We start from the raw sequence: 72,089 nt of genomic DNA on the forward strand, positions 1-72,089 counted from the left end.
TTTTATCTAGGACGGAGGGAGTATTTTAGTTTTAGACTAAAATCTTAAAATTTAATATTTTAAATTAAAAAGATTTAGTTGTTGTATAAGATTGTTTATATTAATGACAAAAAATGTTAGAGAAGTAAATTCTAATAAGAGACTGATCAAGATTAAAATTTGATGGGGAGATCAAAATCAAATGAATAGTTATATATGAATGAAGTTTAGATGATGTAACAATTTCCTTCGAACATATTATAGAATACTTAAATCATTTGAACCGAATAACTAAAAATTGATAACCGAATAATTATTGCTTTCAAATATATATTTGATACTTGACTATAACTTAACTATATGTTACAATATGAAAAAAGTATTAATACAAGATCAAAAGTAATTGTTTCAAAATTTAGAAAAAAAAGTCACTCTAAAATTAAGAAAATTATAAAAGCCATCAAGAGTTTATTTTTAGATTGTTATTTTATTGCAAAAATAAAAAATAAAAAAATGCTAGATCGAGATTATAAATATATGTTCTATCTCAATCAAAGTTGAAGTTTGTTGAATCATGAAGAAAGACTACATTGAAGATCGAAAAACTAATAATAAAGTGACGCAAGTTGAAATATGGTATTTGATTGTTGAATTTTGCGAAAATAATATACAAAATACGTGAGACTCATTTCGTTTTGTATTTTATGTACGTGTGATTGTTGAGCTCTAGATAATGTTCTTAGGGCTAACCCTGAGTTCGAATGAGAGAGGCTCTGTCGAAGGTTCAATAAAAATAGAAAATCTATATATATATTTATGTTATATATATATATAAATTATTTGATATATTTATAAGATATTAAAAGAATATAATTTGGTAATGTAAAAATAGATTTATAATAAGAGGTTAGTACATAAGGTGCTTAAATAAAAAGGAAAAATAATAATTTGTTGAATACTTTTGTTATAGACATAAGTATTTGATTTTATCCCACAAAGTAAAAAAAAATATATATATATATATAATAATAATAATACTCCCTCCGTCCCACATACCATATTCACGTTGCTGTTTCTGTTCGTCCCACGTACCATGTCACTTTTTTTTTTTAAAATAATTACACACTTTAATCTCATTTTAAATTTTTTAATTTTACATTTTTTAAATTTTAATTAAATTAATTAGTTATCTTAATCTTAATTTATAATTATTTATATTCTAGAATTATTATTTTCACTAATACATTCTTAATTATCTACTAATTACACCCCTCTTAAAATACCGTGTCTACAGTGTACCAGACACGGTATCCGGGACGGATAGAGTAATAATAATAATAATAATAATAATAATAATAATAATAATAATAATAAATGATGTCAACAATTAAAAAGAATGTAGCATTGATAAATATATTAAAATGAACTAATTATATATAGATATATATATATATATTTGCAACAAATAATTGTAATAATAAAATTATTATTGTTATTATGCCATTTAATTGCTTTATCAATCTTTCTTGTAGCTTTTAATCTTCTAAAGTAACCTACATGTATTAATTTCAAATATTTTGACTTTTTTCATACCTAACACTATACCAAAAATTTATTAAATAAATAAAACCCATTTAATGTTTAGACCAAAAAATTCAATGTCACATGTTTCATTTCTGTACACATTTATTTATTTCCCAAACTACAATAAAATTTTCACTTAGTTCCACAAATAAGGGAAAAATATTGCAATTACTGTTTTCTAACTTTATTGGACTTTACTTTTTAAGATAAAAAATGTGTTGTTGAATCATATATTTTGACTGAAAATTATTATACTTGAAATAATTCTATTATTAATTATTTTTTTCTAAACCATATAATATGGAAAAATAATAAAAATTATTTGTTTATATAAAATAATAAAAAATATTTGTTTATATAAAATTTCTAAATTTTTTTTTCTAAACCAAATTAATATGCAAATTATTATTAATTTTATTATAGTTTGTAAATTATAAATATCTTTATATATATAAATATAAAGATTATATGTATAACAAAAAACTATTTAAAGAAAAAAAAATCAAATCTGTTTCGATCAAAAAATAAAAAAATAATAAAAATAAATCAATATATATTTTTAAAATCAATTATAAACTACAACCAACAATATCTAATGTAAAATCAATTAATATATATATATATATATATTATTGCAATGTACTTAAAATTAAATTATATTGACATTTTTGTCAAATTATATTCAATTAATATACAAACTATTATAATTGTTATTATTATATTTTATACTTTTATTTTATGTTTATAAAGTCATTATTTGAAATAGCAAATTTCGGCCTGCCATGTCACTTGTAATTTTTATTATTTTTTGTATTTTTCAATATTAATAATTAGCTGTATCTTTATTCTTGTCAATCACAAAATTTTCAAACAATTGAATTTGTATTACTTAACCAATAACATCACTTTATTTCGTTGTGTTTTGAATATTTTAAAAATTAAAATTAAAATAATTATTTGATATAATATAAATAAATAATTAATATAATATTTTGAATCGAAAATTTATTTTTGATGTAATATAAACAATTTTAAAATATATATGTAATGGATATATATTTTTAAAAAATATTGTAAATAAATAGTAAACATATATACTAAAACACAGACTTAGGATAAAAATTTTCGTCGAAAATCTTACTTTATTCATTGCCAATGATATTTGCGTCGGATGATGTATACGTCGTCAAAAAAGTCATCGCAAATGTCTGACGGCCGATAACTTGTCATAAAATCTACGAAGGAATTTTGTGACTGAATGTGCAAGGGACAATTTCCTTATAAAAAATTATCATTTACAATGGAAATATTCCATCGTGAGATCCATCGCAAAAATTCGCTCTTTGCAAGGAAATAATTCCATCGCAAATTTCGTCGACTCAACTTCTAAATGTTCCATGTCACTCAGTAAACTACCTTTGAAGTTAGCCTTTTGAAGAAGCTGCTCAACTCCATTAGGGGTTCCTAAATATTTTTTACCAATAATTCGTAAAATTCAATCAAAATCAATCGTTGCATGAATACATGACAACCGTAGCTTTTTATGCCAAACATTCAATATTTTGCAATGTTTATGTATCAACCCAAATATGATATATGTACATAAGATATTTTCAATTGTTCAATCCAAGCTAATAACTATTTTTTTACAAGCTTTATCCAATGTGTTGTAGTGACAGGGTAGCATTGCTTGCTAATATCATATTCTAACTCTTTTGTCACATAAAATAGTCATATCCATCCGTGTCTTAACATTTTTTTACTTTGACTATTGACATTCATCACCGTATTGAAAATGTTCTTGAACATATTATATTCGACATGCATCACATCTATATTGTGTTGAATTAACAAGTCCGGCCAATATGACAAGTCCTAAAATATGCTTCTTTACCTCCAACCATATACATGAAATAACGTTTTATTTATATCCGCAACTTCTAATTCGGTAACCTTTAGAATTCTGTAATCATCTATCTCTCAAATTTGTTACTTCCCAGATTTTACACACGGAGAAGACATCACTTACGTTACGGGTGTGTTTGTTTGGGGAATTGGATTTTCAATCCACTATTCCCATTTTTTACCCCAAAAAACATCAAATCAAACTCTTATTTTTTATTTTTTATATTATACTAAAAATCAATTTTACATTCAAAACATCACATCAATACCTATTTATATCACATCATACAACTATTCAAATTCAAAATTTTTACTATTCAAATCCCAACTCAAAATTCAAACCCCCAAATAAACACACCCGTAATTTTCTTCCTGAACTTATTTCTGTTGGAAAGGTAAGAATAGTCATATGGAATAAACCTTCAGTGCGTATTAAACTATGATTACTTATACTTATTCAATAGAGTAAAAACGACTATTTGATCCTAACATATTGAACAAGTAGTTTTTCTCTGAAATGACCCACCTAGACATCATTGAATATTCCGGTAGCTCTCCCATATATGAAAAAAGTTATATAATTAACATATTCTCACCAACAAATAATAAGTAAGTAATTGATGAAGAATTGTTCACCTATAGTGCAATGAAGAGCAACCTCTATCACAAAGTTTTCCTTTTGGGAAGAATCAAACGTTTCAATCACATTAGTTTATAGTTCATTCAATTCTTCAATTAAATGTTGCAAGTAAACATTGATTTTTTTGTTTGGGATTGGCTCCACTAGACAGCACACCGGATAAAAATAAACACTCGTCTTTCAGACACATATTAGGTGGAAAGTTGTATTGTGTTCAACCATAGACTAACATGAGTATTGTCTCTTTGACTGGCCAAATGAATGAAATCTATCCGTGCAAAGTCCTAAGCAAATATTTTTGGGATCAACTCCCAACAAGGGGTATCTCGCATCTAACTCTTTTCATAATGCTGAATCACAAGGGTAACACATATCATTTGCGTTCGCATGCCGATGATCCTCATGCCATATGTGATGTTGTCCGAGATGACATGTATAGTCTCTTTAGTCTCGGTGTAATCAGGAGATCATACATATATCGAATTGACACCGCTCTTCTATTTTTATCTTTATACCGTAGTTTTGTACAAAACTTGTAATTTTCTAAATCATAATCCTCCTTCCAGTATAATATTAAACCGATTTACAATAATCTATTTTTCTTGCAAGGTGATTCTAACCCCTCAGTCTGCTTCTTTATTTCATAAAAAGTTATTTACAAAATAGTTGCCATCGGGCAACATGTCGTGCATGAGTTGGCACTGGACATCAAACCATCTTTTATGCAAGTTGAAGTCAACCTTTATATTCAACATTCTTGCGTCAAATGCAGACCCTCCGACATTCATCATCATTCGAATATAATATATAATCCTCGGATAGGTTGTATTTTTAAAGTTAATTGGCTCAACTTGTTAAGAGCTACCACTTCTGTTATGTTTCTCACCGTGACTAGGGATGGATAAATTTACTGAACATACCGAAATACCGACTTATCGTACCGTATCGTGTCGAAAATACCGAAACTTTAAGTATACCAAAAGTTTCGGTATGGTATGGATATCGTACCGAAGTTTTCGGTATGGTATCGGTATGAATTTTCGGAAAGTTTGGTATTTCGGTATGATACCGTACTGATATTATTTTTATTAAATAATTTAATTATTAATATAAATAATAATTATTAATATTTTTTAAATTATAAAAAAAAATATGTAAACTATTGAAAATTTATTGGTTTTTTCATAATATTTTTGTGGTGGAGAATAGTGATATTTATTATTATTTTTTAATTATTTTGAAATTTAAAATTATATTTTCGGTATAATCGGTATATACCGGTATCTACCGAAATCAAAATTTTCGGTATAAGCGGTATATACCGGTATCGTATCGAAATTTAAATTTTCGGTATAAACGGTATATACCGGTATTGTACCGAAAATTACGGTATACCGAAATTCGGTATATTGAAACTTTCGGTACGATACCGGTATGTATTTTAGTCATATTGAAAAGTTCGATACAGTATCAGTATCGACCGGTATTTTCGGTATAGTACGGTATGCCATCCGTAACCGTGACATGTCCATCTATCATACAATTTTACAATACCCATAGAATATAGATAGATAGAGACATTGTGTTTTTACAATGTTTGCATGGAGTATCGTTGATCTTATATACATTTGGGGGTTGTTCATGCAATAGTTCACAGAGTCATCAACTCCACCAATGGATTCTTTACTCAAAATACTGTTACATATCTTATTATATGTATCCAAGACCTTTTTGGATCGTCCTGTCTAATTTATTCATCATTGAAAAAAAGTATATCAACAAATGTTGATAAAAATAATATTTTTGATTTGCATAAAGTACTGCCATTGGTTAATTTTTAGGTAATATAAATATATTCATGCAATTAAAATACATAAATTAACATAATAAGAGACATATAGAAAGTCTCTTATTCATTATTTTCCGTCTAGTGTCGATATAATACTAATATTTTCATATAAAAAAACAAGTCTATTCTTTTGAGATGGCACGGAGAGAATAATAATTTATACTGTAGTATAATAGATAAAAATTAATTTTATCCCCCAAAACTACTTTGTAAAAATATTTTGTAACGAAGTTAATTATATGCTAATGATAAAATTATTGTAACATGTAAAAATGTTTTCTTATAATATTAGTGGGGGATCATAATTACTAAAGAAAATAAATAAATAAATTTCGTATATATATAAATAACAAAATAAATTAACTAATTTCAAAATATAAAAAATATTTCTAGTACTATTATTTTTGTAATATTACCTCTAAACAATTATTCAAAGAAATAAAGCATCCAAAACACGACTAAATAATCCAAAACACGATTTAAGGAGTCGTCTTGTTGTGGTTGGGTGGGTGGGTGGGTGGCAAAAAAAGTGAAAGCCTAACTTTTCTTTATTACAGATAATTAGATTAAGAAGATTAGATTAGAACCAGTGTGGGCCCGACTTCCCAAATCCCTTTCTCTCTCTACTCTCTTGTTTCTCTCTCTGCACTTTTTATCACTTTTCACATTATTTTATTGTGCCTTTTTGTCAGAAAAATCAATCAATCCCCTTAAAAAATTTCACATCAATTCTTTCCTCCATCATCTGCTCTGTTGTTGCTGCTCTCCTCTCTCTCTCTCTCTCTCTCTCTTCTTCTTCCTCTGCCTCGAGCGAAAAAGTGTTCTCTGACCTGACCTGACCTGACTACCACTGCTGGAAAGGTACAAATCCGATCTTTATTTTATTTATTTTTTTCCAGAAATTTCCAGCAAGTTCTGGTGTGTTGTGGTGTTTGATGAGTGACTTCCAAGCTTGCCTGCAGAGGAGGAACTCCTCATCTAGGTTTCCCTTTATTTCAGTGGTTGGTTTTCATCCGTGGATGATGTTATTATAATTTAAAAGACGATTTTTGTTCGTGATTTGGTGAATTAAACTCCTCTCGCCGTGTTCGGGTATGGAATTTCTCAATTCTGCTCGTGTTTTTTAGGATTTTCTTCTCGATTCGCACTTGATTTTGTTCATTTCCCTTTGAATTCGAGCTTTCGCGAATTAATCGACTATTTACTTTCGATTTTTGGGAACTCACCTGCTATTTGAAAATTTTTGACGGAATTTGTGAATTCTGGTTTGAATTTGGGGATTTTCAGGTTCGAGTTCGTGAGTTGGTAAATTTTCCATCATTTTAGGATGCTTGAAATTTCATGTATATGTATGTATGTGATTTTGTATTTTTGGATTCTTGATTCCCCAACATGTAGTTGAGACTTGGAACTTTTTGATCTCTTTTTCAATCCGAAATGGATTTATTTCACTATTATTCTTTTGGCATATCTGATATTTATTTCTCTTGCGAATGAACATATCAGCAACGAATTTGTTCTTCGCAATGATTTTTATATTTGTTTGTAGTAAAGTAACTTAGCTGAGGGAATTTGTACTGCCTCCTTTAGGAATTTGTTCCAACTTTTTTTCGATTTTCGACTACGCATTCGTATCTTGTGATTGGAGTTTGGATAGAATTTCTTAGCCATTTTCTCTATGCACTATCTGATTTGGTTGACTTTGGACGTCGAATTCGATGTAATTTGCTTTACGGTTTCGATACAGATAGGTGGATTGGTTCGGATTGGATAACCGGATTGGAAAGCCGTTGTGTTTTTTAGTTAGGGATTTCGGTGAAATTGTGGTATGGATTATCGTTGTGATTTCTGCGGGGAGAAGAGATCGGTAGTGTACTGCCGATCCGATGCAGCAAGTTTGTGTTTGTCCTGCGACTGCAACGTCCATTCGGCGAATGCTCTTTCCCGGCGTCACACGAGAACACTTGTTTGTGAAAGATGCAATTCGCAGCCGGCTTTTGTTCGATGTATCGATGAAAATGTATCTCTTTGCCAGAGCTGTGATTGGACTGGCCATGCCGGTTCGAATGAGGGTCCTGGGCATAAGAGGCAAACTGTTAGCTGTTATTCGGGATGCCCTTCTGCTGCAGAACTTTCGGAAATTTGGCCTTTTCTTTTGGACTTACCTTCGGTTGGAGATTCAACTTGTGAGCAGGGAATGGGGTTGATGAGCATTGCCGATAACTGGCCAATGGATAACCAAAGCTCACGAGGCAAGAACGAGGTTCGAGAAAAAGGATTAGTTGAGGAAGCCGGCGAACATGGCATCGTGAATGTGGAGAAATCGACGATTTTGATGGAGTCTTTGACTCCGTTTCTTGATTCGAAGATGCACCATCTGGATCAGTCAACTACTTCTTCTGTTCCAAAGGTATTCGACTCGATGATCATTTTATCTAAAAGTTTAGACTCATGCGTACTTAAACTTCACCTAAAATTTTAGATTCATCGAGCGAGCGTCTTATTGTATATATTATATATTTGTTCTTTGATTAGTCTTTTAGTGCCTCGACGATATTTCAGCCTTTGATGTATTGCGTTTTTATGTGTTTCTATGGAAGTCTCAGTTGTTCGATCCTTTCATATTGAACTACTACATTGAACCTTTTGTTTTTGTGGTTCTTTTTAAGGCTTTTTTTTTTTTTAGTCTCGATTGAATTCGCAAATTGTTTTCAAGATTGAGGAACTTAGCTAATGTTGCAATGTTTTTAGGTCTCGCCTCTTTCGATTTCGAGTAATGTGTCCTAATTTCGTAGTTGGTTTCAAGGATCATTAACCAGTTGGTGTTCATGATTATTATACCGATCCGTTTATCTACGTCTCTGTTTCGATTAAGACCGGTCGTTTTACATATGCAGCAGGTTCTCTTATCCGAAGGGAAGGGTCCTTCCGTCTTTGATGATGAAGGGCTGTACGATGATTTCAACATGGATGAGGTCGACTTGAGAATCGAAAACTACGAGGAACTTTTCGGTGCCGCCCTTGACAATCCCGAGCAGCTCTTTGCAAACGACGGAATCGATGGTATATTCGGGACAAAGGACATTTCTGAATCCAACTGTGCCGGTGCACTCGCCCCCGGGGTACTTTTTCTCGATCAAATTTTCTAAGATTGTTGTCACTTTTTCGTATGATATCCTTTCGATGTTTATAGTCTAAACGTTCGAGTAGTTGTCGTTATAGAATTTTTGCTCAATTGGTTTGTTTATTGCCGCTGTGGTCCGGAAAAGATTGTTGTCTAACCTTAAAGTATCGATTCTTAGGGTTCGAAAATCAGAGGGACGAACAAGATGCAGCCAGCATGCAGCAATGCTGCTTCGGCGGATTCGGTGTTTAGCTGTAAAACTGATCCTAACTTATCGTTTGCACGGCAAGCACATTCGGGATTATCGTTTTCCGGTCTTACGGGAGAAAGCAGTGCCGGAGATTATCAAGATTGCGGTGCATCTCCGTCGATGCCGATCATGGGAGAGCCTCCATGGCACCCTCCAGGTCCCGAAAGCTCGACCCCTTCTAGCCGTAGAAACGATGCCGTCATGCGTTACAAGGAAAAGAAGAAGGCGAGGAGGTAAGAATTTTTATCGATACCTTCTCGTAAAAGTACTAAACCTTATACGTCGTCCGTCTCACGTGTATTGTCTTAAATATTTGGCAAAACACCATAAAACACACTTGGAGTTTATGAAAATTGCATGAACTCCTTTATTATCTAAAAATTGCTTAAGATTTTCTTATAATTTCACCTGTATCTAATCTTCTTCCGTCATTAGTTAACGGTGACTGTGTAGCTACAAAATTACCATTAACTAATGCGGAACGAGGTTAACCGCAGATTTTTTAAAATTATTAGGGAATATGACGTAATTTTAAAACAACGAGGGTGTTTTGTGCAATTTCATAAACCATGTGTTGATTTTATGTTGTTTTGCCTAAATATTATTGTAGTAGATTTTTAAAAATTATATTGATAAGTTAGTTTGTGTAAGATGGAAAGGTTTGAAATACTATTGAGTTTAGTGAATTTAAGGTGCATAGTGGGACTATATATATATATTTTGATAACGTGAGAATCCATAGCTGCTACCCTTCGGATGCATTCTGGATAAACCTCCGGCCAAATATAATAGAACGATATTTTGATAAATAAAAATAAGAGGGGAGTATATTGATAAATTGAGTGGGGACTAAGTAAATTAGAAAAAGGAATGAACTATTTAGATGAGGGTGCGGATCATCTGTTGATCTAATCGAATCGGCACCCCCAATCAAATTAGCATGGTGCCAATTTGATTGGATCAGAATATCACATAAATGCATACAATATATATATATATATTTGCATAACACAACATATGGTGTATTATAAAATATCATATGCTGAATTATAACATAGTATAAACTGTATCATAAATATGCTATGATAGTATATAATATATGGTGATTTGATCGGGTCAGCACTCGATCTGTAGCCTTAGATGAGACAACCCTAAATGATAAATGAAACAATACATGTGAGACAAAGTATATATATTTTTTACATTTATAAATATCTTTACTCTTATCGATGATGCGACAGATTCGAAAAGAAAGTACGGTATGCTTCGCGCAAGGCGCGAGCGGATGTACGGAAACGAGTCAAGGGACGGTTTGTCAAGGCCGGGGAACCTTACGACTACGACCCGTTGAGCCCGAGCCGCAGCTTCTGATAAAATAATGAAAAACTTAAATTCTCGCTTCGAGCATTCGGAGGCAACCTCGTTCGCTCGGACCATCCATCCTCAACGGGAAAAGAACCCCGACTCCTTGTCGGGTTTGCCCCGAGAGTGATGGATGAACTTGCTCGATGGTACGTTCCTTAACTTATCTACATTGATTGGCTCGTAAAAAAACTTACGTTTTGATGTATGTCGTATATATATATATGTATGTATGTATGTATGTATGTATATGTGAACATAGCTAGTGTACATTACGGTTAGGAAAGATATATGTTCGACGACTTGAAATGGGCTTCGGTTGGTCGGGGGTTTATCGAACGTGGTTTTTGTCGCCGGTTGGTCGATTGCGGTGGTTGTCGATGTTGATGATGGCAGCGGCGGCGGCAGCCACGGCGACGGTGAAGGTAATTGTGCGTGTAAATGGTTGTGTGTAAGTTACTGTGAGTTTTGATGAAGGATTCATTTCATGGGGAGATATTTGTGAAGGATTTTTGGGGCCATGAGATGTTTTGGTTTAGCCAGATACCTACACACATACATAAGCCTTTTCTTTTCCTTTGGTGCTGTAATAATCCTATGTTAGTTGTTATTTTTGTATTATTATTATTATTATTATTTGTTGAATAAAATTTGATCTGTAAATCATGCATGTTTGTTTTTGGTGTTTGTTTTATCGTGGTTTAAAATTGATTTAAAATCGAGATGTTGATTTAAATTTTTATTTAAATAATATTTTGATACAATATTTTAGGAGAGAAAATAACAAGAGAATTAACCATTGATTATTAGTCGGAGTTTGTGGATGATATTAGTTGGAGTTTGTGGATGATAGTCGAGACTTATTTTATTATTTGATTGTAAATTAGATTATAGTATAAAAATAGATATTTGATTAACAGATTTTTTTATTTTTTATTTTTTTCATTCGAAAATTAATTAATATTAATATTTAATTGATAGTGTTATGAAATAAATGCGGAATAAACTTGATTTTATTAAAGAAAAAACAATAAAATCGTAATAAACTTTGAACTAGGGCTTGGTTTTTAGGTTCAGTCCCCAATATCACCCACTTAATCACAAAATCGACACAAACACATAAACTGCGACATACACAACCAAACCGGCCCGAGACCCACAACCTAGACAAAAAACAACCCCCACAAGTAAGGAAAAACAAAGCAACGGTAGAACAACGGTCAAAAAGAAAAGGAACCACACAAACCGAAGGCTAAACTCGATGTCGAACCCCTTGCAGTTCGAATCGAGACAGGGGAAATGATAGCACCTCTAATCTCCAAAGAAAACAGGAGAAAGAAGCTCGTCGGAAGTCGTCGGAGAATATCGCCAGAATATCGCCAAGAGAGGAGTGTTTGAGAGAGGCGAGAGTAGAGAGAGGTGAGAGTGTTTTAGAGAGAGAGAGAGTGAGGGATGGTCTGTGCGGCTCCTCTCTCTACACAAATATATATATGTAGGTTAGATCAGATCAACGGTCAGGGTTAAACCCCTAGATCAAACGGTCCACAGCAAGTCTAGGTAAGTATATGCGGGTCGGGTCATGTAATCGGGTCGGAGGGTTGGGTCACGGATTATAGGTTGGGGCCAAGTTTAATTGGGCCACAAAATATATATGTGTATGTGTTTGTGTATGGATCCAATAATGGTCTCCAAAATTTTATAACAATCCTCCACCAAATTTTGGTTATGGGTAACTAGGGTCATCACTGCCCAATATTGGATTATATACCTGCACATGAAAAAGATATATTCAAGTTAGTAAAAAAAAATACATTAACTTAGCCTACCATCTACATACACGTAGAACACAACTAGTCATATGTATCAAAGCACATAACTTTCAAACAAGATACAAAATTTTTAATTTTCCAAAACATTGTATCTACAACAGCAGGAATATTTTTAAATCCAATTATTGACAAGCCTACTCCATATCGTAAATGTGCCATACAACAGAAACATATAGCACACAATATACAAACAAAAACAGTAACAAGCTTCACAAGTTTCATATCATTCACAACCAATAATAACATAACACACAGAAGCCAATACCAAAGTCAAGAAACTGATTTCAAACACTCATTATCACCTAATGAGCCCTTATCTTCTTTTAACACTAAACATTGAGACTTACTTTCGGGACTAAACAATTTCCTATCACTCTTAGGTTTATCCACATCTAAGCTCTCAAACGAACCTCTAAATAAAGAAGATGAATCAAAATTACCAAACATAAAGAACACTTTAGGACTATTCCTAACTTCATCTCTAACAAATAGGTAATTTTCTAACTCATTACTATTATCAAAATCAGTTCCTACATTATTTTTAATCTCAGAAACTGTATTTTCAATTTTATTCACAAACTGCCTTGGAGCAGATAAAATTCGAAAATCACCAACAAAAATATCAGTTTCACTAGATCTTTCCTCATTATCAACCATACACTCTACATTAGATAACAACATTTTCGTTCACAAAATCAGTGTATTGCTCAGCAGCAGTTTTCATATACAACAAAGAATCAGAAACAATATCAGCATTAGTTTGAACATCACAATGCACAAATTCTGATTCACAACTAGTATTATCAACATGTATATCACAAAACTGCACATTTATATAATCAGCAACCATGTTCTGATTTTCAGAATGACAACGAAAAATAGATTTTCAATTTCTTTCTCTCTAATGTCAATTATATCAGTCTCCACCTCACTTTGAATACCATTTTTACAAACAGAGGTAACTTCTCTCTCAAAATTGACAAACTCAATTTTAGCATCAATTTGCACATTATCAGCAGATTGAATATTAATTTCGTGTAAACCAGAATGAATATAACCACAATTGAGAACACAGTCTTCCTTCCCAATTTTTATATTTTCGTTTTGTACAGTAAACAATTTTTCAGCAGTATTATGAGCAAAATCATCATTTCCAGAATCAATTTCAGCAACTTCAGTGTTATCAAATTGCACAACTTTAAATTCACAATATTTACATTGCTCAGCAATACAATGCTCAATAGTACAATCAAAACGAGTATCTGATTTCTTAAATTCACTCTCACTCTCATATTCTGAATTTTCATTCTTGAAAACAGGGAGAATTTCAGAAGAAACATTTTTAGAACCCATTTCAGCGATTTTTAAAATAGGAAATTGCACAGTTTTAGGTTCACAAACAGCACGCTGATTACCACATAAATCAAAAAGAAAATCAGACTCTTCAGAATTATTTTCTGCCCCTTCTACCTCAATCAGATTATGCTCCACCTTATTTAAAACACTATTAAAATCTGTACAATTATTAGCAATTTTAGAATCAAACAACTTAGACTTTTCATTCAAACATGGCATAACACCTTCATTAAATGTCACATTATTACTAATAATGGTTTTAAAATCAGGTCTAGAACTAAGCCATAACCTATAACCCATAACACCATAACCCAAGAAAACACAATTTTCAGTTTTCTTATCTAAACCATCAGTGCAAATACATATCACAGTACAACACCAAAACACACGAACATTAGACATGTCGACAATTCTACCCAACCACTTACTTTAAGGAATTTCACCATTAAGGGGGATAGATGGTGTTCGATTTAAAAGATACGCTGCTGTTACAACAGCCTCACCCCAGAATTTTCTAGGTAAACCAGACGATGTCAAAAGACATCCAGCTCTTTCCAAAAGAGTCTGATTTAACCTCTCAGCAACCCCATTAAATTGGGATGCCTTGGGGACAAATTCAAAATTAATACAATTTTGCACACAGAAATTATTAAACCAGATGTTACAAAAATTTAAACTATTATCAATTTTAATACATTTAATTTTCCGGCCAGTTTCACTTTCAATTTGAATTTTCCAATTCTTGAAAACCTTAAACAAATCAGGTTTATTTTTCAATAAGAAAATCCAAATTTTTCTAGAAATATCGTCAACTATAGTTAAGATATATCTACTACCACCATAAGTGGGTTCGTTAGAAGGTACACATAAATCTAAATGTATATATTCCAAAATCCTTTTTGAAAAAGTAACATTTTCAGGGGTTTTTAACGAAAATTGAACTTTATTTAATTTTTCAAGTTTGCACATATTACAAAAGGGAACAACAGAAAATTTCTCATTTTCCAAATAACCAGATTCATGCAGAATTTTCAGACCATTATTCCTTATATGACCTAAACTCTTATGCCATAATTCAGAAATAACAATTTCAGAATTCTCAAAATCAGAACATGCATTAATAGATATAGCAGAGGTTATATACAAGTCATTTTTTAAATCTGCCCTTAAAATCCCTAAAGACTCTTTTGTTATTTTCATGCAATTTAAACCCCACTTTCCTTCTAAACCTAAATTAGATAATCTAACACATGACATCAAGTTGTTTGACAAACCAGACACATATCTCACATCATGCAGTTTTATCACATCACCAGATTTAAATTTCAAATTGACAACACCAATTCCCTCAACTTTACACACACGATTATCAGCCATAGTAACATAACTGTGCATTAAAGCTTTAAATTCAGAAAAAATACTTCTCAAAGGTGTCATATGGAATGTACATGCAAAATCAACAATCCATTCATTTGCACACAAAGAATTTGAAGTTAAATCTGTCCTAACATCAAACACATCCCCCACATTTCGATTCACATCAATCAAATTGGCTAACTCTCTTGCATGTGCTCTTTTATTATTATTACTACTGTTATTATGTCCAGCAATGATTATCAATTTCGAAAACAGTTTACTCAAAAACAGTTTTGAGAAGAACACAGATTGTTTGGCTAAAAAAACAGTTTTATTTTAAAACAGTTTATGAAAAAACAATTTATCAAAAATATGAATTATTTAAAAACAAAATGAGAACTAAACAAATACCACAAATCACAGCACACAAACAAATCAAACACGAGCAAACAATAAAGCTATCTATTACAACATTCACTCGTGACTATTCAACCGAAGGTACTCGAAAAATCACTCACAATAGTGAGGATCGGAGTTTTGCAACCTTGGTATCCCAATAGTCTTTACAATCAATTTGTGCGGAATTAACAGAGTGACTGAAACAGTAGTAACAAAAGTTAAGGTTTTAGATTTTACCCTTGAAGCACTGCAACAATATTTTCCCTACAGTATACAAGAGAAAAATATACATAAACCTATACTCTTTCGAGAATAGGGGTTAGCCAATATATAACAACAGTTATCTACAACAAAGACACTGTTACTCTTCTAACTAAAGTTAGAATCACTGAAACTCACAAAATATAAGGAATACTGCACAGAACGAGCAAAAAACAAAAACAGAGATAGGCCACAAAAAATTCAAATCTATCAAGATATCTGAGAAACAGTTTGGTTTTTAAGCTTTTAATCAAAAACAAATTCACGGTTCTTTTTTTTTTAAAAAAACATAAAAAGATTTTAACCAAACTTTAAAGATTCTATCAATATAGTTAACGGTTTTATCGATCTAAAAAAGAATTTTCAAAATCCAAACCAGTTTTAACAAAACACTTACGATTTTTGAAAAAACTTTTAGATTCAAAACCAAACTAACACAGATCTAAACTAATAATAAGGTGAGCAAAAAGATATATGGTTTATTTTCTCAAAAAACAAGCGAGACTCACTCAAACTTCACCGATCTACACAATACAGTAGCGGTTTTGTTCGAAGAACACATAAAACAATTCGACAGTAACCTAAAAAACACAGATCGAGTTCAAACAGGGCCGATTTTGAACAAATCTAAAGGAAAAAGAACCGAACACACTAATACAGTTTCGATTCAATCAGATTCTTTCGATTTCACACAGATCTATCAAGTATTGAGTAGAACTTTACAAAATCAACAGTAAATCACGATTTTGTAAATAAAAAACTCAACCGAAGCTCTGATACCACTTGTTATGAAATAAATGCGGAATAAACTTGATTTTATTCAAGAAAAATCAACAAAATCGTAATAATCTTTGAACTAGGGCTTGGTTTTTAGGCTTAGCCCCCAATATCACCCACTTAATCACAAAATCGACACAAACACATATAAACTGCGACATACACAACCAAACCGGCCCGAGACCCACAACCTAGACCAAAAACAACCCCCACAAGTAAGGAAAAAAAAAAGCAACGGTAGAACAGCGGCCAAAAAGAAAAGGAACCACACAAACCGAAGGCTAAACTCGATGTCGAACCCCTTGCGGTTTGAATCGAGACAGGGGAAATGATAGCACCTCTAATCTCCACAGAAAACAGGAGAAAGAAGTTCGTCGGAGGTCGCCGGAGAAGATCGCCAGAATATCGCAAAGAGAGGAGTGTTTGAGAGAGGCGAGAGTAGAGAGAGGTGAAAGTGTTTTAGAGAGAGAGAGAGTGAGGGATGGTCTGTTCGGCTCCCTCTCTCTACACAAATATATATATGTAGGTTAGATCAGATCAATGGTCATGGGTAAACCCCTAGATCAAACGGTCGACAACAAGTCTAGGTAACTATATGCGGGTCGGGTCATGTAACCGGGTCGGAGGGTTGGGTCACGGATTATAGGTTGGGGCCAAGTTTAATTGGGCCACAAAATATATATATATATGTGTTTGTGTATGGATCCAATAATGGTCTTCAAAATTATCATCAACCAAAATTTTATAACAGATAGTTCGTATAAAATAATGGTTGAATATATATATATATATTTTCATTGTAAATGTATAATTTTAATTAATGTGAAAATAGTAATCCCTTCGTCCCAAAAGTATAGTCCTATTGTGTTGGGTACGAAATTTAAGGAATATTGATATTATGTAGTTGGTAAAAAGTAAGTATAAATGAATTTTTTGCCCTTGTGAGTATATTAGTGTAAAAAGTAGTGACAATTTGTAATAATAATGAAAAGGTAGGGATAGTTTTACGGTGATATGATTATTTATGGAAATGAGATTATTATTTTGGGACGGACAAAAATGGTAAAAAAGACTATTGTATTGGGACAGAGGAAATAGTATTTAAAATTGTACTGGGACGGAGAAAATAATATTTTTTTAATAATGATATAAAAAATTGAAAGTAATTTTATAATAGTTAGAGCTGTCAAAATGGATTGGCGGGACAGATTCATCCACAGTACACCATAATTCTCAAATAAGTGTGTTATTTGCGAACCAACCTGCGGCAGGGTGGGCTAAGTTTTAGGTAGCGCAATCCAATTCACCGGCGAGTGGTGGGCCAGTCGATTTTTAAAAAATAATACATTTTTTTTATAAATATAAAAAATAATTATTTTTAGAATTTAAATAATAAATATTTAAATAAATATGTAGATAAATTGATTCAAAATTTTAACTGTAATTGATTGTTTTTTTTAAAAAAAAGAAACTGTTAATAAAAAATATTTAAACAATAATTAGGTATTTTTTTTTATAGATATTTCAATATATTTTAGGGAAAAAAATTAAAAGACAATAGAAAAAAAAAATTAAACAAACAGAAAAAAAAAGAATTAAACTAAAGAAAACAACGACATGGTCAAAACAATTATAAAAAAAAAGTAACATCACAAACAAGTCTATTCATTCACCATTTTTAGATGAATTAATTTTTTGTGTGGTAGGGGATTGTGTTGGTAATATAAAAAATAATAGTATTTTGTGTTGAATGATTATTTTTTATGAGTGGATAGTATATTATATTAATGTGTATGTATATTTGTATTTTTTAAATAATATTTATAGAGAATTGTTCAATTGAAAAATAATGAGTGAACAAACTGTTAAGTCTGTCCATGTTCTACAATTAAAATTTATAATTTGGATGAGAATTTACAATTCAATTTTTGATTGATATAGGAATGGAGATTTGAGGAACTAAATATGCCAAGTTTCTAGGTCACAATCAAAGAAATTATGGATAATGTAATCAAAAAAATATGAACGGAAACTAAGATTTATTAACGAAATCGAGTAAAAATAAAAATATTGAACTAGATTTGGTTAGACTTAGCTCCAACCAACTCGGAAAAACCAAAATCGAAACAAAATACACCTAATCTAGCGACTACACATAAGAACCGGCTATGACCTCAAAACACACGAAAAATAACCCCACAAAAAGAACATACAAGGCAACTGAAGGCCTACAGTGTCGAACGAGCCCCTTGCGGCTACGAGCGACTACAAACCAAAGGGGAAACGTGCCACAGGAACTCCACAAGATTACAGGAGGAAAGACACCGTCGGAAAGGCCAGAGGGAGGTTGAGAGAGAAAGACTAGAGAGGTGTGTGCGTAAAGAGTGAGATGTGGTTGATTATGAGATGACGCTCATCTCTCACTAAATATATATGAAGGGTATAAGGGAATGGATGGCCAAGATCTAAGACCTAGATCGGACGGTCCAAATCTCGTCTAATAAAAAAGACGCAGATCTCAAACGAGGTCATGGGTCGCGTACGGGTCAAAGGCACAGGGTAGGCAAGTGGACACAAATGCGGGTGCGGGTCACGGTTCACGGATCAGGGCAGGCGGGCGCGGGTCTTGGATCATAAGTCAGGGCCAGATTGTAATTGGCTGCATAGATTAGGTGTGTAGTGTATTTGTATTCAGGTGGATCCAAAGGACAAAAAAATCCAACAAATCCTCCACCTGATTTTTCGTCTAAGTAGATGGGGTACATCATCGCCCATATATTTACCTGCATAAAAGAAAAACATAATGATAGCAAAAAAAATATTAACTTAGTCTACCTACTACTCTAAGTAGTACAAGGCTAATCAAATGTATCACAATGTATGTATTTCATACAAGATACAAATTTGTTTGCAGGTAAAACCTTAATACCCATATCAGATGGGTTATACTCGGAAGGAATCTTTTCCAATTTGAAAATTCCTTTAGATACAATATCACATATGAAATGAAACCGCACGTCAATATGTTTGGTTCTATCATGGAATACATGGTTTTTACACAATTGGATTCCTGACTGACTATCCGAAAAAATAGTAACAACATGCTGTAAATAACCTAATTGATTGATTAATCTTTTTAACCATAATATTTCTTTTAAAGTTTCAGTTATTGCAACATATTCAAATTCTGTTGTGAATAGAGCTACAATGTGTTGCAATTGAGATTTCCAACTAATGCAAGTTCCACATAAAGTAAAAACATAGGATGTTGTACTTTTCCTACTATATCTATCATTTGCATAATTCGAATCCACAAAACCCTCAAATTTAACATTTTCAGTATGTTTTCCAAACACAAGACCAACATTTATTGTACCAACTAAGTATCTAAAAACCCTTTTCAACGCATGCCAATGTTCTAAACCAATGTTCGACATATACCTACTTAAACAACTAATAGCATAAGCTAAATCTGGCCTAGTGCTAACCATTAAGTACATTATAGAACCTATAGCATTAGAATATGACACATGTTTCATATATTCAAAATCAGATTCCGACTTGGGATATTGATCCATACTTAACACAAAATTAGAAGCCATAGGAACAGAAATAGATTTAGCATTACTAATAGAAAAATTCTTAAGAATTTTAGTAATATAAGCAGACTGATTCAAAAACAGTCTCAAATTCTTTCTATCTCTAGTGATACACATGCCTAAAATCACTTTGGCATCACCTAACAGTTTCATGTCAAAAGTTATCACATAAACACTTAGTCACCTAATCAATAAGCTTTAAATATGGACTAATAATCAACATATCATCAACATAAATGAGAAAAAAAATAAGTTGGTTTTTAACAGTCTTAAAATACAAACAATAATCAAATTCGCTTTTAATAAAATCAAGAATTTTCATACAATTATCAAATTTGATATTCCATTGTCTAGGTGACTATTTTAAAACATACAATGACTTATTCAACAAACAAACATGATTCATTTTGTTTTTATCAACAAAATCTTTAGGTTGTTTAATAAAATCTTATCATTTAATTCACCATGCAAAAAAGTTGTTTTAACATCCAATTGTTTCAGCTCCCACTCATAAAATGCAACTAGAGCTAACATGATTCTAACAGTGGAAAATTTGACAACAGGGACAAAAATTTCATTATAATATATTCAATTCTTTTGGGTAAAACCCTTAGCTACTAATCTAGCCTTAAACTTAATTCCGTTATCTTCTTGTTTAACTTTATAAATCCATTTACAATCAACAAGAGAACAATTAGGAGGTTTAGGGACCAAACTCCAAGTTTTATTATCATATAATGAATCTATTTTTTCTTTCATTGTTTTTAACCACTGATTTTTATTTTCTGAATTCATGGTCTCCCTACATGTTTTAGGGTCATTACCATCTAAATTCTCAAATACATTAAAAGAAAAAGAAGACAAATCAAAATCACCATGCCTAGTAGGCAACCTAGGGATTCTCCTATCCCTATCTCTAGTTAATTTGTAATTTTCTAACTCATTTTGACTATTATTATCAAAATCAGATTCATTTTGATTTTCAGAAATGCTATTATCATTTTCAATAACATTTTCCTCTCCTACATCAGATTATACACGAATTTCAACATCATTTTCTATATTTTCTGCCTCACCTATACTAACAACATTATACTCCACATCATTTGGAATATTACTAGAGTCTAGATTCTCAATAGTAATCTCAGATTTATCCAAAATAGATTTTTCAATATTTAAACAAGGCATCTCATTTTCATTGAAGGCAACATCTCTACAAATAACAATTTTAAAACCAGGCTTAGATCTTAACCACAATCTATAACCCTTAACTCCTTCTTGATAACCCAAAAAAAAAATACATTTTTCAACTCTAGGGTCTAATTTGTCGTTATTAACACGTATAAAAGCAAAACACCCAAACACCCGAATATTTGAAAAATCAATTTTCCTACCGGTCCACTTAAATTCAGAACAAAAGTTTCTGTTATAACAGCTTCCCCCCAATTTTTTTTTAGAAAAATCGGATGAACCCAAAAGGCTTCGAACTCTCTCAAAGAGAGTCCGGTTCATGCTCTCAGCCACCCCATTCTGCTGGGGTCTAGGGGACAGTCCTATGTCTATTTATACTATTTTCTTGACAAAAATCATCAAATCAGGAGTTGCAAAATTCTAAACCTTTATCAGTTCTTAGATATTTAATTTTCTTTCAAGTTTGATTTTCAATTTTAATTTTCCAAATTTTGAAAATCTCAAACACATCAGATTTATTCATCATAAGAAATACCCATATTTTTCTAGAAAATCATCAATAATGGATAAAAAATATCTAGACCCACCATGTGTGGACTCACTAGCTGGGCCTCACACATCAACATGCAAATAATCTAACACAAATTTAGATAATTCACGTTTTTCACTAGGGGATAGGGAAATTGGACCCTATGGTGTTTACCATACACATAATTATCACAAAAGGACACTGGATTGAATTTTACATTTCCTAAGAATCCATTTTTATGTAAAATTTCTAATCCTTTATTACTTGAGTGTCCCAATATCTTATGCCATAAATCACTATTCTCTTTAACAAAATCTATTGTGTTTATAGGCATATTAATTGGTTCAGCACAAGTAACGTACAAATTATTACGTTTTACAGCTTTAAACACAACTAAAGATCCCTTAGTAATTTTCATATGATCATTTCCCCATTTTCCCTCTAATTATAAATTTGATAAAGCAGCACAAGATAGCAGATTATTTGATAAGCCAGGAACATGCGTCACATTGTTTAATTTTAGCACAAAACCAGTGTTAAATTTTAAATTCACACTACCAATTCCAAGCACATTAGAAACACTATTATCAGCCATGAAAACAGTGCAATTTTCTAAAGTTTTGTATTCACAAAAAAATCGTTTTTAATGGAGTCATATGGTAAGTGCATCAAGAATCAATAAGCCATTCATTTATACATACATTGTTCACATTCAAACAGTCGACAGTAACAGTAAACACATTATCACAATTTTTATCAAGTAATGTCATATTGGCTAACTCATAAACATGCTGTTGGCTACCATTATTATTACTGTTTGTAGTGTTATTATTATTCTTTTTAGGACACTCACGTATAAAATGGTTAGGATCACCACAATTATAACATCTTTTACCCCATTTATTTGGAATTCTAGATCTATTGTTTCCTCTACTTTTAGATCTATATTTATTACTATTATACTGGTTTTTATTATTATTTCTAAATTACCCTTTTTATTTGATCTAAAATGAGACATACCTCTAGCATACATGACTTCACCCTTATTAGACTTATGAATTTGTAAGTCTAATTCTTTAGATTTTAACCCATTAATGACTACATCTAATGTCACAAAATCATGCCCATATTTAATAGCCGATTTCACATCTATTTATGAGTTAGGTATGACATTTAACAAAACTATAACGCTATAATCATCAATATTTTTTTCACTAGTAAGTTTTATATCTTGTATTAATTTTGAAAAATTATCCAGATTTTCGTCAATTGATTTTGATAAATCAAGTTTTAAAATAATTTTTTTTTCTAACAAATACAACCTACTGGGAAGTGAAGTTTGATTGTATAGTTCATCCAATTTGTTCAATAATGCCAAATTGATTCTTGTTTACCTATTTTTCTAATTACATGATCTGCTAAGTTAAGTATTATAACAGAGTAAGCCATTTCATCTAACTCAACCCTCATCTTTAGAGGAAATTGAGCTACATGATCCGGCTCAATTGCTCTAATTATTCTTTGAGTGACTAAAATGTTTCTCATTTTTTATTTCCAAATTGCAAAGTCCATTTTCCCATCAAAAGGCTGAATATTAAAACTAGAGTTACCAGCCATTTTGCTATTTTAATAATAACAAATTTTATTTACTTTTTTTCAAAAAAAAAAATTCTATTTTTAATTTCAGAAAATTATTTATTTTAATTTTCACACAAAAACAGACTATATAACAAGCAAATCACACGAAACAAACAAACACATATTATCTTAACACAACAGATAATCACAACAAGCAATTAGGCAATCAAAGAAATATATCACCTAACTATTACAACATACATTCGTGTCTATTCAACCGAGGTACTCGAGAATCACTCACAAAGTGAGGATCGGAGTTTAGTAACATTGGTTTCACAACAGCCTTTACAATTTATCTTTGGGCGCAAAAAAATTAAATGCAGAAATTAATTCAAAAACCACAAAAACAATAAACAATGTGAGTTAAAGGGTTACCCTTGAACAACAAAAATTTTATATTCCTACAAAACAGTAGGAAAAATACAAAAACAAACCTATTCTCTTTTTCTAGAAAATAGGGGTTAGCCAAACAGTTTAACAAAAACAGAAACAACACAAAGCGTTTCCTTTCTAACAAAGTGTTAGAATCCCCGAAACTGAATGACTGATATAGAAGTCGACACAAACGAACAAGAACAAAAAGAAGGCTTAAAGATTTTAAAGATTTCAAACGAGATTTAGTTTGACTATAAAAAGATCTTTAAAATATTTACCAAACTTTTAAGATTTGAAAAATCTTTTATATTTTGACTCCCCAAGTATAGATCCGCAAGGATCTTTAACAAAACTTTACAAAACAGAGGCAGCTTAACCCGATTTACACATTATATTTAAAGAAAGTTTGAAAACAAAACTCGTTTATCAAAAATAGAAACAGTTTTGTAACAAACTTGCCAAACTCGACTCAAACTTAACCAAACTACACAGATTCGTAGCGATTAAGTCTAAAAAATACTCAAATCGCACTTGACCGAGGCTATAAAGCAAAGATCGGGTGAGATTTAGGCTGGTGTTCAACAGATCTACAAGAAAAATATTGAAACATTTAAAAAGTTCGATTCAACCAGATCCTTTGTAGATCTAAAGATTTACAACCTCAAAACCAAAAAGGATACTCGATTTCGAAAATGAAAAACACCAAAAAAGATCTGATACCACTTGTAATAAAAAAATATGAACGGAAACTAAGAGTTACTAACGAAATTGAGTAAAAACAAATATATTGAACTAGATTTGGTTAGGCTCAGCCCTAACCAACTTGGAAAAACCAAAATCGAAACAAAGCACACCTAATCTAGCGACTACACATAAGAACCGGCCACGACCGAAAAACACACGAAAAATAACCCCACAAAAAGAATAGACAAGGCAACTGAAGGCCTACAATGTCGAACGAGCCCCTTGCAGCTACGAGCCACTACAAACCAAAGGGGAAACGTGCCACAGGAACTCCACAAGATTACAAGAGGAAAGACACCGCCGTGAACCGCCGTGAAAAGTCACCGGAGGAAAAGCCAGAGGAAGGTTGAAAGAGAAATGCTAGAGAGGTGTGTGTGTAGAGAGAGAGAGAGAGTTGGTTGATTATGAGACGACGTTCATCTCTCACTAAATATATATGAAGGGTATAAGGGAATGGATGGCCAAGATCTAAGATCTAGATTGGACGGTCCAGATCTCGTCTAATAAAAAAGACGCGGATCTCAAACCGGGTCACGGGGCGTGCACGGGTCAAAGGCACAGGGTAGGCAAGTGGGCACAAGTGCGGGCGCGAGTCATGGTTCACGGATCAGGGCAGGCGGGCGCGGGTCGTGGATCACAAGTCAGGCCCAGATTGTAATGGGCTGCATAGATTAGGTGTGTAGTGTATTGTATTGGGGTGGATCCAAAGGACAAAAAATCCAACAAATAAGTTTGATGAGAATTTTATAAATGAGTACGGGGAATAATTACGGTGATGATTTGTGAGAATTAGAACCGTGCCCATTTTATAAATCATCAATATATCTTTATTATACCCAACATGAGTTGTTTGTAATAAAAATATGTGTTGTTTGTTCATAATTATAACGTATGTCATATAAGAGTATGCCATATACTAAAATTAACTGTTGCACGTTATGTGTGAGACTATACCATATGTTGTATTTGTAATATATTAATATAAATAATACACTGCCAATAGTAATATCGTTTGCTATTTGTTAGCACATTACGTGCTATTCAGCACAATGCTGAATTTCAAAATCAGCATTGTAGTTGCTGCCATTAGTAAAATATTTTAGAAATTAATTTCTTGTGTCAAAGAAAGATATTTTCAAATTAATAAAATAAATTTGAAAGGATTCATACTAAGACTTGAAAATTTTAAAGGGAATAATCAAAAGAATGAAGATTGAGAATTTTATTCGTGATTAAGGCATTAGAGTTGATTTGGTCTTTTATAAAAGGGAATCAAGACATTGAAGGGAGCATCACAACTCATACTTTGGCTTGGAGAATTGAGGGAGACGATAGGAGAGGAGTCACCGAAAGATCATTATAATCATTTTGCCAAAAAATTTATCGTTTTTAATTATGAGTAGTTAATTTTTTTTTATTCTAGTTTGGGATTGATTTAGATTCTGAATTCGGATTTGTGAGATGTGCTTTGATATGAACTGAATTTTTTTGGTTAATTGATAGACAATGCTTCATTCCTATTGTCGAAAGACCGAGGAAGACAAGCAAGAAGTCTTTGTTGTGCAATTTTGGTGATTAATGTCTCCGATTGCTTAATTTAATATTTTATCATGGCCGAATTCTAGATTGATACAACAATTGTGTGCCAATTGAATATTTCCATTCGTAATTGTATTCTTATTTGAGAAGTAGTAAATAGGTGAATGAGCTTGGCTTATAAATTGTATGATTGGATATATAAACCTTTTTTAATAAGTATTTAAATTGAGATTTTTTCATGCTAAAATCAATTGGAGAAATTATTCTATGATCATACATAGCTAATTTCTTCAATTAGAGATGCGGTTAATCGTTGGTATCATTACCACCAACAAGGTAATAAAAAATTGGACACTATCATCGTACTTAAAGCCTATAACCAATATATCAATTGATCAACAGGATTATTTTAAATAACAAATCGAATTCTTAATCTGATTTTTTTATTCACTTCTTAGGTTGGATAAAATCTTCATTTGAAATCATTTTTTTTTCAATATATATATAATTTTGCGCTTTATTTTAATTGGCTTTTAATATCTTGCCTCCCCAATATTTAATTGTGACAATACATGAAATAATTTACCGTCCCTGAGGATTCCATTTTGGCAAAGTTTACTATGTGATATTTGTGGTATTAGAGAAATTTTATTGGAAGCTCTGAAAGCTATCAATTTTTGGTGTTGTTGCTGTGAATAAACCTTTCCTAACACCACAAATATTGCCTAGTAAGCAAGATCCATGTCGAATCCACAAAGACTAAATTATTTTCCTTTGTGTTCACAATTAAATATTGGGGAAGAGAGAGATTATAATTCAATTAAAATAAAGCAAGAAATACAAAATTAGATTTCAAACAAATTAAATTTCTAGTCCATGAAATGAATAAGAAATCGGATTAGAATTCAATCATTCATTTAAAATAATGTCGTTGATCAATTAAAGAATTGATTATAGGCCTTCGATATAATCATAATACCAAATTTTTTCTTACCTACAACCGATTAATCACATCCTTAATCGAAAAAATAAATTAGGTATGATTATAGAATAATCTATTCAATTCAATTTAGCACAAAAAAAATCCAATTCAAATACTTTTTAGGCCAATTGAATCGACCTATTTACTACTTTTTCAAACTAGTATACAATTCCGAATGTAAATATTCAATTGACACAATTGTTAAATCAATTTAAAATCTGACCACAATAAAAATAAAATAATCATAAAGATTAATTGTCAAAATTGCACGTATATCAATCAACAAAAAAGATTTAATTCATATAAAAACAATTTTAGATATTTTCATTACAATATATAATTAATATTTTGTGTTTATGTTGACTTTGGTATGTTTTTGTTGAATTTTATTAATATACATATATGTTACATATTGTATTTCTTTTTTATAATATCTTTAAAAAAATTTAAAAATTGTGTCACTTTAAATAGTGAGTGAACATACTAAATATAAATATATGATGTAAACTTTTTTTAAGGAATTTTTTCTTTTTATTTATTATAATAAATTTTAAAGAAAAAATATGTGTCATGTCATGCCAATAGTGAAATGATGCAACAAAGATATCAAACTCGACAACAATACACATGCACATATATATATACATCCGCCAAAGTGAGCAGCCGGAATAACCTCGGCTCCATACTAATAAACTCACTACATCTGTCTAAGTGAGCAGCCGGAATAACCTCAGCCCCGTAATAACAAGCTCACTAGACCATCATCAATAAATAGCCGGAAAATCCTCGGTTTAAGGAAGGAACTGATAAACCCATAATAATACAACGGTCATCCGGTCACTTCCATATACCCACCATACGACTCCCACAATCAATACATGGATAGCCGAACGTTGTCGCTATTAACCACAAGACGCCCCATAGTCTGTGATAGCGAAGATAGGACCCCCACTGACTAGCCCTATCTCGTGTAATGTAGTAAAATCCATGCAACCTGGAATCACCCAAGGGATACCCGAAAACTCTACTCCTCCTCGCTCTCCCTAACGGGATCACGTTTGGAGTTTGACATATGATCCTAAACTACCTGTAGACCTCACCAGTGATCAGTCCAATGAGTGGAACAACACCGAACACGAATGATTAGACCAAATATGTCTCAACTACCATGGGTCTAATTCCTGAATGACCGTGCGACTAAGTCACCCAGTTGTCCGACCACTATCGTCCACTATCGCCAAAATGTTACGGTACATCGGGGTCGAATATCCTAACCCCAGATGATCAATTTGGTGGTCTATTTGGTCGGAATACTTTGAGTATGTCCCTGAAATTCTTCCAACCATTATACAAGAATCCTTTAAATATTTTCTGACAAATATTGCCCCACTGACCATGAAAACCCCTTTTTCACCCAATTAGAAAATTCTTGTACAAAATTTAATGCCCCCTCGATTTGTTTTTGGACTCTTGAAGTTCAGGGTGCTCCAAAAAAAAAATGTCAACGAAGAAGATTTAAAGTAAAATAATGCAGAAACTACTAAATTGTCAAAACAATACAACCAACTCATGTCGGGGCTTGGATTACTCAAGATACAAAAGCAAAATAGATTTTTGAAAAACCAACAACCCATCATATCAAATTTCAGGAGTAAAGATCTCACATTGCCTCACTCATTACAGCTGTAAAAACCTCAGAAAAAGCTATCAAAATAATACATAAGCAATTACAACCATGTTCAGGTGAATCGACAAGTCAATCCAGCAATGATTCATGATTTGGTAACAGTAGAATATAAAAAAAGACATTCATACTAAATTTTGCACGACACGGGAGGTATTATCTCTAACATATATATGACAACACCATTTATAATACAAATGTGAAATAATTGCAAAATGCCCCCTGAGCTATGAAAATTTTAAAAAGACTAAAAAAGAAAATAAATATATATATACACATATATTTCCTGACAGGTTTCCACATAGACAACATTCTTTTCCGGACATGATATAATGTCCCACAGTACAATAACCATTTTTTGGATATGATGTAATGGCCCAATTGACAAAAATATTTCAGAATTTACAAAACATCCTTGCCCATTTGCTTCGAGGCCCCTTACTCTAACTAGATAAAAGACTTTTCTATGTTATAGAAGGAGAGTATAAGTGCAAGTTATAAAGAGTCATAAAAGTCATTTTTCCTTTAGTTCAGAAGTATACAAGATTTCAAAGCGTTCAAAATCCTAGTGAACTTTGAGTACCTAGGTATGAGATAGTAGTAATCTTTATTTTTTAGTCTTTCATAGTGTTATAGACAGTTATCTCAACCTTAATCTATTAAGTATATGTTCTACTATATGTATGTAAGAACTGTGAGTCTGTTCATATTAAATTTTATTCAAGTGTGTTAATCTAAGTCTATTTATTTTAAAAACTTATCCAAATATCGTAAGTGAGTATACTTTAAGCTTAGAAAACTTAGAGTCCCAAAGTACCTTGATTTGAAACTGTAATGTTCTCGAAGTCCCAAAGTAATCTGATTCAATACTGTAATGTTCTATAATGTAATAAGGGTTTAAGGTTAGGGTTTAGGGCAGCCATTCCAATCTGAATTATGGTTGGTTCTTTAACTTCCTTTAGAGCATATTATTGCGACTTCCGCCAGGGTCCGTAGGTCCTGCTCTATCGTGAACATGCGTCTGCTGAGTGGTTGTTCGCTCCGTCTGCCGTTGGCACTGCATTTGTTGTTTACGTGATCTGGTCAAGGGCTTCCAATGGATTTTTTCGTTGATTGATCGCTCATCGGCAATCCGCGGGAAGTTTCTCCGGGCACCTAGTAGGTTGTGGAGATCTACAACAGTGACCCTCCATACTCGACCGTTCTTATAGAAACTGACTTATGCCACTGTATTATGTTATAAAAGTTTGTCACATATTGAAATCCTCTGGTTCGGTACGGAGGCTTTTCTTGATGGGCCAGCCTCGTGCCCCAACCTCTCGAATATGCTATGTCTTGATTATTTCTCACTTGGTTCCCCACGACTTTAATCTATTGGGGTGCGGCTGACCCGGACACACTCTTATCATGTTGACCGGAGCTGGGAATGGATCAATGTCAAGTTTCATGTCTGGCTTATCTATCAGGTTCAGTCGTCTTTCCTTAATAGCTAGTTGTACTGCATTATGGAAGGCTATACAGTTCCCAACTTGGTGGCCATAAGTACCGTGCCACTTGAACAATGTCTTGCCTTCCAACTCTTCATCTGGTGGGAAATTATGTCGTTCCTTCAACCAAATATGGTTGTCCTGCAGCAAATACTCAAAGATCTTCTTGGTCTTGGTGATGTCAAAAGAATACTGCTGCCTCAGATTAGCCTCTTTTCGCCGAGATTGCCGTAAAGTTTGGCAAGTGTATGACTTTCCTTGCATTATTTTTGCAATGAATGTCTTCTCCAAATCATCCTCCAAGCTTGGGCCATCTTGACCTTGTACGCAATGGATACCTGCACGGTACCTTTGACTCCGGGCCGCTTGTACATCTTTGAGGATCTACTCCGCCTTAACGGCTTTAGACGTTAATTGCCTCAAGTCCTGGTAACCTTGCAATGCTAACTTCTCCTGGAGAACTTGGTGCATATTATCGATGACAATATTCACCACCTGATTCTCGGGGATACGAAACTCACACTTGCTACCGCCCGCTGGAATCTTTTGAGAAATTGTTCAACTAACTCAGTAGGTTGGTCAGATCCGTAATGGTCACCTCAGGTACTAGATTGTAGAACCGCTCATGAAATTCTTGTTCTAGCTCCGCCCAATTATGTACTGAATTGGGTCACAGAGAACTGTACCAACTACGCGTTGGCCCTGTTAGTGACAAGGAAAAAAACTGTATTTTATACCAATCTTTGTAGTCGTATTCACCACCGCATTGAGCCATAAAATGGCTCATATGCTCAATAGAGGACCTGCAAACCTCCCTTGAAAATAGAGTAAACTCTGGGATCCGGACATGTCTCGGCAGTGGGTGTTCCTCCACGACTCGATCCGGAAACGGCCGTTAATATTGTGGCCAGGTAGGCATCCGCAAGGTATCTCAATAAACTCTGTGTAACGCTTCTTCCAAGGCTTCTGGATCCACTGACGGATTTCTCCCTCTTGCTCCATAGGACTTGGTGGAATCTGCTGAGATGAATCGAGAGCTGGGTGCTCCTCCCGTATAAGTGGAAAATTCTGGAATGTTTGTACTCCACCTATTGGTGGCGGCGGATTTATCAATGGAGGTTGCAAATTCTGCTGAACCGATCCTCTAACGGGTGGCCTCGATTGAGGTGCTTTCTAGACGGCAGCTAGTGGTGCTCTAATGGGCTGATTGGCAGGGATCGGTCTCTCCATAGAAATCTATTGGGGTGTATTAGGGCTAATATTTTTGGAAGCATGTGGTGACGATGTGTATGGTATTGTTGTGGTCTCTACACTTTCCACAGTTATCTGCCCTCTAGCCGCCGAGTAGGGCAAACACACCTAAGGGGCTCCGTAGTATGACGGGAAAACATAAGGTGGTAGACTCCATGGACTCCAATTTCCCCAGGGCCCAGATGGGAATGATGGTGGCATGTTTCCTCCTGGGCCGGAGCACTCTGGTGCTAATTCCGTAGGCCACCTTGCCCCTCAGGCGGGTTGGCTGCTGATGGGCGAAGCCAGCACAAAATCCGTCTTTTCTTGAAGGCGGCACACTCGCCGATGTGCCCACAAATGCTCCATCCCGCTGGATGATGGAAACATGTCCATATTGCAATTGATGAGAAGAAAAAATTTTCATCTGTCGGTGGGTTCTTCTTGCGGTGCTTTCCATTTTTGTAGCTTCCTCTCCTCTCAGCAAACCCATTTTATTTTGGATGGTTGGTCGTATCACGTTCGCTAAGTATTTAGACAATAATAAGGCGGAATCATGAAGAGATGACTGCATCTCATCTCGGATATTTTCTATGATACTTCCAGCGGAAATAGATAAAGTCGTTGTTTGCCCTTACTCCCGCCAAGGGCTTATGTGTTCACGGTAATAGGATCGGTGTCGCTAGGTATGATGTCCTAGCCTCCACTTCCGGCGATGCTAACTCTTGGCAGTATGATGGGTGGAAATTGACGATTCTGCAGTTGCGTTCATGAACAATGAGACACGAAGTGATCGTTGTCCCACTGGGCGTGTCAATTTTTTGTATACAAAAATCCGTATATTCGAGTTTAACAACGGCTCGATGAAGCCAGTTGGAATACTGTCAAAGAGTTCCCTAAGGCATTTTAGAAAGCCTTCAGGTGATCTTTTTGTATATGCGGAAACGACAATCAACAGGAAATCCACATATTGGAATTGGAAGAAAAAAGGCTTAAAAATTAATTTTCATTAAAAATAGAAAGATTATATACATGCAGAATTGAAAAAAAAATGATAAGAAAAACGGATAAATTCGTGGGAAAATAGAACACTAAAAAATATATATATAAAAGTTGGTAGATTAAATTGGTCGAGGTCCCCTTTTTCTTCTACGTGCATCTCATTTTATAGCCCTCTATAAGCTTCCCAAAGCATTCAATTCATCGTAAGTTCACTTCTTAGCTCCCTTAATAGCCTATTTATTTGCAATTATTGCATCATGAGTTATAAGACTCGGGATCATAACTTATATTCCCTCTTTCTCTAGTTGTTTCCGCAAGATCCTAAGATTTTTATGGTTCTTCCGAATCTTTTTTGTAGTCCGAAATGCTGCTTCTTGGGCCGCTGCCACCGAGCTACTGCCTTTTTGGGCTTTTATTTTTGAGTCAATCATCTACTTCCGCGGGCTCCTTTCTGGGCCCTCCATCAGTTGTCTTTCCTTGATTTAGGCTAAATCACTTACTTCTTGAATCAATCTCTTTCGTCTACTACTTTTGGGGCCAACACATACAAATCTTTTTATATAAAATTATTATATTATATATTTTTAATATATTTTAACGTAAAAATATCATTGAAAAAAGTACCTAAACAACTGCAAATATTGTACAATACATAACATTGTTCGATGAACAAAAAAAACTTGCTTTTTTCACTGTTCGATGACTTGGAATCCACTGCAAATTATGACCGAAAGGATGAACCATTGGACATAAAAACTTCTATACGCAGTACTCCGCTCAAAGAGTTAGAGCTGGAGCTGGTAAAAACTGATACGACACGAAAATTCGACCCTAACCTAACATGAAATAATTAGGTTTGGGTCAAGAATTTCAACTCGATTATGTATATGGGTTGACAAAAACCCGACATGATAATAAACGAGTCGGATTGGGATTGAGGCTCTGAACTTAAACCCGGCACGACAACCCGATTATAATATATTAATATTAATTTATTATATTTATTATATATGTAAAAAAATAATTCTAATTTAATAATTATCCCACATATTAATTTAAATTAAGCTCAATTTTAAATAATTCAACCAAATTCATTGTATACATCAATAAAAACTAACATAACACAACAACACGACAAACGATAATTGAATTTGAATTAAGGATTTTCACTTAATTATGTATACAGGTCAACACGAACCCGACACAATAATAAATAGATCAGGTTAGGATTAAGTAATTTAACTCGTTTAAAGTATTCAATCTGACACTAATCGACTCATTGTCAGCTTTATAAATAGCACAATTTGATGTGTTTGGTTGGGTTGGCATTATACTTTCAATTTTTATTTTATCAAATATTACATTACATGACCAGTTAAAATCTCTTATATTTATCACTTTTTAATAAAAAAATATATATTTATATATATTAAAAACTCTTTTTTTTTTAATAAATTTAATTTATATTAATCATAAATAAAAATTTATATATTTTTATTTATTTATATTATATAAAATTTTATTTTTTTTAAAAAAATATTCATATTATATATATATTAAAATATAGTTTGAAAACATTTAACACACCTTAAAAAAATATTTAATCATATATATTCAAATAAAATTTATAAACTATTTTTTAAAAAAGATAAAATTAGGGAGTAAAAAGAGAATTATCCAAATTATTTAAACTTCCCAAACCAAAAATAGACAATCCAATTGAGACAAAAGAATATTAAATGGCTTTGGATAATATTCATCACCTATCTTGAATACCTTCGAAATAATAATTATTCAAATCTCTGACACACATGGTTCGCCTAGTGTGATTTTTTCATCGGACCTGGTTTGCAAGATATTAGATTTGGCCGGAGATTTACCCAGTATACACTTTCGGGTAGCTATTGCGGTTCCACATCATAAAAAATAAAAAATAAATAAATAAATTTAAGCACCCGATCGGTACCGATATTAAATTCCGTATAAATAAATAAAATAAAATAAAATCTTGAACCACAAAATTCACGACAAAGTCTGATCATATAATATAATAGTAAGGTTACTTGAAAAATGGGGATATGATATTGCAAATCTCCAGCATCTTTCAAGGCAGACCACATGGATACTACACATTTGCCCAATTTAAAGAATTTCTAAATAAGAAAAGAAAAAAAAAAAAAAAAAAAAAAAAAAAAAAGAAAAAAGTCGGCAGTCAAAGCTGTTATTAAATATTACTAATCTGTACCTAAATCAAATTTATTTATAATATATTTCTGTCTGATGGTTTCATACATTGCACTTGTAAGATTCTCACAAGATATGTTGTCACAAAAAACAGCAACATCTAACCAATTTCCTATTATATGCCCTGGATCAGGTAGTAGTAAGTATATATATGGCAGGGGCAAAATAGTCTTTTCGAACCAATTGTCCAGTATGTGTCCCTCTATATATATATATATATATATCAGATCTTATCTAATAGAAGCAAGGCTAAAAAGCTATCCTAAAAACTAACACATAAATTCAAAGCAACAACAAAGACTTACCTGAAAATGGCCATTTCGTCGTTTCCGGCGCCGGCCGACGCCGGCGTCCTATGCCTGATTCTGGCAAATGCGGCGGCGTCCGTCGCCGTCGTCAAGGGGATCATCGGAGCGATCCTCGGCGCCTTCGGTGTCTGCGTAGAGTCCCCTGAAGTGTTCCCGGTGGATCGAGCATCTTGCGATAATTACGAAGCCTGTGCAGGATCATACGTAGCCGAATTCAGAAAACGAGCGCCAGCAATCGAGTTCGAACTGCGTACCTTCAACGATCGGGAATGCTCGATCTGCCTGATGGAATTCGAGGCGAGGGAGGAGATCAATTGTCTCCCCTGCCGGCATGTCTTCCACAGTGCATGCATCGACAAGTGGCTCCTGTATTGGCACGCAACGTGCCCTCTCTGCCGCGATCGGGTAATGCCCGATCGATTCATGTGAACCCAATCTTTTCTGATCAACTCGACTAATGTAGCGATGTATATATGCATATAACAAAAAGGTTTACGAAATTCTACGCGTCCTAAAACGTTAATCTCGGCTATTCTAGATACTTCTCTTATCGATCGAGCTACGATGACCTATTTACATGCTCTATCCTAGCTCGGTCCAGTAAAATCGACCATTTCACGTAAGTTCAAACCGAAACACTAAGGCTTTGTTTAAAAATGACCATTTCTATACAGAACATCAATAGATCGAATCAAATCGAATCGAATATCTTAATTCAACTTAACTATATACTAACCTAAGCATGGATATTTCACAAGAGGTTCTTAATCTAACAACAAAAATTTGAATTATCGATATATAATCACCGAAAACAAATTTTTCGAGGAGAGCAATACTCACCGAGACGTATTTCATGTCGGAGATGTGCAAGTATTGACGCCATCTTTGCAATCCCCGGTGAGATCGTTGAAAGTTTGAATCGACATTTTGCTCCTCAAGAACACTTCCATGTCCACCGACGCCTTCATGTAGCTGTCGAACTCGACAGCGTCTCCTTGGTTGAGTTTCCTCATCTCATCGAACCAATCGCTCTCGGCATTCCAAAGATCATTATATTCATCGACGAAATGCACGGAGTATTTTTCTTTCAATGGGTCGAAGAACGACACGTTGGGCTCGTTTGTTGTGATGTACACATTCGCCCCTTCTCCGACTCTGTCTTTCAGTTTCGACAGTAGCGAGTCGGGCGAAGTGTCCCGATCAAGATTAGGCCATAGCTCCTTGTTCCTCGCCTTCATCCCTCGCTCGACGTTAACAGAAACGTAATCCCATTTCATCCTCGCTATAATCGCATACGAAATATCCAACAATTGCCGCGATTTCCATAGCTTCCTCCATGGCCGGGCGACAACAGATCCTCCGTCGCCTTCGCAAACTTGGTACCAATAATTATCCGAACCGAACTTCCTCATTATCAAAGCATCCTCAACTTCAGCTAACTTCGATGGCGCGACTGCAAAATCTTCTACAAAACGAAGACTCAACCCATCGTTTCGTCGCCATTCCCTCCAAAACTGACTCTCCTCCATCACTTGTGCCGAATCCATCAATCGCTCGAAATCAAAATAGAATCGCCAATCCTTCCCGTCCTCATCCTCGCCGGACGGCGAATGCGCCTTCGACAAACATACTCTTAAATCCATAACCAATGTTCGGTTCAAATACAGTGCCTCACCTAACATACACATGAAACTCCATAGATATTGGCTCATATCCTTGCATCGATCACCACCTCCCGAATATATCAAATACTTTCCACGGCTAAACGATTCCTCTGATTCGACTTCCGAAATCAATGCCTCGCTCGTGATCATCGAATTTTCGATGTGCCTATCGCCTACCGCCTTCTTCCTACTCCTAGCATTGCCGCCGGATCGATAATCCCCGATTGCCGCGACGGTAATCGAGCAATTCTCCGATCTTAGAACTGTGAAGGCTCTGTAATCCTTATCCAGAGCAGTTGCATTTCCATTCGCATTTTGTTCGGCCTTTGGCCTAAACTGCCATGCCATGTGACAGGAGCTAGGGTTTTCTCCTTGGACAGGTTTTCCGAACCGGTGGAAATGGATATCGGTAAACGCCGCCATTGCAGATCGCATCAACAAAAGGAACACATCAAAATTATCGCAGGCGATAGGATCGTCGGTTTTACAGTTACCTGAATCAGCCGCCGTTGGATCGGAATCGGACTCAGAATCGGATATGTTGACGGCTAACGCTGCGAATGTAGCTCCACCGCCGGCGGAGGAGTTGGATCTGAACAACTTTCCGATCACTGTCGGAGGCTGAAACCATGGATCCTCTGGCTGGTATTTCGCTCCGATTAAAGTGCAAATCAAAATTGCAACCACGAAGGAAGCGAGGCAGAGGTTCCTAATCAAAGCCGCTGCACTCCGGCCAGTGGTTTCCGCCGCGAAGCTTCCTCCGTTTCGAGAGATTGGAAACGATTGGCGGCAATTGAGCATTTCTCGAAGTTATTCGAACTCGATTGAGGAATGGCAAAGAATCAGCTCCAAATACAGCAGCTATTGCACCGCAAATCCGACGATCAGCATTTGACTGAGAAACAGAGGAGCTGTGGTGAACCAACCATCTACATACAATAATACAAGGCTTCCTGCTAGAATGCGCCGCTGGGTGTTAGCTCCTAACGTGTGCATATGCGTACGTGTCTCTATGATCATCTCAATCAAACCATTCATCTTTTCTTTTTCTAATAATTGCCGACATATGTGTATGTGTGTTTGCATATTGACTAGGGTCTCTTCCGTCGGATGGTCGGATTTGGCAGTGATCAGCTCCTCCTGCCCCACTGTCTATCCATACTCATACACATCGTTCGCCGTTGCTGACCGGCGTCGCGGATCGGCCTTTAAATCGGTCAAATATCGGCCTATATTTTTTTATATAAAATTTATATTTTTTTAAAAAAATAATAAATAATTAATTAAAATACATCAAATTATAAATATAACTAATTTGAATATATATATTATTGAAAAATTATATTATAATTTATAATAGATTAAAATTTAAAATAAATAATATTTCAACTCAATTAGCGCATATATATATATAAATGTAAATGCTAAATTTTATATTTTTTGCAGATTGTCATTATACTAATAAATTTATTTTAATAACAAAATGATGTACCTTGTGTCCGTCAATGTCAATATTTCATCTTTATCATCTGTATTACATATAAATAAAAATAATTAGAAAAAAAACACCAATACAATTTTATAAAATATTCAAACTATGTTTATACTAAATATTTATACTTACCATTCAATACCATGTGGAATGTCGTGGAGGCTCAAAATCATTCTCATCTGCCGATCGATTATAGTATTAATATCCTTGTTCTTGATTCATATTGCGTGGATAAAGGGAGATGTTCGAACCATATTGATTTTCTCTAAATGAACCCTTTCCATATACATCAAAACCTCGATATTCTCTATTATCATTGTTTCTTCTTTATGAACCATAATTTTGTCTACGATCATCAATACTACCCGAACCAGATGTAATCCCTCTGTAATATGTTCCAACTGGTTGGTTGGATCCAAATATAGGAAGATTGGCTGAATACTGAAAATGTCTGGGTAGATTAGATAAACCGTATCCTGAGTAATAGGGATTATGATATGCATTTGGGTGGTCCCACTCCTGTCTCCCCAATCTATTACTCGAGCTGTGACAAGAATCTCCGTAGGAATAACCTATATTCAACTCTTGCATATGTTCGTGAACTCCAGAATATCTTCTAGTATCTGAATTTGAAGCATCGGCTTCACTTGAAAATTCTGTTAAACTATTTAGAAAATCTCTTTGAGCTTCTATACCAGGACGATATCCATGATCAATGTCTTGGGTAGCATAATAATTTTCACTTCCTTGAGCCCATCCCATATCACTTAAGTATCGGCTATCCCTGTAGCTCCCACTACCACCACCACCACCACCACCACCACCACCACCACCACCATCATCATCATCATCATCATTGTTATTATTCTTATCTTCACCATTAGTTAATGAAGATGAAGATTCCAATATGATTGCTTTTTTTTTCTTGGCCGTATTTTTGTTTTCTGATTTTTTCTCTTTCGCCTTCTTTTTTCCATCAGCCATAAATTGAGATAAAAGCATATCACTGTCATGATCATTATGCTCACTTTGACCTCCATCTCCACTTTCTTTGATAGCCTCATCCAACCAATTTAAATCACTATCACGAATAAGTGGAGATTCATTTTCTCTGATCGATTCATCTAAAATATCATTTTCATCAAAAATATGATTCAAATCAATTGGGTCATAAAAATCGTCTGTGTCTGTCCTTTGCATAAAATTTTTTACCTGAAGACGCATGTTGTAGTGGACATAGACTAGCTTATGCAATTTCTCAATAGCTAATCTATTCCGAAGTTTAGTATGGATCAAAGCCCACGTACTCCAATTCCGCTCACAACCCGATGATATGCAAGTTTGACTTAAAACTTTTAATGCAATTTTTCTTAAATTAGGGGCTTCATCACCGTACATATTCCACCAGTCAGCTATTAAAAATAAATAAAAAATTATTAATAATGCAACATTTTATAACAAGTATGTTTAAAATAATAATTAAATGATAAATTTCATAATACATACCTGGTAAAGATGTAGATACAGCTCTAATAGCAAGTGTACTTCCAAACTCTCCAATTTTGTTAACAAATGTGTTTATCTATAGACAATATAATGGTAAAATTATTAGAAATTAATATATATATATATATTATTTATAAATTTCACACAATTTACCTCATTCATAGCCTTTACTTGTATATCCAAATCTGGCTCGAGTCTTTTGATAACTTCTTTTACTACTTTCCGAACCTCCGATGAATCAAATTCACAAGTGCCGGAGTATTGAAGACCAGGATTTAAAAAATAAGCTGCATGAAATGTATATAAAATTAAAAAATAAAACAAACGATTAGCACAGTATAAAAAAAAAAAAAAGTAACAATCATAGTTACCTACTGCATGCAAATCTTGATGCAATTGATTATACCATCTTTCATCGATGATATCCTAATATTGTTGAAAATCTTTCCCCGCGGTTTTTATTGCCATTTTTTTCCTATCCATTGCCTCGTAAATGATAGGTAATGTAGGTTTTTTATCTTGATCAACTACTTTTAAAACCTTCACTAAGGGTTCCGTGACCCCACAAACTCGGCGTATCCGTTTCCAAAATCTTTCATTCAAAATCAAGTCTGATATATCTCCGGCTTCGTGTCTTCTCCTCGAGGTATTATTGTACTCAACCCATTCTCTAAAAGTACACATTCTTTTCAAATCGGTTGCATATCTCAGAAGACTTTCCATTGCAACAAACTCGGTTGCAAATCTTGTTATGCCTGGTCGCAACAGATCTCGGCCATTCGTATATGTTTTCATCAAATTGACCACTTTATCACTGTTGTATATAAATCCTGTAATTCTTCTGGCTTCTTTTATCGTGTATTTCACTGACAATATATCTCCGATGTCTTCTAACATCAAATCAATGCAATGTGCAGTGCATTGAGACAAAAAAACGTACTTCCTTTTCCTCATCAGTTTTTTCCCAGCCGCCTTCATACTAGCTTCACTATCAGTTACAATTTGTACAATATTACAACCCCTACTGATTCCACCACCTTATCCGTTAGGGTGTAGACAAAGTCCGCAGTCTTCGCCTTACTTGTACAATCAACCGAACTGTGATATATCATATCTCTATCACAGTACACCATAAAATTTATGATTGGATGTTTTGTACGAGTACTCCAACCATCACACATAATTGTACATCCGTATGTTTTCCATTTCTGCTTTAAAGAATCAACATACTGTACAACTTCTTGCATCTCCTCGTTTAAATATTCACCACCAATTTGTTTACCAGTAGGTCCTTTAACTCCAGGTCCAACCGATGCACTCGTGTCAATCATCGTTTGGTAGTAAGGACAACTATCGGCAGCGTGAAATGGTATTGCATTAAAATGAAAAAATTTCGAAATTGCTCTACCCACTTTTTTTGCATTATCTTTTGAAAACATATTTTTCAAAGACTTATTCTTCGATTGAAACATGTATGGATCAAGTTTTTTTTTTATGCAAACCTTCTGTCTTTTTCATAGAGCTTTCGAAAAAAAAAATTTTACTTCCTTTTGTATTCGAGCTGCTTCCTCCTACAAAGATAAAAAAAAAAAAAAAAAAAAAAAAAAACATATGATCATATATGGTTGTTATCTAAAAAAAATACTAATATTTAAATATATTTTATAAATTCAATAAATATACCAGCTTTAAAATTCAAGCTTGGTAGATACAGAATGTCTACGCTGCTGCTCCATAAATTCCATATTTCTGCTTTCAGCCATTGCTCTTTTTAAGTGTTTTATTTCAAGAGCATCTATCTCATCTTCATTTATTTCAAAAACTTCATCTTCTTCCTCATCAGAATCATCTTCCAAACGAATGAAATTGCGCAATGCTTCTAACTTTTTTTTATGTGCTGCTCGCATACTTTTTCCTTGGATCAAATGTTTTTTTAATAACTCTCTTATTTCTTTTGGAGCTCTCGTGCATGCTTCAACTTGACCTGTAACATGTGCTACATGTTGTTTCATTCTAGTAATTCCGCCGTGAACAATTTTACCACAATAATTCCATTTTGCTTGTTTTCTATCGTTGCTGATAGGAGTAGCATGATCCCAACCAATATCTCTGTGCGGTGCCATTTTACACAAACTCTGTAATTGAATAATACAATTTTTAAAATATTTATAAATAGTAATTCATTAATTAAATAGACAAATTATATATATTAGTTTATTACTAAATCAAACTTATACAAAAATATAACTAGATAACTAATTTGTTTATATAAAAAGTCTAGTTAAAATATTAATTTTTTACAATAAATTTACAATTAATACAAATTTTGTCTAAAATAATATTAATTTTATATAATAAAGTTATAAGTTATTCTAAAATATTAATTTTAATGAACTTAATTTATAAATAAAAATTAAATACAATCCAAAATAATTGAACTGAATTTATCAATTAATTAAACAAATTATTCTAAATAATTAAATCTAAAATAATTAAACCTATCAATTAAATAAACAAATTAATCAAAAATAATTCAAAATTAATTTCAATAAATAATTAATTTTATACTTATATTTATAAATATTTAAATTTATAAAAAATAATATAATAATTAAATTTACCCAATTTCCTCCCACTTCTTCCCCTTCCCCACTTCTTCCCCACGATTCTTCTTCAGCGACGCAGAACGGTGGGCACAGACCAGCGGCAAGCAGTGAAATTTCTTCGCCAATTTCTTCTCAACACCGACGATTAAAAAATTCACCTTCCAGCACCGCAATACCCAACCAAAACACTTCGTTCTCCAGGTAAATGTTTTCTTCTCCAATCTGTCGAATTGAGATGAATTGGTACAATAATATGAATTAAAAGTAGAAAAAAGGGTAAGAATAGGATTTATAAACGATTTTATAGATAAGATATGAATGGATGTGAGAGTTTTTCTCAAATATCGGATATATCGGATATTTTGGACGAACCGGTTCCGGATCAGCCGAGTCGGACCGGACTCGGCCGATCCGGCGAACCATGCTCATACACCATCTCATCCCCTCGGATTTCTCCTGTGATTTTAAATTCAAATTTAGGATTAGCTAATAAAAATATTAATTATCTCTATATCGCTTATTACTATTTTATATAATATATTATATTATAAGTACGGTGTATATAAATATATATAAAAATGTATGTGTGTGTAATATATATTATGTATAATGTCTGATGTGTATGTGCACGAGTGTATTAGATATGAGTGTCTCCATATGTGTGTGAGTATAGCATTAATTAGAGAGATAAAAGAGAATTGAAGAGTGTATTCATTAATTCATCTATGGGTTTATATTTATGCACAACCAAACCCCCACAAGGAAGGAAATAAAAGCATACATTGGTTACGTAGCATTTATGTGTATAGTACGTAGCTATTATAGCACTCTTCTTTGAATTTTTTTATATAAAGAATATGTCTCGTTAAAATTTTATTAGGAAAAAATTCCGTGGGACAAAAAATCCTAGTGAAGGAAAAAGAGTACAAAATTCTTGTATCAATTTGCTATCCCTAATTTGATCATTATTTGAGATCCCTTAACCGAAACATCCCAATTTTCTTCACAAATTTTTCAAATGTTGCAGTCAGTAATGTCTTGGTTAATATATCTGCTAAATTATTATCTGATCGAATTTGCTGAACATTAATTTAACCATTCTGTTGGTGAAATATGTTTCGTTCTATCTCTTTTAATGTAACCACATTTTAATTGCGCTATACCAGCTATATTATTTTCATACAATGTAGTTGGGAAAATTTTATCGTCAGGTATTAATCTGCAATTTTTCAAAATATGTTGAGTCATTGACCTTAATCAAAGACATTCTCGACTAGCTTCATGTATTGCCAATATTTCAGCATGATTTGAAGAAGGGATAGTTAAAGTTTGTTTTATCGATCTCCAAGAGATCACTATTTCGCCACAAGTGAATACATAGTCAGTTTGAGACTTGGCTATATGAGGATCAGACAAATATCCTGCATCGGCAAAACCAATCAATTTATGTCAAGACTCTTTCGAGTAAAATAACCCGAGATCAATTGTTCCTTGGAGATACCGAAAAATATGCTTAATCCCGTTCCAATGTCGTCGAGTAGGCGATGAACTGAATCTTCTCAATAATTTACAGCAAATGATATATCAGGTCGGGTGTTGTTGGCAAGATACATTAATGCACCTACAACACTCAAATATGGCACTCAAGGCCAACCGTTTCTTCGTTTTCTTCTTTTGGTCTAAAAAGATCCTTTGTTGGATCGAGTGCTCTGACGATCATTGGGGTACTTAGCGGGTGTGATTTATCCATCAGGAACTGTTTCAGTACCCTTTTGGTATAATCTGATTGGTGGATGAATATTCCACTTTCCAAGTGCTCAATGTTCAAACCAAGGCAAAATTTTGTTATTCCAAAATCTTTGATCTCAAACTCTTTTTTCAGATATTCATCAGCTTTCTGGATTTCATCAGGAGTTCCGATTAAATTAAGATCATCGACATATACATCCATGATTACAAATCCTGGACCATTTTTCTTTATGAAAACACATGGACAGATATGGTTATTTATGTAACTTTCTTTTATTAGGCTTTTGCTAAGACAATTGTATCACATTCGGCCTGATTGCTTGAACCTATACAAAGATTTATGCAATTTGATGGAATCTGATTCTTTAGGATTTTATTTGAATGATTCAGGTATGTTAAACCCTTATGGGTTTTCATATAGACATCATTGTCTAAGAAGCCGTAAAGATAGACAGTAACCAAATCTATTAATCCCATGTCTAGATTTTCGCGTACAGTCAGGCTCGCCAGATACCTGAATGTTATTCCATCTATGACCGGTGAATATGTTTCTCCAAAATTAATGTTCGGTCTTTGGGAAAAACCCTGGGCTACAAGCCTTACTTTATATCTTGTGATATCATTATTATTTTTTTCTCACAAACACCCACCTGTAGCCAACAGGTTTTACATTTGTAGGTGTTTGGACTATAGAGCCAAATACTTGTCGTTTATTTAATGAGTCCAATTAAGATTGAATTACGTCTTTCCATTTTGCCCAATCATCTCTTTGCCGACATTCATCAACTGATTTTGGTTCATAATCCTCGTCATCTTTCATTATGTCGAGTGCCACAGAATATGCAAATGTATTATCAACATTTGTTTTCTTTATGTTCCAATATTTTCCACTAGTGGTATAGTTAACAGAAGTTTCAATAACTTCATCATCACTTTTATCAGAATTTTTAGTATCAACCTCTTCAAGGGTTGTACTGACCTTTTTAGGCATCTGATCATTGTTGATCTCTTAACCAATATTTACAATTTTCTTCTTTCGTGGATTCTTATCCTTGGAACCCAACGGTCTGCAACGTTTTACGCGGGCAGTATGCTCATTAGCACTCGACACCTTACCTTCCATGATATTTATTTTAGCTGGTGCATTTACTGCTGCAATATATGATTTCGTAACTCAGGCAGCATCATTAAAAGCATCAGATAATTGATTTGTAATTTTCTACAAATACACAATTCTTTGAACTTCAAATATCACTATGTTCCGTATGATGATCAAATTCAAGTGGTATTTTCCACGTAATTTCTTTTTTCAATTGATTACTGTCTCCCCATAATGTCGGAAAATGAGATTCATCAAAGTGACAGTCTGCGGACCTTACAGTAAATAAATCACTCGTTGTTGGTTCAAGATATTTCACAATCAAGGGTGATTGATACCCGACATATATACCCAACCTTGTTTGATGTCTCATTTTCGTGCGTTGAGGCGGCGCACTTGGCATATAAATAGCACACACAAAAATTCGTATGTGAGATATATTTGGTACTTTTCCAGATACCAATTGAGCAGGGGAATAACAGTGATAACTTGTCGACCTTATTTTCACGAGGGTTGTTGCATGCAATATAGCATGTCCCCAACATGATACGGAAAGTTTAGACCTCATTAACAATGGTCTAACAATTAATTGCAATATTTTGATAAGAGATTCAGCGAGACCATTAATTGTAATTAATGGTCTAACAATTAATTACATGGGGAACATGATGTTCCACAGTAATTTCAATTGACATGCAGTAATCATCAAATGTATGTGATGTATACTCTCCAGCATTATCTAGACTTATTTTCTTTATCGGGTGACCTAAAAATTGTGCTTGCAATTTAATTATTTGTGCAAGTAGTCTAGCAAAAGCTAGATTGTGAGTAGATAAGAAACATACGTATGACCATCATGTTGACGCGTCAATTAGTACCATAAAGTACTTGAATGGTCCACACGGTGGATCTATTGGTCCACAAATATCACCAGTTCTTTCTAGAGTAATTGGGGATTCAAATCCAACTTTGTTGGAGATGGCCTGATTATTAACTTCCCTTGGGAACAGACAGCACAAACAAATTAATTCGAACTCAAATTTATTTTTTTTCAATAAGTGGTCATTTGAATTTTCAACAATTCGTCTCAGTATTACATTGCCAGGATGTCCAAGTTAATCGTGCCAAGTTTTAAATTCGCTAGTAGCCATTTGGTATACTAGGTAATATGTTTCAACGGAACTAACTTTTGACTAATACAAATCGGAAGAAAATGATGACATTTTTTTTTTCACAATTCTTTTGTCATTTTACAATCTGCGTTATCAGAAAATACTTATTTTCTGTCTCATTCAATGTTTAAAACACATTAAAATTTTTCTTGCCATATATTTCATTTAATTGGACACATGGCCAAAATAAATAAAGAGGAGGAATGCTGGGCAGAGCAGCGCTGCTTCAAGTTGTAATTTTGCTTTGATTTTTTTTTTTTTTTAATAAAAGTTGACATGGGGATTTTCTCCACAGTAGAGAAACTTACAATGATCCGATTTAAAAAATCCCTACTCACTTTGAGAAAAAAAAATGAAAAAAAGCAAAACACAAAACCTTATTTTTGGTCTAGCTTCCCGAATTTCACAGAGCTTCACAAAGCTTCATCGGAGAAAAACAAAAGTCTCGCTGGATCACGAGAGGAAATTGTATATTTGTAAGAGAAAAATTATTTATGAATAATAGAATTTTAGGCAAAATGTTTTAAAACAACATATCATATAAATTTTTATATTTGAATTAAAAATTGATACATTTTAATTATATTAAGATTACTATTGATTTTTTTCATTTTAATTATAAACTATTTTAAATTCAAAATATTTTTTTTTTTAAAAAAATGTACTCCCTCCGTTCCGTAGAAAGATTGTCGTTTACTTTTTGCACGTAAATTTTTTAATATCAGTATTATATTGAGTTAGAGTGAAAATTACAAAAATACCGTTATTAGTATTGTGTAATATAAAAGTAATGATATTTGTGCAATATAGTGTAAATTTGGAGGGTATTTATTATGTTAGGTATGTAGTACAATTACTAAATTAGAAAATTGTAACCTTGTTTTGGGACGGAAAAAAATGGAAAATGACAACATTTCAATGGTACGGAGGGAGTATAACAAAATAAAATAAAATTTTAGACTAAACCAAAAAAATACACAGCTGTGTAGAATTAAATATGGTCATATATAATTGTACACTGAAATATACATGGTTGTGTAACGACATCACCGTGTATAATTGTACTGTAACGACATCACCGTGTATAATTGTACACTGAAATATACATGGTTGTGTAACGACATGATCGTGTATAATTGTACATAATTGTGTATTTTTCAAATCAGCTGCCACGTCAATTCTGTTACATCCATGTCAGCAATTTCCGTTAGTTTTTTTAAAGGAGACTAAAATTAATTAAAAATATTTATAATTAAACTAAAATTGATTAAAATTATTTATAATAAGATAAATCGATAAATAAATAAATAAATAAATAAAAAATAAAAAATTATATTAAGACCTTATATTAAACTAAAATTGATTTTTTCCCACTAACATTTCTGTAATTAAATTTATTTCATATAGGTATAAAATAAGATTGATTTCTTTGACGTGGAAGTGAAGTGTGAAAAGGGGAGAGAAACTCACATTGGAGGGTTGCTTTGGGGCATTTGTCAAGATTTTCACTACTCGTGAAATTTTTTTCACTAAAAAATATCAAATCAAATATATATTTTTAATTTTTTACATTATATTAAAAATCAATTTTATATTCAAAAATATATTTTTAATTTTTTACATTATATTAAAAATCAATTTTATATTCAAAATATCACAACACCTATTTATATCATATTATACAACTATTTCAATTCAAAAGTGTTACTGTTCAAATTCCAATTCAAAATCCAAACACACCCCTAGATTCTCTCAAATAACTACATCAAATTCATTGAGTCTTTTTGGCAACGCCATGTAATTCAAACCTTCAAAGTTAATTGTAGATTTTTAATCTATTAATGTGTCGTTTAAAATATTTCCTGCAAAAACAATAAACTGTCTTTAAATATTTTAGCTTCAAAGTAATTCAAATCAATTAATTTATAATCCACCTTTAAATCTAAATCTATCCAATCAACTCGGGGCTAAACGAATTGCCAAGATTCTCTCAAACTAGTTGAAAGAACAACCAAACATCGAGTTAATAATTATCCTACGATTTCTTACAAGACATCAGTTTATGTACAAAACATTAAACAGCAAAAGTCCCAAGTTGTATACATACACATATGTATATATATATATATGTATGTATAGCATTATAATATTAAGTGTACCTGCTTCTTTCTTCATCACCTAAATCCACAGCAAACTGGAGAATATAGGTAAGGATGGAGTGAGGCCAAATGATACTCGTCCGCAAGAAAGATCAACACATTGAATATTATGATTTACTCGATCAGCTACAACATATATGCTTGGATGGATCAACGAACATAGATGTAGCAAACGCCATTATCAGCACAAAACACAGAGAGAAGGGCGAGGAGAAGAGAACAACATCAAAAGCTCATTGCTATATTTAATCAGAAGCCGAGCTTTGTTAAGTGAATTCAAATCTTGTTTATATAAGGAACATGAGAAAAAAATTGGTTTGGAAGGAAATCTAATTTGACTGAAATCTGAATTCCTTTAACTAACGCATCACTGAAGCTAAATATCAATAAATGCTAAAGAAACACAAGGCTATGTTTACTTCGTGATTGTTTTTCAGTTTCTGTACCATGAAATTCTCGCGATTTTCTACAAAAATATATTATTTCTTGTCAACTAATTATTTATACCAAACTAAAACAATAAAAATAAATAAATCATCAAATAAACAAACAAAAACACCTATTCTGTTCAAACTTAGGCAGTCGTTTGCTATAGGGCACGCATTCACTTGCTTATGACACTATTTTAATTTTTAACACTACAAAAACCATGGCAAAATTATTTTTCTTGTTGTAAAACATCACATCCAACACTTATATAACATATTTTCATCACACTCACCGCATATTTTCCTTTTTTTTTTTATAAAAAAGTAAAAGAAAAAATCCATCACTTAAATAGCATATGTTCACTTCCCAGTTCCCATTAGTTTTCAATTGAGACATTACATTCAATACATCGTTCTAAACAAAACAAGAAAAATAAATAAATAAATAAATTCAAATGAAAAAAAACACCCAAACTACAAATAATCAGTTAATCACTAATACGATTGGAGTATAAAAGAACTCGAATATCCACTGCCATTCGATATAAAACAATAATAACTATATATAGATTTAAATAAGGTGATCATCTGATATAAGTAATACGCATCTAATTGGGGAACTATATTCAATCTCAAACCCATAAAAATGAGTGAAAAATTAAAGCAGGCAGAGGATAAGAACTTCATTCTTCTCAAAGCTTATTGTGTTTCTTTTCAGCCTGGATTGGATTTGGAGTTTGAATGTGATATTTTGTCGGGAAAAAAGTGTAATTTTTTTCGAAAAATGTGGAGTCTAAATAGTATTAAAACAAAAAAACTATGTAGAGACTCAAAAGGGAACACACGAGGAAATGAAATGTTGTACCTATATGAAGTGCCTTCATAGGGTACTATAGATGTCACCGCCAATACTGAGCCCAGCGGTGAATGGTTTCAACCATTTGTGGGAACAATGCACTGACACTCTCATTGATAAGATCTTGGAAGAAGTTTATGGACTCCTCATCATCTAAATCCAACCGGAACTTTTCTTGAAGCTGCAGAAACAATGTAAACCATTTTGTGGCATGGGAGAGGAAAGAAAAGAACAACAAAAAACAGGGAGATTCATGAGAGTTTTTAACCTTGAGAATGCCTTTTTCAGGATCTGAAGCAATGTCGGGAATGTTAGACCCCGTCATCAAGTGAAACAGGTTGAGTATTAGGTTGCTTGACTTTCTGAGAATATTGTATGCTTCACAGCAATAGGATTTGAACCTGGTGTAGTATTGACTGCAAATGAGATGAGATGGAAGTGAGAACATTAGTGACACTTGAGAAACGAAATGGTTACAGAGAAATCGATATGGTGCAAAAAGAAAGCAATGGAAGAATTGAAGATAAAATCAGACACCTTCCTGCTCCGCCCATAGCTTCAACCATTTCTTTACAGAGTTTCATAGGTGGTGGAAAGGGCTTTGGATCTCGACCAAGTATAAAACCAAAATCGACATGGAAGAGGCGGCCATCTTCTTGTAGCAGCAGATTGTCAAGGTGCCTGTGGACCAGGAAGACCCAAAGCCGGTAAGTCTCATTTGTTAATGACACCAGAATGAAGTTGATGCGATAAGGAAACCACATGCTTAAAAAGCATAAAACATTACTCTATCATCGCATTTCACATACACAAATTTCGTAATCAATATCTTGGTATTCGAAACATATTATGACATGCCAACACTAATGATAACAAAAATGAACATAGAACCAAAACAGAGACTGTCAACAGAGGGAAAGACATATAAATAAAAATCAATTTGGGTAAATCTCATAAAATTGAATCCTTGTACAATTTGGATACTAGAAATCACCTGTCACCAATGCCGAGAATGTATGTGATAACAGAATAACCAGCGCAGCTTTTTATAAATGTTTCCAGACAGGTTGCAGTTATTCCAAAAGGCCCATCTTCATCAGGATGAAATCTCTGCAAGTAGCTTGTAATACTTCGATGCTCAGATAGAATCTGAAAGTACAAAGAGAGATATGGGTGTGTTTAATGCCACTGATATCGATTTGATAAACACCTCAGAAAGTCCTCAACAGGAACAAAAATGCCAATGTAAGATCCTTTGCCGGATAACCTACCTGCGCTAAAGGCTTAGATGGAATGAATTCCATCATCCCTTCATCATGTCCTGTTGCTAGCACAGTGTAAGGAGTTAAATGCAGGTCGAGATTCTCCAACTTGAGCAGTCGATCCATTAATGACACCATTTGAATAACCTGGTTTTAAACAGAGATATTACAAAAGTGATTCTCAAAGAATAAATGTATACAGCAATAAACGCATAATAAAGCGCATACCAACTGGTCTTGCCTAAGGTCATCGCCCTTCTTAAATATGACCTTGCAAGTGCCACCATTTGCTGTTCGGAAAGCCAAACGCAGAGGATGCAATGCACTTTTAAAAATTGATGATTCTGATGGTATGATGCCTGTTATGAGGATCCTTGGTGCCAGTGGTGAACGTATAGGCTGAAATAAATGCTATAAATTTATGGACCAAGCATAACATGAATTGGACAAGGCTATCACTATGCTGGAAATACCTCATCAAAGTAGGTAAGTTCACTAAGAAGCCCGGACAGAAGATGCCTAAGTTTTTCGATCTTTTTTTGAGTTCCGCCCTTCACATTTCTCACATCTCTCATTATTGAACACAACTGAGCAGTCAATTCTGTCTGATGCACCAAACTTCGCCACATAGTAAAACCATCTCCATCTCCGTTTGTATTGGGTCCCAGCTGATATTTTAGAATCTCAGTCAACTAACATATGTTATACCGAAGAAAGGACAAATAAGGAAAAGGCCAAAAATGCCAATCAGCTTTTAACTAACTTCAGTAAATGGCAGCTTATAATGTTCAAAATGCATGATATGCAGTTTAGGAAGGAGTTTTTGCAACTGAAAATTTCAACCTCACACTACTACGTCAGGTTATTGGAAGTCCGAAACTAAGGGATTGAATTTCTACCACTTCATGGGGATACAATTGATTGTTTCATAGTTGTCATTAAATCAGTAAAAGCAGATAATAGCAATAAGGTCGCCTACCAGAATAAAGTGGTGGGAAAGGGGTGGAAGACGTAAACAGGGAGATGAAAGAGAGAGAATACTACACCTTTATCATACTTTCTTCCATATGTTCATAGGTGCTATAAAACCGCCTCGCATATATAGGATCGTGAAGTTCCACGGCTACATACCACCGGAGAAAACTAGCTAACTCAATGTTGCATAATGCTGCCAATGAGAAAATGGATCCAGATAAATGCTTAGATTAACAAGAACCTCTTGTGTTTCATCAAATAAATATTTTATGCACCAAGCTTACAGCGTTGCACAAGGAAATGACTCAGGCGAGACTTGTCAGTACGCTCAAAACGAAGAGCTTGTACCAACTGCAGCAGGTAGCACTGGAGCTCATCATCATCAGCTCTTTCAAGAACACTCACGGCATATGCACGGACCTACAAAGGAGTTCAAATTACCAATTCAATATCTACAATGATTTAAATTTTCAGCTAACATTTTAGATGTAAAAATTCGACCTATCAAAACATAATTACAGTACGGTTAAGCCAAAAGGCAAATCCCTAGTTCAATTTAGATATGGAAAAATCATTATACGCATAGAATAACCGAGATTGCAATGTTTGTGAAAGAGTAAAGTTGGAGAAGGCAAAGATAAGATGAAAATGATTGTAACAAAGATCAGGAAGAAATTAATAAGCTTGCTGATTTGATCAATCATCTTTGATAAATGAAGAATACAAGCCTTGCACAGGCCTGTGCTTAGCATTATTTAGGCTATGCTCTCAGATGACATTGAGTTAGTGACGCTAAAATGCAAATGAAAAATTTACAAACAAACATCAGCAATTAACCTCTTCACTCTCAAAGACCGGGGATAGAAGCTCCAATGCATCAGCAACGTCAATTGTTTCCCACTTTCCCATCAGTTCTAATGCTTGCTTTGCTTCCTGCAACAAACAACAAATTAGTCCCTAACAAAATATTCCCCAAGAAGTTATTGAGAAGATTGACAGGAAGAAATAGAGAGAGAGAGAGAGAGAGAGAGAGAGAGAGAGAGAGAGACACCAATTGACAACCAACATACATGGGGAAAAAAAAAAAAAAGAAAAGAAAAGAGGAGGATAGATAAATAGGATTTTTCTTTGGCGCCTTACCTGAACATCACTCCATTCGACACAACGCAAAAATTTAGTCAGGGCTCTTTTCTCAGACATCAAGGAAAAACGAAATTTCCAGAGGAGCTGCTTCTCTTCCCCAGTTAAAGTCCTTGTTGGCGGATATCTTAATATTCTTTGTATGGACCTAATACATATCAGAGAGGCTAGCTGAGTAGATTATTATCGAACTCCACATAGCACAGTGAAGGGTGAGTTCAAAACACTAACTTCTCTAGAAACTACTATTTCACAAATTTCATTAACATAAAGCATTAATCAGCAAAATAGGTACAAAGTGGAGAGCTGACATTCGGAAGTGGTACGAATAGTAACAATGAAGCTTACTTCCTTTCTGTAGAGCTGGGTTTAAGATCCCTATCAATGATGCCACGATTTAAACTTCTCGCCAGCTTGAGTTGCTTGTGCTCAGAGGGGTTAATTTTTCCTACTTCAGGGTCCCACACTGTAACCAGCTCGTTTCTTGAAGCTATAGGGGATGGAATTAAGAAGTTTGCTCCAGACTCCTATATGCCGAAATTATATTTGAGATTGAATTCAATATGCATCTAACAAGCACTTAGAAAGACTAACATACTTATTCATTAAGTCTTACAAGGATGACAAATGAGTACAGAAACATTGGAGTACCTGGAAAACAACTCGATGCTCAAAGCTGCAGAAATCGACAATGACATACAAATGGGAACTCCCATTTTTAATGCTTTCTCGTTCTTTAATTTTCTCCATGGCTTTGAATGCAAGCCGGTCCAGCCAATCAATTCTTTGAATTTGTCCTCTTTCATACTTGTTCACAAGTTTTTCCAGTCGCTCTAACTCTCCTCTCTCCTCCTTAGGAACCTATCAAAACTCAAGACGTGACGGTGACAAAACAAAAACAAATATGTTATGCAGCAGAATAACTGCATAGAGATGATGAAAATACGAATACCTTTCCAGGAGTAGTTGTGTTTATAGAGCCATCTGCTTCTTTGCCTGCCCAAAGCCTAAGCTTATGTTTCCCGGTCTTGAGCTGTTTCTTCACGTTAAAAAGATGAATGGTTGCCCCACCAACTACTTCCTCATTTTTCCCACATGAAACATCATACACCTATACATTAATATATATATATATACCTTTTTCTTATGGATTGTTAAACAAGAGAACAATTTAACCCAACTCGGAGACAAAGAAAAGCACTTACAGTAAAAGCAAGCTGTGTATTTGATGTCAAGTCGCGATATTTAGTACTCAATGTAATAAGTTCATTCCAACAATACAATGGTCCGACGGATTCCAACCTACTCACACCAATAACCAACGGAAACACCTGTACTATCAACAAACAATTTTGAATTTATAAAAAATACTAATAAAAAAAATCATGAGCAATGACTAAACCTTGTTCTCATCGGGAGTCCAAATGGTGCACCATCGATATACAACAAACACTCGACGAACAGCTCCGGTTTGCATTCCTCTAGTCCACTTTCTCCATCAACTAAACAATCCAATCAAAAGTGCAGCAATCATCGTCTGACCAAATAGTTTCAGCACATTGGTAGAAGCCTACTTCATACTATAGCAATTAAACAATCCCAAATTCCCCCAAAATTTTGCAATTATCGCCATCAACATAAGTATTCCAAACAAGACCATCACAATACTCAGAAAGTCAACAGCAGCTTCTAAAAAATGACTATTTTTTTCAGTAAATACACTACCCCTAGCCATATTGCAGAACCCTCATCAACAAACTAGCAAGCTACAAAATTTCAAATTCAAATAACTGCATTCATCACAAACAACATAACAATTTCAAACAAGCCCCCAACTGGCAGCAACTATATCAAATTTTTTGAAGAAATAAAGGCGTAATTCTACAAAGAAGTGCAAATTTTGAATCTGACCTGAATCAGCAGACTTCCGGGGAGACAATTTCCCTTCCAATCTCTCGATTTTGAAGGTAACCGGCAGATTAATATCGCACGACAGAAAAAACCGAAATTCGTTTCCCGTCATCGCCCTAAATTCAGAAAAATCACGAAATTTGAGTTGAATACTTCATGATTTCGTTCCCTTTCACCGGCGAATTAACAGAGATTTATTCAGCAGCGGAACCAATCATCGGCTTTGGGCCGTAAGAAGAAAAGAAAAAGGTATATATTATAAAATTTTAAAAAAAAGAAATAATCATTAAAAAAAAATTAATAATAACAGGGCCGTTTAGATTGAAGGTGGCAGAAGCCAAAATAAAGGCTGTTGGATTTTATGTAGCATTTTTTATGAAAAATTTGTTTGGATATAGTGTTTTAAGCTGTTAAAATGACCTAATCGTAAATATATTTTGTTATTAAACTTTTTTATTTTATTTTAAAATTTTATAAATTAGATTTAAAAATTTTAAATGATTCAACCTAATTAAAAAATATCTATTAAATTTTATGTATAAATTATTTTTAAATATTTTAAATTCTAATTTAAATATAAGATATAAATTATATTTTAAATTTATATAAATTAATTATTTTTATTTTTGATTTATTTTATTATTATTATTATAATTATTAAGAATGATAAAATAGTAACTTATGTTTTAACTTTTTTTCAAAAGCACCTGTTTTTTAAAAAAAATACTTTTGAAACTGCTTTTAAGAAGAAGTTAATATAAATACGATTTTAAATGATTTTTAAGAAATAAGAGTCAAAAGTCTTTTATTCAAAATAATTTATTGGTATTTAGACTAAGGCTTTGTTTATTTTGTGAAAAAAATAATCACATATTTCTCAAAAAAAACATATTTATTATTTGTATATTAGTTACCTCACTTAATTTTATTTTTTTTTTCCGAAACCATTTTATACAAAAAAACAAACCCTAGGTATTTGGGGTTTATGATTTAATAAAATTGTCAGTAATATAAAATAATTATATTTTATGTTAAATTATTAAATTTTATATGAGTGTAATATATATATATATAGTGTGTTCGTTTAATAAAGAAATACATACACTTTTTTTAATATTTATATTTTTCACATTAAAAAAGAATTTATTAAAATTATCTCACAAAACAAACCCGCTTAGTATCCAAAGATACCCAAATGATTATTTTGAATTGTTTCCTAAATAATAAAATAATTTTTAATTTTGATGTTTAGACATGAAAGTATATATATTGATATTATTTTGGTATATCAAAAGAAAAAAAAAAAATTATATTTTAAATAATTACAGTAATAATTTGTTACAAATAATTTATATTTATATGTTTAAATTTTTAGTAGTGGTATAAATACATAAACCAATAATTTATCTAAATACGAAATTATTTAATTTAAAATTAATTAATATAGTATGTATTTCATATTTCATTTATAAAAATATTAAATGAATAAAAAATATACTACTCTATTACAACTGTTACATTGAATAAACTCAAATATTAATTTTCTAATACACATTTTTTATCCAAAAGATTGTGGCATAATTGAATGTGATATAGGGTATATATATACTATCTTATCTTTATCTTTATCTTATATTATCTTTATCTTTTATAAATATATATATACACTAGCGGAATACCGCACCATGCAATTAAGGAAAAAATAATAATTATATATTTTTTATTTTATAGTAATTTTTTTATATATTACATATATTTTTAATCGCTGTTAAAAATAAAATAATATCAATAAATTATACTATTTTTGTCCAATTATAAAGTAAATATTTACTTTTGAAACGAAATTTGAGAAATAATAATAGTATTTTAATTATAGTAGGTAGCTAAAATAATGTAATGATATTTTTTGTGTAAAAATAATAATGTGAATTAAAGTAGAAATATTTATAAAAAAAAATAAGATATTTAATAAAATAATTAGTTTGTAATTAAATATCTCAAAATAGAGCTGAACAGGGAGTAGTATATATATCATATAAGAATTCATGTTATATAAAAAATTTAAATTGTATTTGGTTGTAAGCTTTAAATTTTAATAGGTTTTTTTACTATTTCTATAAAATTTCTATAAAAAAATATTAAATTAAATATTTTTATTTTTTATTTATATTATATTAAAATCTAATATTATCAAAATATTAAATAAACGTATATTTTATATTAATAAAAAAAACTATTTATATTAAAATTTTATTATTTAATTTAAATTAAAACCTATGACAAAACACATTTAAGTTTGAAAAAAGTTGTTAAGAATTTATGATCAAAAAATTCAATCAAGTTAATTTATTACTTACATTTTACATTATACAAAATGCATAGTTAAGTATGGTTTTCAACACACTTATTGAACTTATTAATAAAAAATAAGGTAAAATAGCCAAACAAATCCCCTTTTGGTTTGCTAATGTTGCTGAAAACTCCCTATGGTTTTAAAATTCTAATTTACCTATCTATGGTTTATAAAACATTGCATGTTCGCCTCACATTCAAAATTGGATTGACGGCGTTAAACTTTTTAATATTGACCATTATATCCTAACTCTTTCTTCATTATACAGACATCTGGAGACTCCTCTACTGCTCTATTCGCCTAGCTTCACCAGTTTAATTGGTTGTTTGCTTAGGGATTGTAGTATCCTGCTGGTTTTCTTAAAGTATATTCTCTTAAATTTTACCGAAAACTATAAACAATCTAATTGTGGTTATAAAATAATTTTATTAATTAATCATCTCCTAATTATACGCATACATGTATTTAAACGTATATATATGAATGTACATATATGATTGAGGAGAGGGAAAAATAGAGAAGTGGTCTGAGTTAATTTATTGAGTTAAAATAAGTTAAAAATCCTAGTCAAGGAAAAAGAGTACGTCATTCAGGCATTAAAAATACTTCCCCTGATGTGGACATCACTTGAAATATTGTTCCACCTGATGTGGACATCATTTGAATCTTGCAACCGACGCATTCTAATGATCTTTACTAATTTCTCGAACGTTGCGGTTGGTAAAGCCTTGGTCAACAAGTCTGTTAAATTTTGGTCTGATCGAATCTGCTGCACATTTATTTCACCATTTTTTTGGAGATTATGAGTAAAAAAAAAATTTCTTTGAAATATATTTCGTTCTATCTCCATTGATATATCCTTCTTTCAGTTGTGCTATATAAGCTACATTATCTTTATACAAAATAGTAGGAGGATTATCATTTTCAGATTTTAAACCATAATTCTGTAAAATATGGTGAATTATTAATCTTAACCAAACACACTCTTGACTAGCCTCATGAATTGCTATTATTTCCACATGATTTGAAGATGTGGCGGTTAATGTTTATTTAGTGGATCTCCAAGATACCACTGTACCGCCACAAGTAAACATATAGCCAGCCAGAGACTTGGCTTTATGCGGGTCAGAAAGATACCCAACATCTGCATATCCAATCAATTCATGTCGAGATCCTTTTGGATATAATAGGCCGAGATCAATAGATCATTGGAGATAATGAAGAATATGTTTGATTCATTTCCAATGTCGTTGTGTTGACATTGCATTAAATTTGGCCAATAAATTTACAGCAAATGTTATATCTGGTCTAGTACTGTTAGCCAGATACATTAGTGCACCAATAACACTTAAATATGGTATTTCAGGACCAAGTTCTTCCTCATTCTCCTCGTTTGGTCTAAAAGGATCTTTAATAGGATCGAAAGTTCTAACGACCATTGGAGTACTTTATGAATGTGTTTCATCCGTTGCAAATCGTTTCAATACCTTCTGGGTATTTGCAGATTGATCTATCAAAATCCCATTATACAAATATTCAAATTATAGACCAAGACAAAATTTTGTTCTCCCGGAATCTTTAATTTCAAACTCTCTTTTCAAATATTCAATAGTTTTTTGGACCTTTCCAAGTGTTCCAATTAAATTCAAATCATCCACATAAACAATTATTATTACAAAAATTCTCTCATATTTCTTTATAAAAACACATGGGCAAACAAAATCATTTGCATATCCTTATTTCAATAATGATTCACTGAGACAATTATACCACATGCGACCAGATTGCTTGAGCCCATATAAAGACTTTTGTAATTTAATAGAATAACATTCTTTTGGTTTTGATTTGTATGCATCAGGCATACATAATCCTTCAGGGATTTTCATGTAAATATCACTATCCAATTAGCCATATAAATATGCAGTTAGAACATCTATCAGACGCATATCCAAATTTTCATGTACTGTCAAATTGACAAGATATCGAAATGTTATTTCATCCATTGCTGGAGAATATGTTTCATTAAAATCAACTACAGGTCTTTGTGAAAAACCTTGAGCAACAAGTCTTGCTTTATATATAAAAATTTCATTATTCTCATTTCGCTTCGAATAAATACCCATTTATAGCCAACAGACTTAACACCTTTAGGTGTTTGAACGATGGGTCCAAAAACTTTCTGTTTTGCCAGTGAATTTAATTCAGACTGGATCGCATCTTTCAATTTTAGCCAATCTATTTTTTTCCGACATTCATCAACTGATCTAGGTTCTGGATCTTCATCATTTTCCATTAGATCAAGTGCTACATTATATACAAAAGCATTATCCATAATTGTATCATTTTGATTTCAATGTTTTCCAGTAGTAACATAATTTATTGAATTTTCAATAATTTCATTCTCTTTAGAAAAAATTCTATTAGCATTAATATTCTCAGCAAGTTTATCAGGATCAATTTCTTTAGAAATCTAATCCATGTTACTACCTGTTTTTTGAGGATTTTGATTAACATTCAAATCCTCAATACTTTCATTTGTTCATCTTTTCTTTCGAGAATTTTTTATCTTTGGAACCTATAGGTCTGCGACGCTTTAAGCGTACATTTGATTCATTAGCACTTTGTATTTTATCTCCAGGAATAACAATTTTAGCAAGTACCTTTTCAGCAGCTATATAAAATCTAGTAACCCTGCTGGCATCACAAAAAGCATAAGGCAATTGATTTGCTATTCGCTGCAAATGTAAAATTCTTTACATCTCTAATTCACTTTGACTTGTACGAGGATCAAGAAAATTGAATGGTATTTTCCAAGTAATTTCCTTTTTCAATTGATCAGTTTTTCCCCCTAATGTCGGGAAATGCGACTAATCAAAATGACAATCAGCAAAATGAGACGTAAACGAATCACCAATTAATGGTTCAAGATATTTAATGATAGATGGTGATTCGTACCTAAAATATATTCTCAATCTCCATTGGGGCCCCATTTTTGTACGTTGGGGCGGTGCAATTGGCACATAAACTGCGCACCCAAAAGTCCTCAAATGTGAAATATTGGGTTTTTTTATTGTACACTAATTGTACTTGGGAGTAGCTATGATAGCTTGTCGGTCTTGATTTGATCAGTTTTGCTGCATGCATAATTGAATATCCCCAAGCAGAGACAAGAAGTTTGGATTTCATCAACATAAGTCTTGCAATTAATTGCAGCCTTTTTATAAGTGATTCAGCTAGACCATTTTGAGTATATACATGAGGTACATGATGTTCAATGTCAATTCCAATAGACATGCAATAATCATCAAATGTCTTAAATGAAAATTCACCAGCACTATCAAGACGAATTTTCTTTATTGTGTGATCTGGAAACTGAGCTCGTAATTTAATTATTTGAGCAAATAACCTCGTAAATGCTAAATTGCAGGTGGATAATAAACATACATGCGACCATCGAGTGGATACATCAATAAGTACCATAAAATATCGAAATGGTCTGCATGGTGGATCTACAGGCCCACATATATCACCCCGAATTCGTTCTAAAAATGAAGGGGATTCAGTTCCCACTTTTTCTAGTGATGGTCTAGTTATTAACTTCCCTTTTGAGCAAGCAACACATTTAACCTCATTTGTATTTAATACCCTTTGATCGTTCAAGTTATGGTCATTGGTATTTTCAATAATTCGCCTCATCATCGTATTATCGGGATGCCCAAACCGGTCCTGCCAAATCATAAAATCTGTAGACTTCTGGTCTACCAGATATGTTTCAACCACATTAATCTTTGTGCAATATAATCCGAAAGAAAATTAAGGCAATTTCTCTAATATATATATATATGACCAGCAATGAATTTTGTAATCAACAAAAATTCATTATTTGTCTCACTTGATGTCTCAATATGAAATCTATTTCTATGAGTATCATTAAAACTCAACAAATTTGTTTGAGATTTACTAGAATATAGTGCATTTTGGATATCAAGTTTACTCTTTCGGGAAGAAATATTATCGCTCTTCCAGAGCTCTCACTTAATTTCGCACAACCACTTATAGTATTCACCTCAAATTTTCTCAACTTCAGGTTGGTGAAATATTTCTTATATTTAAAAATGGTGTGCATTGATGCACTATCAATAAGACATGAATTGTCTTCCATGTTATTCATTATAGCGTGCTTAGCATTCATATTTCTTCTTCTGTGAGAAATATAGAATAAATATATTAGAAATTTGAAGAAAATATATAGTTGTCATATCATTACAAAATATAGGGAGCAAAAACTACATCTGTTACAAAAATATATACACATATCTATATGCATACTATTATATCCCATATCCGGAATTTTCATAGTATCCACCTTCAGGGTGTATAAAAAAATCAGATACATCTAACTGTGTATTATCAGTACATTTATCACCCCCACTACCACCGGCAATGTTCTCCGAGAAATTAATTTATGGGGGATTGACGTTTTCCGGTGCTTTAACTTCTTCAGTTACTTTGTTTTTCTATTCCAGGGAATTCTGGTACAGCTCAACAAAATAAGAATTGGAACGACTATATCTGAACCAATGTTCTGGCATTCCGCAACGATAACACTTATACTCGGTTTTCTTTGAACTCTGACCAACATCATTCTGAGCCGCTTCAGAGGCCTATTTGATTCATGTTCATCAAAATATCCCTGACGGTATGCGAAACAAACCTGCCACGACCACGTCCACGGTCGGCTCCTCGTCCACGACTCATTCCACGTCCATGACTAAATTCAAGTCCACACTAAATCCACGTCCATTGCCTTGACCACGACCTCGTCTGTGGTAGAATCTAGGCATATTATTCAAACACTGAGTCGCATTCACTTGAGGGAATGGAATTGCACCAGTTGGCCTCGATTCGTGATTTTTCAATAATAATTCGTTATTCTGTTCAGCAACAATGAGACAAGTAATGGAGATCACAATATTTATTAAAACCTCTTTCTCAATATTGTTGCTATAAAACTATATTGGAGGCATGAAACATGGTGAACGTTTTTTCCAACATATCCCTATCAGTAATATTTTCTCCACAAAATCTTAACTGGTACGTGATTTTGAACATCATAAAATTATAATAAGCAATTGTTTTAAAATCTTGCAAATACAAGTGTTGCCATACATGTTTCACTTTTGGAAATATGACAGATTTCAGGTGTCCAAACCGATCTTTCAAATTTGTCCATAATTCAAATGAATCTTTCGCCATTAAATATTCCATTTTCAGGGCTTCGTCAATATGATGACGCAAGAAAATTATTGTCTTTGCACGTTCTTGATTTGTGTATTCATTTTCACTAATTATTGTTTACAAAAGTCCCATGGATTCGAGGTGCATCTCGACATCCATTACCCACGACATATAATTACTTCCGGTAATTGCCAGTGCGAGAAATTCAAATTTTGTTATATTAGACATGATTAAAAGAAAATAAATAAACTTACCAGAAACTTCGCAACCTTTCGAGTAACCTAAAAAAAATACAACAACAAAAACAACAAAAAAAATACGCTATCTTTATATACACTTTCTCGACAAAACCTCGTTTTGATAACGTATTATAAAATATATAAAAAAATATGAAAAAACTACTACAATAATAACATATAATAATAACAATAATATAGATATTGTAATATATGTATAGATATGTAATAAAGTATGTATATATATAATATAGAGAGAGAGTGAGAGAGAGGAAGTGGAGCATGTGAGGGAGAGAGCAAAAGTAAGTCTTATTTCTCATTTCTTATGGCATATATATATAGCCAAATTACATTGATATTAGTCATCATAATTGATGACTTGGCAACATAATTACATGACACATACAAATAAGAAAATATAAGTCATAACAATTTATTGATATATGACACATACAAATAAGAAAATATAAGTCATAACAATTTATTGATATATACATTGTAATTCTAAAATAAATTTAAACCAACCTAAGACTCTTATTATTAAAATTTATATATAAAAACAAAAAGAAATATATATATATATGCGTGTGTTTACATAATGGTTTTTTAAATTAATAAATTATATGCATTTACCTTTGGATAGTACTATGTATTTACTTTATCATTTTTAAATACAAATATATTATTTATCAATAAAAAAATATATTCAGAAATCAGAATCTACACAACGGCAATCTTTCCGTCATGTTTTCTTTTGTTTTACATCAAATTAATTCCCTTCACTAAAGGTGTGTTTTTCCAACCCAGTTTTGGGAGTTTTGGGAGCGTTTGTCTCCTTTTTTTTCTTTTCTAGTTTTTTTTAAAATTATAAATATATATTTTTTTATAATAATTATAATTTAATAAAATATATACGATATATACATCATTTTGTAGAGAATAAAATTTTTTATAATACAAATAAATAAAAATTTAGAAATATATGTAGGTATAATATAAATTTATAATCAAATTATACAAATTAATGCACATTTTTATTTTTATATTTATTACAATCAAATCAATACACATCAAAACTCTCCAAACCCAACCCAAACTAAACACAAAAGAAACACAAATTTAAATTCACCTCAAAATTCAAATAAAAACCAAACTCAAACCCAAACCCAAAACCCCATTAAAAACACACCCTAAATATCATACAATAAATTAAAAAAAAATGAGAAAATATAACTCAATAATATTCTACAAAACAAACTTCTCATTCCACTGTTTAAAAAGCAAAGGAAAAACAAACAAAATTTCCACTACACCCATAGCAACAATTTTAACACATTTTCTGATTTAAATTACTACCGAATCTTCAGCAAGCTTGAACTAAAAACATCGTCATCATCCACCATCATCCACTGATTCTTTTCATTACTTATTTTATCTTTATTTCATTTTACTGTAAAATTTATACTTTTAAATATCATTTAATTGAATGTGTAAAATTTTGATTTATAAATAATTATTTATGTATAAAATTTTGATATATAAATAATTATTTATTGTTAATATTTTATTATAATTTAATTATTTTTAAAATATAAATATGAATGTCTTTCAACGTGATTAATATATTATATAAATATTTCAATTTTACTGTATAAAGTTGATATAATTAATGTTAGCGTTGGATTGGATATGTATTTAATACTATTAATTTAATTTAATTTTTTATTTTACAATTAATTTGAAAATTAATTTAAAGTGTATGATACTTATTTTTTAGATATAAATAATACTATACTAAATAAAATATATATTTTTAAATATTTTAACACGGGTATATTACAAACTAAAACAATTACAAAATTAAAGAAATATAAATCAAAAAATTAAAAGAAAAAGAAATATCATACTAGATAAATACGATTTCATTCTAAGTTCTTTTACAATTGTTGGAATATTTGCGGAAAATAGAAATTGTATATTGACCTAAAAAGAGAGTTTCAATGTGCATATATCTATATATATATGGGCCTCAAATGACAATATATAAAAAATATGCTAATACCCCCCCTCCTCTCGAACTTAAGGTGGTAAAGTAGAAACCAACTTGAGTTTGCTTAACAATGTGGAGAACTGGCCTGGGAAGAGGGACTTGGTGAAGATATCCGCAGTTTGATCCTCGAAAGAGACAGAAGATAGATGAACAGTGCCAGCACGAACATGCTGACGAACAAAGTAACAATCAATCTCAATATGTTTGGTGCGCTCGTGAAAGACATCATTATGGGAGATCTGAATTGCGCTCGTGCTGTTACAATGGAGGGAAGTGGAAGAAGGCTGAAGAACCCTGAGATCATAAAGAAGCCGACGAAGCCAAGGAGCTCTGAAGTCAAATCAGCAAGAGCACGATACTCAGACTCTGCACTAGAGCGAGAAACGAGAGTTTGTTTCTTGTTGCGCCAATAAACAAGGGAATTCCTAAGAAAAAAATAACCCGTGATAAAACGACGATCGGTCGGATCACCTGCCCAATCAGCATAAGAGAAACCTGCAAGAACCAATAAAGAGTAAACAGAAAAACGAAGACCGCGTAGGAGTGTTCCCTTGACATAACGAAAGATGCGCAACACAACAACATAGTGAATTGTCCAGGGATTAGTCATGAACTGAGCAGCAACATGAACCGCATGAGCTATATCAGGGCGAGTGACCGTCAAGTATATCAAGGATCCCACTAACTGCCAATAACGGGAGGAATCCTCTTGTGGAGTGTCGTCGAAATGAGCAAGTCGGCAGTTCCCCTCGAGAGGGGTGGATGCAATCTGGCTATCAGTCAGACCTGAATGAAATATGAGATTAGATGCATATTTTGCCTGAGATAGATATATGTCATATGGAGCGTCAGAATTCTCAAGTCCGAGAAAATAGCGGAGCTGACCAAGACTCTTCATGTCAAAGTGTCGATGAAGGTAGGTTTGTAGATCGGATATACCAGAAGTGTCGTCGCCGGTACTAACCATGTCATCCACATACAACAAGAGAATGATGATCCTGGCAGGAGAACGATAAATAAAGAGAGCAGAGTCATAGGGAGTTGCAGAAAAGCCATACTGAATGAGGCAACACTAAACTTGGCGAACCAAGCTCGGGGCGCCTGCTTCAGTCCATAAAGGGCACGACGCAGCTGACATACCTTCCCTGAAAAATTTGAGCCAGGTAGAGAGGTCATGTAGACTTCCTCAGACAAATCTCTACGAAGAAACACATTCTTCACATCCAACTGTAATAATTGCCAACGTCGAACAGTGGCAACAGCAAGGAGACAACAGACAGATGTCAAACGAGCAACTAGAGCAAATGTCTCCTCATAATCAATACTATACTCCTTCGAAAAACACTTGGTTACAAGGCGAGCCTTGTAGCGCTCAACAGAACCATCGGAGTGAGTTTCGATTTTGTACACCCACTTGCAGCTAATAGGTTTCTTGCCATGAGGGAGATCGATGATATCCCACATGCCGATCTTCTCAAGAGCCTGCAATTCCTCAGACATAGCGTCGCGCCACAAGGAATCACAGTTTGCCTCACGAAAGGTCCTGGGTTCATAGTGAGATAAAATGATAGAAAAACAATGATAATCAAGTAGATGAGAGGGAGGACAATTTACACGGGTGGGTCGCCAATCAATGGCGGTAGGAACTGAAATTTCAGGAGGATCGGGCACAGGCTCAGGAGGCGCAGGAGGGTCAGCTGGTGGGGAAGGATCAACATCAGACAGACCAGCAGGAACGGACGGGGGTTCGGCACCTGCAAGAGGAGGAGAGGAATCCATAACAAAGAACGGGGACTCTGACTCAAAAGGAAAGGAAAATTTAGACTCAGAGGAAAAGAACTTATGCTTCCAAAAAGTAACATCCCGATAGATACGTAGACGATTCGGCACAGGATCCTAACATCGATAACCTTTATGTTCTATTCGATACCCAAGAAAACAACACATACAGGTGTGTTGTTCTAATTTGTTACGTTTATGAGGAGGAAGATGAACAAAGCTGATACAACCAAAAGAATGAAGATGAGAGTAATCAGGTACCTGGCGGAAGAGCCTCTCAAAAGGTGTGGTATCTTGAAGGACAGAGGAGGGTAAGCGGTTAAAATTATAAACAGCAGTAAGAGCAGCCTCGCCCAAAACCGATCTGGACAACTGGCAGATAATAGCATGGCTCGAACTGTGTCTAAAATATGAAGAGGTTTGCTCTCTGCCCTACCATTTTGTTGAGATGTGTAGGGACAAGAATGCGGGACAAGAGTACATTGGGTGGACATAAAACTAAGAAAGGCAGAATCATTATATTCGAGGGTATTGTCAGTGCGAAGAGTCTGAATAGGACACGAGAACTGAGTTTGCATCATTTTAGCGAATGCAGAGTAAATATAAGCAAGTTTAGACCGCTTACGCATAAAGTAAATCCAAGTAAAGCAAGAGTAATAATTAATAAAAAGCACAAAGTAATGAAACCTAGTAAGAGTAGCAACATGAGAGGGCCCCCAAATGTCATAATGTACTAACGAAAAAAGGTTTATCAGCAATAGACAAGTTATTCAAGAAAGGTAAAGCTGGTTGTTTTCCAAGTTTACAATGGAAGCAATCAAAAGACTCAAAACGAACTGTGCCTAAAACACCTGTATTTGCAAGAGACTTGAGTTTAGATAGGGAGCATGACCAAGTCTGAGGTGCTAGTAATAGGAAGAGGAATGAGAGACTGCAGCGAAAAGAGATGGTGTCTGGCGAAGGAAAAGGTGGTCAAGCTCAAATAGGTGACCTATCTTGCGATCTGTCCCAAGTATCTGATCCGTCTGCGTTTCCTGAACCTGTACACCAGAAGAAGAAAAAATTACAGCAAAATCCTGCTCAACCAACTGACCGACAGACGCAAGGTTTAGGGCTAATTTGGAAATGATAGAAACATCATCGAAGTAGGGGGACGATATATGACCAGTATGGGTAATGCGCATAGAGGTGCCATCAGCGGTAAGTATATGAGGGGGTGAGGTGACGCGTTGGGAGGAATGTACAAGGCGAGGGTCAGGTGTCATGTGGTTACAACAGATATAATCAATATACCATATGTTGTTACCTGATGTCGAGGCTAAAGAAGGATGAATTGATAAACTCTGAGTGAGCATGTGAAATAGGGCCTCAAGAGTAGGAGGCGGTTGAGGCAACTGTGATACGCTAGTGGCAGCAACAATGATAGAGCAAGAGCCGGAAGAGGACCGACTAGCCTTGGGATTCTTGGGACAATGCGAATGGATGTGGCCTTTCTGATGACAGTAGTGACACTCAACCTTAGGGCAATAGATATAAAGATGATCAATATTTGGACAACTGCGACATTTATCAGACTGAGGTGGTCAGGCATCCTTGAGATTATCTCTGCGATGAGGAGTAGAAGAGGGAACTGCCAAGGCTGAATCAAGAGTAGGAGCCTTGAGCATCTTGAGCATCCGTGGTTTCATAAACTTTGCGTCTAACCCCCTCAGCGGTCCTTATTTAATGGTATTTGACCTAAATGCGCTCAAACTGCGAATAAATATTAGAATCTCAATTTCTAAACCCCTAAAATTACAAATATATTTTTATATATATATTTAGCCTAAAAAAATAGTAAAAATAAACTCTTAAAACCTGAGAAAAATAACTATTTTTTAGTATATTTACTATTTTTTTAGGGTAAATATAAAAAATAAATATATTTGCAATTTTAGGAGTTTATAAATTGAGATTCTAAAATTTATTCGCAGTTTGAGCGAATTTAGGTCAAATACCGTTAAATAAGGACCACTGAGGGGGTTAGACACAAAGTTTATGAAACCACGAGGGAGTTTGACGCATTTTTAGAAATATGGGAGATTTGGTGCAATTTCATGAAACCACGGGTGGATTTTGTGCAATTTAGCCTAATTTTAAATTATATTGTATATAGCTTATTTTTGTTAAAATAAAATATTTTCACCAATATATATATATATATATATTAAAGTAACTAGTTCAGATAAAGTAAAAAATTGATTTGATATTAATTATAAATGTTACCGTAATTACAAAAATTACGTTAATTTCTGTTTCAATTTTTTTTTTCAAATATTGTATTAATTACAAACGTTACTATAATTAACATAATCTCAATAATTATGATTTCAAATCTTATCTAAGATTTGATTATGTTATGCCATCGCCAATATATATTATCCGTAATTATATTATATGCTTTTTTATGTACGGTGTATTTTGTATATATTATTTATAATAATAAATTGTATTAAAATTATTTATGGTATTTATTTTTTCTCAAAACTCTAATTTACTGTATTTCTGAAATATTTTACTGCGCTATCATTTTTCCGCTCGATGACATAATCAATCCTTCCTATCGCTCTTCCACCGCCGCCACCCTTCCATCGTCGTCGCACTTTATAATACCGTGCCGTCGCCATTTGTGCTGCTGCCGCCATTGCCATTTGTGTTGTTGCCGACACCGTCTCCTTTTGTAATCGATTTGCCCAAATTCTTTGTGTGTTTCCTTTGCCCAGTATGCAAAAATCAAATCCCCATGCACTTCCAGAAGATAAATTGAACAATGATATGTCTAAGCCCAATCCCTCTGGTATCCCAGATGATAAATTGAATGTCTCTAACACCTCCTATTATCAATGTGCTTATGTCCCTAGAACTCGTACACTTCATTGGGTGACGCGTACTAAATTCAAGATCTCTCCAGTCAAATAAATCTACAAAAGTGTGAACATTACTTAATTAATCATGCATTCGGCACAACGCTAATCATGTGCTATTTTAAGTCTAAGATGTTTCTCGTATAAGCAATATATGATGTCAAGTATAGAATAATATGCTATTAAAAACAATAAAATATGCTATTGAGTATATTCCGTTCAACGAGCCGGAAAAATGCGTATATAAGCTTACTTGTGTTTTGTGACGAAGCCGAGGCATTATTGTTGTATGCGATAGCAAGAATGGGATACACGTATTCTAAAATATTGTTTATCTACTTCACGTGGCAAAGAATCAACCGATTGAAGAGTTTAGGAATAAATTTCAAAACAAAATACGGATAAAGGTAAAACAAATGATATAAAAATTTGTGGATATATGTATATATATTTTTTATTTCTTTCCAAAATGATTGCTATTCCTTATGTAAATCATATTAATTAAGAGTGATATAATAAATTTATGTTACTATAATTAATATTGTATATAAAATTTTATTTTAATCCTACTTCTTCTTTTTTTTAAAAAAAAAAAAAACTATATAGCAGTGGTTGCGCCCGGGTAATCCTACTTTCAAATCTCATCTGTTGATTTCATTTTTCAACCGACGATGCGGATTAAATAAGCACAGTGTTGATTTTGTAAATCAACACCATAGGCAAATAGCTTTTGGACTGATGTTTGGAATAAGGTTTTGAGCCTATTCTTCTTTATTATCATGAGCTTCAATCAATTCGTTGGTCGGGATATCATTGAACAATTTAGACCAAATGTTTGGGTCTGAGAGTAACAAATGTCCCTTCAACACTGTGTCTGACTTTGTCGAGGTCATTTGATGTTTTTTACTAGATCAATTGTGGCTCAAACGGATTCTTGTCTTAGACCAATGAATTGTTCTATGTTATTCCGGTCTTCCTTAATTCGGTTTAATGCCTCAATATAACATCTTCCAATAAGACTTGTGCCTTGAATGCCAACAATATATTTTAGGTTGAGGATGGGAGTTTTATTTTTAATATTCACTATTGGACCTGGGGAGCAATTGGATGTCCCCTACCCCTTGCATGTTGAGCTTCTTTGGGGCTTCTTGTAGTTGAGGCCCTCGATTAATTATGAGATCATATTAATCGTGAATCACTCGGACCTTAGGTTGTGGGTTGACCATGTCTAGGTTCTCCAAGTGGTAGAAAGACCTAATTAGTTGGTGGTCTTTCCATATATATTAGACATCTAAAATGGTGTAAAACAAAATGGGTGCAAGGTACGATATGCCCGACAATATTTTTCACAAAGACTGTAGAATTATAGCTTGAGTTGATCCTCTAATTTGTGTGGATTGCCTCTTGGTAGAGAATATTTACTTTATCTAGAAGAAAAGACCTAGTATTGGCAACCATAAGGCTTATTATCCCTTATGTGGGATAATTGTTGTTAGAGATGAAAGCCAGCCAATTGTTGACAGTTGAATAACTTTGAGAGGCCATAGTGGCGCTTGTAAACCCATCTTCTTAGAAAGGTTTTGAGAGGACCCTTATGATGAAGCCCCGCCTTTCCATATTTTCAGCTTGCGCAAGTTGTCCCTTAATTGTTGGATAGTCTCTTACAAGAAATATACAGGAAAAATCTTCGAAAAACTTTCCCGAGCCAAAACCGACTAAGGTAGTAAAAAGAAGTATGTTGTGACAATGGACTCCAACACCCTCATGCCTTTAGTTGGGTTAGTTTTTCTAGTGAACCCTTATTAGAAATTGGACTCACTAGTTGGAAAATTGTTGACAATGTCTTTCCCCTGAGTCCAGTGGTCATGCGTATCCGCCAAAAATATTGGGTGAGATTGAGGCGAAACTTGCTCCTATGACATCTTATTAGGATGTTGGCTTTAGAATTTTCTGTTGGAATTTGGATAATGTAGACAACAAGGTCTTTGAATGAAATCCAAGGGTAATAGGATGTAATGCTAGAATTCAGCACCTACAGGCTCGAAAGCCTCAAATTGATACCCAAAGATTGTAAACTGTGAAGCCTCAAGCTAAAACCAAAAATTACAAAGTGTGAAGTCTTCTGCTGAGACCCAAAGGCTATGGGCTAAGAGGCCTTCTATTGGAATTTACCAGAAAAGTCTACTGATGATTGGATTTGCAGTTGAAACTCTGAGAACATAGGCCTAGGGGTTTCTAGTTACAGTCCCGAAGTTAAGGGTTTAGAAGCCTTCGGTAATAATCCAAAG

The 72,089-nt window shown here is 33.2% G+C and overlaps 4 protein-coding genes across 13 annotated transcripts; 2 read left to right on the top strand and 2 right to left on the bottom strand.

The window, feature by feature from the left end:
* Positions 1–6,654: 6,654 nt before the first annotated feature.
* On the top strand, positions 6,655–11,303 carry LOC127266133 (zinc finger protein CONSTANS-LIKE 9-like). 7 transcript variants are annotated; one of them, XR_007842081.1, is made up of 6 exons: positions 6,655–6,818; positions 7,705–8,367; positions 8,855–9,079; positions 9,260–9,564; positions 10,573–10,842; positions 10,956–11,303. XR_007842081.1 is itself a non-coding variant. In XM_051296275.1 (6 exons), exons 3-6 carry the CDS (start codon positions 7,786–7,788, stop codon positions 10,700–10,702), a joined length of 1,242 nt encoding a protein of 413 aa, XP_051152232.1. In that variant the 5' UTR covers positions 6,657–6,818; positions 6,920–7,049; positions 7,705–7,785; the 3' UTR covers positions 10,703–11,303. The 7 variants fall into 7 exon arrangements, 6 of the variants coding, with proteins under 6 accessions (XP_051152231.1, XP_051152237.1, XP_051152232.1 ...); XM_051296275.1 differs by adding an exon at positions 6,920–7,049 and having other exon boundaries at positions 6,657–6,818; positions 10,573–11,303; XM_051296278.1 differs by adding an exon at positions 6,957–7,049 and having other exon boundaries at positions 6,658–6,818; positions 7,709–8,367; positions 10,573–11,303.
* Positions 11,304–35,226: 23,923 nt separating this feature from the next.
* On the top strand, positions 35,227–35,652 carry LOC127266104 (probable E3 ubiquitin-protein ligase XERICO). Its single transcript, XM_051296228.1, has one exon. It carries the CDS (start codon positions 35,227–35,229, stop codon positions 35,650–35,652), a length of 426 nt encoding a protein of 141 aa, XP_051152185.1.
* Positions 35,653–35,710: 58 nt separating this feature from the next.
* Positions 35,711–38,009, bottom strand: LOC127266103 (uncharacterized). Its single transcript, XM_051296226.1, has one exon. It carries the CDS (start codon positions 37,686–37,688, stop codon positions 36,075–36,077), a length of 1,614 nt encoding a protein of 537 aa, XP_051152183.1. The 5' UTR covers positions 37,689–38,009; the 3' UTR covers positions 35,711–36,074.
* Positions 38,010–48,487: 10,478 nt separating this feature from the next.
* On the bottom strand, positions 48,488–55,483 carry LOC127266013 (phosphatidylinositol 3-kinase, root isoform). 4 transcript variants are annotated; one of them, XM_051296080.1, is made up of 18 exons: positions 55,243–55,483; positions 54,734–54,833; positions 54,537–54,633; positions 54,284–54,442; positions 53,983–54,192; positions 53,680–53,858; positions 53,332–53,479; positions 53,029–53,124; positions 52,476–52,611; positions 52,263–52,384; positions 51,690–51,884; positions 51,445–51,615; positions 51,226–51,363; positions 50,949–51,103; positions 50,492–50,635; positions 50,223–50,370; positions 49,964–50,135; positions 48,488–48,810 (listed from the first exon to the last, which is right to left on the bottom strand). In XM_051296080.1, exons 1-17 carry the CDS (start codon positions 55,352–55,354, stop codon positions 49,998–50,000), a joined length of 2,448 nt encoding a protein of 815 aa, XP_051152037.1. In that variant the 5' UTR covers positions 55,355–55,483; the 3' UTR covers positions 48,488–48,810; positions 49,964–49,997. The 4 variants fall into 4 exon arrangements, with proteins under 4 accessions (XP_051152037.1, XP_051152035.1, XP_051152036.1 ...); XM_051296078.1 differs by having other exon boundaries at positions 48,488–48,705; positions 55,243–55,482; XM_051296079.1 differs by having other exon boundaries at positions 48,488–48,796; positions 55,243–55,482.
* Positions 55,484–72,089: the final 16,606 nt, after the last annotated feature.

The sequence above is a fragment of the Andrographis paniculata genome, unplaced genomic scaffold (assembly GCF_009805555.1).
Source record: "Andrographis paniculata isolate CXL003 unplaced genomic scaffold, ASM980555v1 Contig74END, whole genome shotgun sequence".
Lineage (NCBI taxonomy): Eukaryota > Viridiplantae > Streptophyta > Magnoliopsida > Lamiales > Acanthaceae > Andrographis > Andrographis paniculata.

Coding starts and splice junctions, on each gene's coding strand:
- LOC127266104 (XM_051296228.1), top strand. CDS start 35,227: ATGGCCATTTCGTCGTTTCCGGCGCCGGCCGACGCCGGCGTCCTATGC.
- LOC127266133 (XM_051296274.1), top strand. CDS start 7,786: ATGGATTATCGTTGTGATTTCTGCGGGGAGAAGAGATCGGTAGTGTAC. Junction 8,368..8,854: donor CTACTTCTTCTGTTCCAAAG/GTATTCGACTCG, acceptor TTACATATGCAG/CAGGTTCTCTTATCCGAAGG. Junction 9,565..10,572: donor GAAAAGAAGAAGGCGAGGAG/GTAAGAATTTTT, acceptor ATGATGCGACAG/ATTCGAAAAGAAAGTACGGT.
- LOC127266103 (XM_051296226.1), bottom strand. CDS start 37,688: ATGCTCAATTGCCGCCAATCGTTTCCAATCTCTCGAAACGGAGGAAGC.
- LOC127266013 (XM_051296080.1), bottom strand. CDS start 55,354: ATGACGGGAAACGAATTTCGGTTTTTTCTGTCGTGCGATATTAATCTG. Junction 51,616..51,689: donor AACTTACCTACTTTGATGAG/GTATTTCCAGCA, acceptor CATTTATTTCAG/CCTATACGTTCACCACTGGC. Junction 50,636..50,948: donor ATTCTCGGCATTGGTGACAG/GTGATTTCTAGT, acceptor CCTGGTCCACAG/GCACCTTGACAATCTGCTGC.